This window comes from Pinus tabuliformis, chromosome 1_1 (assembly GCF_031772625.1).
Source record: "Pinus tabuliformis cultivar Carrire ecotype Pingquan chromosome 1_1, CPIR1, whole genome shotgun sequence".
NCBI classification, from domain to species: Eukaryota; Viridiplantae; Streptophyta; class Pinopsida; order Pinales; family Pinaceae; genus Pinus; species Pinus tabuliformis.
In genome coordinates, this window is record NC_142297.1 from 175556034 (window position 1) to 175628122 (window position 72089).

Consider the following 72089-nt stretch of genomic DNA (forward strand, 5'->3'; position numbering starts at 1 on the left):
ATGGGGGGAAGCTGGAACCAAGCTTCCACATCCAGATACCAGTGTGATGTCTTTTGTTTCCCTAGATCTGCCTTCGCGCAGATCTATAAGCCCCTAGGGGGGGCTCTGCCCCCCCTCTAACCCACCGGTTAACTACGTGGGATAGTCATGGAAAGAATATAACACGACCCAACATTCTCCCAGTTTTTATTTTCTTTCCATAGGGGGCCACAAGAGAGCTTAGTCATTTATCTAGCCCTACAACGCCCATTGTTTCTCTACACCAAGGGAACTTCTCAGAGCTCATAGATTTTGTCAATACATTTGCAGTATTCTTCGAAGTGTCCACCTTTACCAGAAACATCTTTTTGGCTTCTATCATATCCCTCACAAAGTGATACTGAACATCAATGTGCTTTGTCTTTGAATGGTATGCAGGGTTCTTTTCCAAGCAAATTTCACTTTGACTGTCATAGTCTATCCTTATAGCTCCCTGTACTAATACCATACTTGAACACAATCTCTGTAACCAAATTGCTTCCTTGTTTGCATGAGTGTATGCCATGTATTCTGCCTATGTAGTGTCGAAAATGCAACAAGATGATGGAGCTTAGTGAAAAGAAGTCGCCTTCACTAAGTGGGCCCGCAGGCTATTTTTGGCGCAAAGTCTATTTTTAGACTATGTCTATTTTTAGACATATGGATCATGGTCTATGAGTTGTAGGATGCTATTTGTGGATGATTGGTCATGTTGGTAAAAAAATATGGACTTCTATTTTTAGACATATGGGCAGAGTCTATTTTTAGACTTCCAGGCTAAAAATAGAACAGTCGAATATTATTAGCTCTTAATAATATTTGGACTATAAACATTATCTTATCCTCTTGTAGCACTTTAGTTCGAACTACGGATGTGGCACATGCAACTGCCAGAAGGAAATACATTTTTCTTATGGGTTAGTTGAGCTATTGCATGATGGACTTTAGTTAGAACTCAAGTGATTGAGTTTGGTGGAGTTGATTGAGGAGTTGATGGAGTTGTGTTCAGTTTGACTTAGTTGAACTAGTTGTATTTAGTCTAACTGCAGAATACACTAGTGATGAGTGATGTGAATTAATTATTAATTAATTCACTAATTATTAACTCATAAATCAACTAAAGAATACATCAGTTAACTTAGTGCATGGATAGTTCAGTGGAGACAAGTGTTAGAGGTGAGTGAAAGGGCAAGACAGCTGTCAGTTGTGACTATAGTTGTGCATGAGATTTGCACAATTAATGGATTGAGTATTTCCAATGAGGATTGCGTGGTTCAGCCAAGGGAAATACAAGTTTGGATCAGCCATTCTCATCCATTCTCATGCAGGATTGTGCAGTGGAGGCAGGTAAGCAGCAGAGGAGATTTGAACCTGTGACTTGATTAAGATCTGAGCTAGTTTGTGTGTAACAGGTGGAGATAGTACTGAGTACTTGTGAGGAGTGTTACACAGTAATTTGTCACCGTTTGTCACCGTCCCTGTTACCCCTCTCCCGCAAACTGGAGGACTCATTCTGGGACCTGTGAGAAGTTACATGACCTGAAACCACTTGCATCATATTCCTCTAAGTATGAGCTTCATATGCCCTGAAGACATCTCCTGCAAAATACCCATAAAAAGACCTCTTTTTGCATTGGTGCGGTTCCACAGTGTACTGCTCGCGCCAATGGGGGAAATACTCTAAATAGGCCGCGCCATTGGCGCTCTGTCTCAGAGTCGCACTCGCGCCAACTGAATTGAGTAAAGTTTTTAACAAACAAGCTTCCGAAGGTTCTCCTTAACCCATTCACCAACTGAATCCTTGTTGAGTTAGGATGGTTTGGCTTCGAATCTCCATAGAAGGGAAGTGGTTTGCCACCTTTCATGGAAGCTTCTAAGTGATAAAGCCAATCCCATGAATAATGTGGTTGATCCTATCTCTTTCCTCTCTATCTATAAAAGCTTGTCTCTATGCCTTGAGCAAGCTAGTTCCAGCATAGTGATAGAGAATTCCAGGAGTTCAAGAGTTTGAAGCTGCAAGAGCCTTCTTTGCACCCATAAGGCCAAATCTAAGTGAGGAGATTCTTGTCACCCAAGAGAGAGAGGCTTGTTTCCCATCCCAACAAGCTTTGCAAGACTTGTGTAGCTGACCACCCAGCCAAAGGAGGATTTGACGTCATAACTATGGTTGTATTCTTCTTTGTTATTTATCAATAATAGATGACTATCATTATGGTTCCACTCTCATTGTCCTATGTTTGATGTTGAGTTATATCCTTTCTGACTGATATATAATTGCATCTATTGGATTTTATGCTTGTATTTGTGTTGTACTTTGCATGTGCAGGTGTCCAATCACGGAGATCGTGGGGATCGTGACCAGCCGAGGCAAAGGAACGAGAGCGACGTCTCTTCTATGAATATTAGCGCTGGAATCCAAGTAGGTTCTCACCATCCACTTTTAATTTTCAATTAGGAACTTGCGTGATAGCATTGTTTGATTGTTGCTAGACCCGGTCTGGGCTAGTAGGGATCGTCTCTGTCCGCAGAGAGGATTTACCTCCACAACAAGGAGTATTGTACTATGTATTGTTACATGTTCTCAATCAATATAATATACAGATAGTTGTGGGTTTTCAGTTGTATGCTTTCCCCGGTTAGATACTGTGTTAATGTGCGCATGCGATTGATGTTTCATTGTTTTTAATTCCGCAAAATTGATGATCAATGTAGAGGAGATTATGTATTATGCATGTATTCCGCAATAGTGTATAATCAGGATAATCTCTATGAATAAGTGTTATATTATTCAAAATTTTTACATGGTATCAGAGCAGAGTTGATCATCAGATCTATTATTCAGAAAGTGGTTACCTTTTATTTCTTCACGCAGAGTCTGTAATCGGGCCAGGTAGCCTCTGGATTCATCCTTCCTTTGGAAGGTGAGATATCCGGTAAAATCCCATACAATCAATCTTTGTATGAGAAATACTTTGTTCTCATGAATTTTAGATCAGAAGCGGTTGAGTTTTGAGCTGGTGGAATTTGAATTTGCAGCAGTGTTTTCTTGGTGTCAAAGTTGAAATGTCTTTCAATGGATTGCAATTGGAGTATGATCTTGAGGGTAGCTCGAATTATATTGCATGGAAAGACAGGATGGAGGCAGTGTTAGATGAAAATGGGCTAAAGGAGTTCAGAGAGGCTGAAGTCCCAAAACCTACTGATGCTGCTGAAGCGGTGGCTTGGAAAAAGAAGACAACAAAGTGTCGAAGGATTCTGTTGGAGGGCGTGAAGGATCACATTGTATCCATCCTACATGGAAAGGCTTCTCCATACTTGATGTGGAAAGCGTTGATAGATTTATTCCAAAGAAAGAGCGACCAGAGGAAGTTGGCGCTCAAGGATAAACTCAAAAACATTAAGTGTGAGAATAGAGACAGTATGCCCAAGTATCTCACGAAGTTCACCCAATGCCGTGATGAGATGGGAAGTGTGGGGGTGACTGTCGATGATGAGGACTTGGTGAGCTTGGCTCTCCTTGGTCTTTTGAAGAGTTGGCATTCCTATCAGGACTCTGTCAATGGTCGGGAGAAATTTCTAGGATGGGAGAGACTTTGGTCGGATCTTGTGCAAGAGGAGATCAGGTGGAATACCAGGGACGGATCTTCATCAAAGGCATCTGATGAAGAAAATTGTGCTTTGGTTGCCAAAGCAAAGAAGGGGAAGGAGAAGGGTTCTCTTTCTGAATCCAGTTCTTCCAATGATGGGAATAAGGTTGACAATTCGAAAGTGAGATGCTTTCGTTGTCATGAGTTGGTTTATTATGCTACTAATTGCCCAAAGAAGAAATCCAAGAAGGGATCCGGGGAAGGATTTGAAGGTGAGGCACTTGCTTACAATTTGAGTTGGATTTCACACTCTTCGCATGCATGGTTTCATCCATGGTGGGAAGTGGTTGGTTTCTTGACAGTGGAGCTTCTTTCCACATGACCGGTGACAAGAGTTTGTTCAATACTTTGGAGGAGAAAGATCTCCAGATACTCATATCGATGGGTAATGATGAGAAGTATAGTGTCTCAGGTGTAGGCACAGTTATTTTTCAGAGGGAGCATGGAGCTCGCCTTACCTTGACTGATGTCGAGTATGTACCAGGGTTGAAGAGAAACTTGGTGTCGATCGTGATACTGGAAGACAGAGGCTATGATGTAGTCTTCAGTAAGGGAAAGGTTTTCCTTAGACACATCATCACTAGATAGGTGAAGCAGATTGGTTCACGGGTCAAGAACCTGTATGCTCTTGAGGTTCAAGATGCATGCAAAGCCTTGAGTGTTGTGGGGGAAAGTATCCAACTCGGAATGACCCTAACCCACTCTAAGGGTGACAGTTCCTTAGCAACAGCTGAAAGCAAAGCTATCTAAAGTTTCTTCTTTATGACATGCAAGAGATAAAAGGGATAGATCCACTTACCGATGTCTTGCGAAAATGGTCGATCCTATCTCTTTTGTTTGCCACTTGCTCCCAGCTCCAAGTCTTTTCACGGGCCCCAGCTACACGAGATCCTGCAAATAAGACAAGAAAAGGAAACTACAAGAGGCATGCATGCATAAATGATTCAAGGATTAGCATAAATCAAAGACGCAAGTAAAACAATTCATCATTGAAACACATGCGAATAGAAGAACCTCAAATGCTTTATTAATATATGGAAGTAAGGTTCAGGCGGTGATACAACCATGCGAGGTCCAATCCAGCATCACCTTCCCGACGGAGAGAAATCTCTTCTTCACCTCCCTCAAGCAATCACCCAATACTCTCAACTGCAAACCAACAACGATTCTTTGCACTGAATTCCGCCCTCCAGATTCCATGGGATGAGATCCTTATATAGAGTTTTGGAGTGAAGATAAGTCAGCTTGATGTGTGACTTGTTGTCCTCTTCAACCCCAGTTGTTCTTCAGTTCTTCACTCGGAGTTTCTGTCTTCCACTTGGAGTTTCAGAAGCTCTTAACTCATCATTAGGCGAATCTTATGATCAAGTGTCTTTTTGGAAGCTTCCTGGACACTGGCACTTTGAGAAAAAGATTCCTCCACATGTCCAAGTACGCCCAACGCAGGTAGCCTTTGTTCTACCTGCTATGCAACACAGGTAGCCTTTGTTGTACCTGCTATGCAGCGCAGATGCCTAGTGGAGCAGCTGCAATGATCCAAAACTGACCTGTTTTTGAGTGTTTTTCAGTGGAGAACTGAACTGTAGTGCTGTGGTTTGCTGACCTTGTTCCTATAAGGGTAAGAACAACTTGTTTAGGGACTTTGGATCCCTTAGATTATTGACATTTCATGCTCTATGCTGTAAGGCACAAAAATGTCTATAACAGTTGCCCCCTAAAGTATGAGGTCGTTTATTGGGTGAAATGATTTATTAGGGGGATCCGAAGTTCATTCAATCGCCGGGAGGTGACCTGTAACAAAAATACAATACAGTACATTATCTTTTCATACTTTCTTTTCATGATCTAGCTGAGGCGGGCATTTCCCATGCTCAGCTTTATAAATACATTTGCTGTACACAAACAGACGATCGTCTGATAAGAGACGGATAATTCTCTGCTTTTAATTATCATCCTTTTAGTAGGATGATCATCTGCTGCACATGTCTATGTTTTTATCTCCTGAATATATATCGCAGCCCGGATGGATGAAACTAGATCCGGGGTCTTCAAACTTGTCCGATCTTCACATTAGTACAAGTCGATCCATGTGAGAATTTCTTGAAGTCGAACATGGAAAGACATCGCTTGATTACCAGTCAATAATGTAAACTGTTAACAAGCGCGAGAGGAATCACCGATAATGATGATGACCCTCAAGGTACTGCAGCACAATTCACGTGGTGTGAATATAGGATCTGACATCGAACACCACGAAAAGTCTCCTGGTCGAAGGTCATTAATGTATACCTATCGCCGGGAGTGAGAAACTTGCCATTGAGGCATGCAAGCTTCAAAGTACTGAGGGGGTGTTCCTAGATCAACTTCTTGGATAGTGAGCTGATGTCGACAAGAAGTGATCCGTCAAAGGAGGGCCTTAATGAATCCCACATCAGTGACACGGAACGGAGCTAGTGATGATTGGTGAAAACGATCTGTGAAACATGATTTAGGGTGGCGGTCATGGAAGGATGAAAGATAATGTACGGTAGTGGATGGGACCCGGTTGACACTTTCTGAATGACATCTCTTGAACATATAACGACACTAATGAGATGGATCGGTAGCATTACCCCATGTATGGATGGTATGGCGAGACCATGGTGAAGGGACCGGTGAATGATAATAACCCAACCCGATATTTACGGAGGCAAAAGTGTCATGTTCAAGAGCGACTTGCTACCATTAAGCTTTGAGGTTCTTCCCAATTTTTCCCCAGTCATTTCTGACCAGTACCTCTTTATTTTTTGACAAGCTTGAGGAGGATAACATATGCTTGATCTATAACCTGCCCTTCGGGCAAGCCCATCGCTATGTTTTTAATGAGCCTAGCGATAGGGAAACTCGTTCTTGTCTAAAGACAAGTTTGTTGCTATCTAATATTTTTAACGAGTCCAGCGACAAAGACAACTCGGTCCTTTTCATTTTTAGAGAGTCTGAAAAGTGTACATAAAGTAGAATCCAGGGGTCCTTTTTCGTCATCTAATCCCTTAAGTCCGAAAAAGTATAAAACAATACAGAAGGGATGAATGTTCGATATCTTTATCGAGTCGAACCAGACAAGCGCTCGATCTTTTTGTGCAATAATCCCTCAGGTCCAAAAAGTTTAAAATCTAGAGGAGGGATAGCTCTTCCGGTCCTTTTAACGAGCTGGAAGGCCAAAACTCGGCAAACTTTTCATATTTTACGAGTCAATGAAAAGAGCTCAAAGAAGACTCTTCTTTTGAGGAACGAGTGATAAATAGGGATAGCAGCAGATTCCAGGTACAGGTTGGAATTTTCCAATCACGGCAGTATTACAAGGATGGCTAGGTGAAATCACTCTTCGCAGCTGTTCCTCAAAATGGGTAAACAATCAAGTGGATGTGAATGATCGGCCAAATGACAAGTGGAGGTGATGGTGCACAAACACGACCAAGGCTTTTATGGCTGATGAATTTACGGTCTCAAATGGTTATTTACCGGTTCATTTTTCTGAATGAGCTTGAACACTGGGGGAAGCCTTTTCACAAGCTTACGTTTATTTTTTAACGAGCATGAATTTCCGCATTAAAACTGCTCGGATCTTGCGTTTATTTTTTAACGAGCATGAACTTTGCCAAAACTGCTCGTTCCTACCAGTCATAATGTAGAAAGGTCTCATGGAAGATTCCTATTTTTTAAAGAGCTTTCATCTCCCTATGCATTGCTCCATATCCTCTTTTTGTGCAAGCCAGGCATCGACTTATCTACGGGTTAGTGGGTTAGTTCTACCTAAAACTAAAAAGCCGCCCGCGCCTGCACTCCAAGAGGTTTGCATGCCCCCAGGTGTAAGTCTAATTTCAAGGCTGCCCCTACTTTTCCGTCGAAAACCTTTGTTTTCAACAGGTGAGGCTTACCTCTTTCAGGTTACCCAAAGATCGTTCTGCTAATTCTTTCAAACAGAAACTTTCATCGGCGATGTCTATCATTAGGTTACACAAAGATGGTTACAATCTGTTGCAGCAAATAGCATCTCTTTCTTTGGGGGCTGCCCCTACTTATCCTTTAAAACATTTGTTTTAATGGGTGAGGCTGGCCTTTTACCCAAAGACGGTACCTACTTGCTGCCGCAAACGGGTCCCCTTCTTTGATGGAGCCTACCTATCTAGACAAAGGTGAGTAACGGGCCTCCGTCCTCCCACATAACTTTAACAAAAGAATCTTTTTCCAGAACAACCCTATTCCTAACAACCCCTTCTTCCGCATGAGAGCTCTTCCTGGCTCTTCTGTTTTACGAAGAAGAAGGAGGGGACGGGGTACGGACTAGTCATATTCTCCCGCGGAAATTCTACTTTACACCCAAGGTTTTTCTGCCTCCAGAGCAGACCAGGATGCATGCCCCCTGGGTTCCGGCCTTCCTTTCCCGAATCACTCGCCTTCATCAGGAAGAAGAACCGGAGGTAGAGACCCTTCTTGATGAAATTGATCAAATAGACCATTCAGGGTAGGTATGTGACTATTTGCGATGCGTGATCCCGGAAATGAAAGTTGGTCTACAAGCTTGACCATTCTTCCTTCGTATGGAAAACACATTATTCGAAAGAGTGAGGAGACTATTGCTTCCATGCAATATATGTAGTCTCGTCCAAGGAGTAGGTTATAATCCAAGGGTCCTTGGACGACCATCAAGCCCATCTTGACAACCTTCCCTTTCAAGGTAATAGGCACATTAGGTAGAATCCCTAATGGTCGACTGGTTCCTCTGTCAAAACCCGAGAGATTTCTTGTCTCAGGCAAAAGCACCGGGCAACCCAGTGCTTTCCAAGCAATAGAGGACAGAATACTCACAGATGCCCCTTCATCAATGATATTTCCAGCCATCACCATTTGGTATATTTGGACTATAGATCTAAATGGTATACTGGCTGGTAACCGGGGTCTGCCTAGTTGGTTCCAATCAAAGGACGCAACTAGGTTGCTTGGTGGTGGGACCGAATATACGGCCGGATATGATCCTGACGACGCTCCTTCCTGCGATAAAGGAGTGGGCACATTGCCCTGATGTTCATCAGAATCGGTGTTGATGAAGAGAACCTGGACGGTGTCATCCTTACTCTCTTCGGTGAGGGTGTCAACTGAAGATGATTCCTCAGTGACTGTGGTGTGTGAAGATGAAACTTCTGAAGGGAGAACCGGGTCAACTGCCGCTTCGACCTTTGGACTTTCGTCCGGTCCGGATTCAGTAGGTTCACTTTCAGCGACTGACACTTCAACTGGCCCTATGAGCGGGGCAGCTGTATTTTCGACCAACAAAGGACATGGCGCGAGTTTTTGATATCCAGGAGGAAGTAGCACCGGTGCCACCAGTCGATCTTCCAAAACTCTTTTTGCCTCGTCTAAAAAGGGACAACGGCGAAGGGTGTGATCGCCTTCACACAGTTCGCAGGGGAATCTCATCCCCTTTCGTCGTCTAGAACCTTCACTTTCGCTGGTCGACGGTAAGTATTCAACCTGGTTGTCAGAGGTTGACGCTTCCGGATCATGCAAACGAGGGGACCAGTCCCTTAGTATCCGGGGAATACTGGGACAATCACCGTGGAAGTGGTTCCCTCTACATATGACACATGGCGATTTGGGCCCGGTCCGTGCTGTGTGTGGGTTTTCGTTAGATACCTTCTGCTTGCCCCCAGGCGCCTTTGGCTCCTTCTGCTTCTTTTCCTTCTTCTTTTCTATGGGCGCCGCGCTTTCGGCGGCTTGACCTTTCGAAGAAGAAGGATCGGAGGAAGGCATATAAGAAGTGGAAGGCTGGAGGGTAGCTCTAGATGGGTCTAACTATTGACTCGACTGTTCAGGAACCGTGGTGGTATGAACTACAGCGGTTGAGAATAGCCAAACTGGCAGGCCAATCATCAGTCCTGGAAGTGACAATGTGGCCATGTGGGGCGCACCAACTTCTCCCCAAGAGGAGAAAGGGCTAGGGGTTCCATCATGTGGAATCCCTTTGTTGGTGTGTTCCATGTTCTCAACTTTAAGATCAACGTAGGAATCAAGGGTAATTATGTTCCGTTTAAGATGAATTTTATATGACGACGCTTTTTTAAGACACAACTTGCTTTTTCACTTTTTAAGAGTCGAGAAAAAGCTAAAGATGACTCTAGTCTCCTTCGATGTATTAACGAGCCCGAAGTGACAAATGCTCGGATGGAATTTTTCAGTTATAGAGTTTGAAAAAGGCCAAAAGAAACTACTCTGGAGTTCTAGGCAAGGGTGTGCCAAACCTTTCGCGAAACCACAGAATACGTTTTACGGTACGAGTGGTCGATCTTCGTGAATGCTGTGTTCACTGCATCGCGATCAGTAGGGCGGCCAGCACATCTTCCTATGGAAAAAGGCTTTGTTCCTATAGGGGTACCCCAATATACGCGACGGTACGCGGGGGCTCAAGTCCGTATTAGTGCTATCGTCCCTCAGGAGGAATCACCCACCTTCGTAGAGATCGACAGTCACTATGTTTAACGACGCCGGTTCACGTCTCTACCTAGACCTCTACTGTGTTTCGTTATGTTTCAAAGCGTTGTTAGATAAATTCAGTTCTTTTTAGGTTGATCTTGCTTAGCAGTTTGCCTTGATGGATCACCACGTGATGTATGAGACAACTCCTAAATGCAGTCTAAGAATGATAAGCAAGCTTTTTCAATTCTTTCAACTTATGAAAACCTTAACTACTGAAGGAAAAGAAAGACATCATCTTTTCAAACAGATCATAGAGCACACACTAATGCACTTTTCCTAAATCGACATGCAAACTGTCAAAATGCACATGCACAATGCAAGTATTTCTTTTCTTCTTCCTTAATGTTGATGATTACAAAAAGAAAGTTGTTGTATAATTTCGAATTCGATTTCAAGCGTAAGCAAACAAGTTTTGTCCAATAATCAAAAGAACACCTTAAGATTCACTCGTTTCAACATAAGAAATAATGAAATTCGAACCATATAACGAAAGAAAATGCTCAAGCAGCTATGAACAGCAATAAACTAGCTCTTAGAATCACAACGACACTTTCTCACAGGTCTAGATCCAAGAGGTCATAGCAAGACTAGTTCGCTTTCGTTATGGGAAATAGTGAATGACAGCAAGAAATACAATAAGAACAATCACGGTTTCTTCATACAACTGAGGGGGAATGAAGGCAAAGAGAAGTGGTTTCAGCTGGGTATACAGGTTGACAACAAGCTGCAAAAACAATACTGAAAACTGGGCAACAGACAGTGGGTAGTCCCAGCTGCACAAGGCAAAACTGGATCAGCGCAGGTGCTGCACTGTCAATCTGAGATGCAGCGCAGGTAGCCCCTTCGGGACCTGCGTTGTCAGTGCAGGTAGCCTTTTTTGCAGCTGCACTGATGAGACAACTCTCGTCTCTCTCAGATTCCGGCTCACAGTTTGCTAAAAAATGAGCGGTTTTTGGCCAAATCAGTTGCTATCAGTCAAGTATACTCTAGAGGATGATTAAAGGAAGATGAACACTATCACAAAGAGCTAAAAAGAGTCCTTGTGGATGAGCTCTTCAAATCATAAACATGCCCAGCACTGGGCTAGAGTAGCTGCCCTCTACTTTGCATTCGAAGGACTCGCATGCAGTTCGATTCGGTACTCTTTTGTTTAAGAAATGAATAGCAAGAAACACAAGCTACCAACAAGACACGATCCCCAGCGGAGTCGCCAGTCTGTTGTGGGGGAAAGTATCCAACTCGGAATGACCCTAACCCACTCTAAGGGTGATAGTTCCTTAGCAACAGCTGAAAGCAAAGCTATCTAAAGTTTCTTCTTTATGACATGCAAGAGATAAAAGGGATAGATCCACTTACCGATGTCTTGCGCAAATGGTCGATCCTATCTCTTTTGTTTGCCGCTTGCTCCCAGCTCCAAGTCTTTTCACGGGCCCCAGCTACACGAGATCCTGCAAATAAGACAAGAAAAGGAAACTACAAGAGGCATGCATGCATAAATGATTCAAGGATTAGCATAAATCAAAGACGCAAGTAAAACAATTCATCATTGAAACACATGCGAATAGAAGAACCTCAAATGCTTTATTAATATATGGAAGTAAGGTTCAGGCGGTGATACAACCATGAGAGGTCCAATCCAGCATCACCTTCCCGACGGAGAGAAATCTCTTCTTCACCTCCCTCAAGCAATCACCCAATACTCTCAACTGCAAACCAACAACGATTCTTTGCACTGAATTCCGCCCTCCAGATCCCATGGGATGAGATCCTTATATAGAGTTTTGGAGTGAAGATAAGTCAGCTTGATGTGTGACTTGTTGTCCTCTTCAACCCCAGTTGTTCTTCAGTTCTTCACTCGGAGTTTCTGTCTTCCACTTGGAGTTTCAGAAGCTCTTAACTCATCATTAGGTGAATCTTATGATCAAGTGTCTTTTTGGAAGCTTCCTGGACACTGGCACTTTGAGAAAAAGATTCCTCCACATGTCCAAGTATGCCCAACGCAGGTAGCCTTTGTTCTACCTGCTATGCAACGTAGGTAGCCTTTGTTGTACCTGCTATGCAGCGCAGATGCCTAGTGGAGCAGCTGCAATGATCCAAAACTGACCTGTTTTTGAGTGTTTTTCAGTGGAGAACTGAACTGTAGTGCTGTGGTTTGCTGACCTTGTTCCTCTAAGGGTAAGAACAACTTGTTTAGGGACTTTGGATCCCTTAGATTATTGACATTTCATGCTCTATGTTGTAAGGCACAAAAATGTCTATAACATTGAGCAGTGAGGCAACTGATGGAGACTTGGTGGTTGAGAGGGAGCGTATATTACCGCTCAACATGCAGAGCCAGAAGAAGTCTCAGACGCTTATGGAGGAGCCACGATTGGTGCAGCAGCTTCAGGAGGTTGTGGAGTAGCCACAACAAGGGAAGCTGAGAGGAGATCGAGTAGAGACATATACTCATGTAGAGACCTCCAGTAGGGGGAAACTTCGAGCCAGGTGGGCTGACGGATTACATGCAGCCATTCCTCCAGGTAGGAGGTGGGGTGATGTCGATTGATCGTCCCAAAGAGGAGGGGCAGGATCCTTGAGGTACCCAACCTCTTGGATGAGACCTTGCTACGGGAGCCCTGATGTGGAGTAGCAGGAATTAACTATTTGGGTAGAGACAAATGCGGATGGAGCGACAGAGAGAGCGACAGTGTAGGGAATCCCAAGACAGCGCATAGCTAGCAGGTTGCAGCAATGCGAGAGGCACAAGTGTTTTGCACAATGCTAGGTGGTACAAAGAGGTGTGCAATGGTGCGAGAGGCACAAGTGTTTTGCACAATGCTAGGTGGTACAAAGAGGTGTGCAATGGTGCGAGATGCATGGAGATGTTGCAGTAGCGTAGATGTCAGAGAGGGAGCACTTGTTAGCAGCAGGTAGAGCTTCAACATCAGAGTATGTTCCTAGCCTTACAGAGTGGTCAGTTGGGAGTGTTTTTTTGTTCCAAGTGTTGTTGGAGCAAGTGGACCGGGAAAATGTGTTGCATGCAGAACATTCCAGAGTTTCAGGATAGGGGTTGTAGATAGTCCATATCTTGTTGAGAGGGAGTTTTGAAAATGCAACAAGATGATGGAGCTTAGTGAAAAGAAGTCGCCTTCACTAAGTGGGCCCGCAGGCTATTTTTGGCGCAAAGTCTATTTTTAAACATATGGATCATGGTATATGAGTTGCAGGATGATATCTGTGGATGATTGGTCATGTTGGTAAAAATAGATGGACTTATATTTTTAGACATATGGGCAGAGTCTATTTTTAGACTGCCAGGCTAAAAATAGAACAGTCCAATATTATTAGCTCTTAATAATATTTGGACTATACACATTATCTTATCCTCTTGGAGCACTTCAGTTCGAGCTACGGATGTGGCACACGCAACTGCCAGAAGGAAATACGCTTTTCTTATGGGTTAGTTGAGCTATTGCATGATGGACTTCAGTTAGAACTCAAGTGATTGAGTTTGTTGGAGTTGATTGAGGAGTTGATGGAGTTGTGTTCAGTTTAACTTAGTTGAACGAGTTGTATTTAGTCTAACTGCAGAATAAAATAGTGATGAGTGATGTGAATTAATTATTAATTAATTCACTAATTATTAACTCATAAATCAACTAAAGAATACATCAGTTAACTCAGTGCATGGACAGTTCAGTGGAGACAAGTGTTAGAGGTGAGTGAAAGTGCAAGACAGCTGTCAGTTGTGACTGTAGTTGTGCATGAGATTTGCACAATCAATGGATTGAGTATTGCCAATGAGGATTGCGTGGTTCAGCCAAGGTAAATACGAGTTTGGATCAGCCATTCTCATCCATTCTGATGCAGGATTACGCAGTGGAGGCAGGCAAGCAGCATAGGAGATTTGAACCTGTGACTTGATTCAGATCTGAGCTAGTTTGTGTGTAACAGGTGGAGATAGTACTGAGTACTTGTGAGGAGTATTGTACTATGTATTGTTACATGTTCTCAATCAATATAATATACAGATAGTTGGGGGTTTTCAGCTGTATGCTTTCCCCGGTTACATACTATGTTAATGTGCGCATGCGATTGATGTTTCATTGTTTTTAATTCCACAAAATTGATGATCAATGTAGAGGAGTTTATGTATTATGCATGTATTCCGCAATAGTGTATAATCAGGATAATCTCTGTGAATAGGTGTTATATTATTCAAAATTTGTACATGTAGTTGATAGTGCCACTACAAATTGTTTCTTACTCATCCAACTGACTGCATCTCCAAATAGGTTAAACACATACCCACTTGTATATCTTCTTTGATCCAGATCTCCAACCCACTGGTCTTCCTTGGTAGCACAAACCATAATCACTAGTGCCATGCAAATACTTAAAAACCCGCTTCACTGCTATCTAGTGCTCCTTCCCTGGTTTTGACATAAACCTGCTCAATACTCCCACTGCATGTGTAATGTTTGGTCTAATACAAAACATTGCATACATTAGGATACCGACTGCACTTGCACATGGAACAAAAAACATGTCCTCTTCCTCTTCTTGTGCCATGGGACACTGTTCAGCAGATAACCTCACACATAAAGGAATAGGAACCTTCACCGGTTTAATATCCCGCATATTAAACCTCTGGAGTATTGTCTCGACATACTTGCTCTGGTTTAACTATAGCTTCTTCTTTTCTCGATCTCTTTTAATTTCCATGCCCAAAATATAGTTTGCAGCACCAAGATCTTTCATGTTGAATTTGTAGGAAAATTGGGTCTTAAAATCCTGGATAATTTCTTTGTCATTTCCAACCAACATATCATCCACATACAAGACTAGATAAATAACACGGTCACCAATTAATTTAAAATACACACAATGATCTGCTTTGCTTCTGGTGAAGCCAAGTCCCTGTATAAATCTATCAAATTTATGATACCACATCCTTGGTGACTGTTAACCCATACAAAAACTTCTTTAACTTGCATACCATTTCTTTCTTACCCTTCACCACAAAACTTTCAGGTTGCTTCATGTAGATTTCCTCTTCCAGATCCCCATGAAGAAATGCTGTCTTCACATCCATTTGTTCTACCTCAAAATCAAAAGCAACAACAATAGATAAAAGTAATCTAATAGAAGCTACCTTGGCAACACGAGAAAAAATATCACCAAAATAAATTCCTGGCACCTGGGAATAACCTTTTGCTACCTGTTGAGAATGCAACAAGATGATGGAGCTTAGTGGCAAGAAGTCGCCTTCACTAAGTGGGCCCCCAGACTATTTTTGGCGCAAAGTCTATTTTTAGACATATGGATCATGGTCTATGAGTTGTAGTATGCTATTTGTGGATGATTGGTCATGCTGGTAAAAATAGATGGACTTCTATTTTTAGACATATGGGCAAGTTTCTATTTTTATACTGCCAGGGTAAATGGCAGTCTAAAAATAGAACAGTCAAATATTATTAGCTCATAATAATATTTGGACTATAAACATTATCTTATCCTCTTGGAGCACTTCAGTTTGAGCTATAGATGTGGCACATGTAGCTGTCAGAAGGAAATATGCTTTTCTTGTGGGTCAGTTGAGCTATTGCATGGTGGACTTCAGTTAGAACTCAAGCAGTTGAGTTTGGTGGAGTTGGATGTGGAGTTGATGGAGTTGTGTTCAGTTTGACTTGGTTAAACTAGTTGTATTTAGTCTAACTGCAGAATACACTAGTGATGAGTTGTGTGAATTAATTATTAATTAATTCACTAATTATTAACTAATAAAGCAACTAAAGAATACATCAGTTAACTTAGTGCATGGACAGTTCAATGGAGACAGGTGTTAGAGGTTGAGATTGCTATCAGTTGTGACTATAGTTGTGCATGAGATCTTGCACAATCAATGGGATTGAGTTATGCCAATGAGGACTGCACAGTGTGGGCCAATACCAAGGCAATTGTAGCTTGTGCTCACGTGATTTTCACTTTGGATTGTGCAGTGGAGGCAGGCAAAGAAACGGAGGAGATTTGAACCTGTGACTTTTTTGGATCTGAGCTAGTTTTGTGTGTAACAGGTGGAGATAGTACTGAGTACTTGCAAGGAGTATTGTACTATGTATTGTTACATGTTCTCAATCATTATAATATACAGATAGTGTGGGGTTTTCAGCTGTATGCTTTCCCCGAGTTACATACTGTGTTAATGTGTGCATGCGATTGATGTTTCATGGTTTTTAATGCTGCTAAATTGATGATCAATGTAGAGGAGGTTATGTATTATGCATGTATTCTACAATAGTGTATAATCAGGATAATCTCTGTGAATAAGTGTCATATTATTCAAAATTTCTACACTACCAAATGAGCTTTGTATTTCTCCACCTTTCCTTCTGCATTTGTCTTCTTCTTGAACACCCATTTGCTGCCAATGGGTTTCCTTCCAACCAGCAACTCCACCAGATCCCAAGCCTCATTTTTGTGCAAAGATGCCATTTCATCAACCATGGCCTCTTTCCAGAGTTTTCCATCCTCTGAATCTACTACTTCCTTCATAGTTCTGGGACCATCATCAGTAACAGAAAAAGAAAAAATTGAACAGAAAGTAGATGGACTATACCTTTCCGGATGCCTTCTTTCTCGAACTGATCTTCTCACACCCGGAGTTTGTGGCTCTTCATCTGCGGATTCCTCCTCTACTGTAGAGTCTAATTCTTCCTCCTTAAGCTCAAACTCTATCTTCTCAGGTTCCTTTGGTTTGACTTCATGTTTAATAACATCTTTCACCTCTCTTAACACCACATCTCGGCTATACACAACCTTCCTTGTTACTGGGTTCCAAAGCTTATAACCCTTTAAACCATCATTATACCCAATAAAGATGCACTTTTCAGATTTACTATCCAACTTGGTTATTTTCTCCTTTGGAACATGTACATATGCATCACATCCATATACCTTCAGATGTCAAAGAGAGGGTTTCTTACCAGTCCATACCTCTTGTGGAGTCTTATCCTCCAACATTGATGAAGGTGATCTGTTGACCAAGTAACATGCTGTCTCCACTGCCTCTACCCAGAATTCCTGTCCTAACCCGGCACCACTGAGCATGCTTCTTTCCCTTTCTATCAACGTCTTGTTCATTCTTTCTACAACTCCATTTTGCTCAGGTGTGTATGGAGTAGTCTCCTACTGTGCTATACCACACTTCTTACATAATTATTCAAATTCCTTGCTGCAAAACTCTCCACCGTTATCTGTCCTCAACACCTTTATCTTCTTCTCTGTCTGGCTTTCTAGCAGAGCCTTAAATTCTTTAAACATGTCAAAGACTTCAAATTTCTTCTTAAGGAAATATATCCATGTATTCCTTGAGAAGTCATCTATAAATGATACATAGTATATAAACTTACCCAGTGATGGAACCTTCACAGGTCCAAACAAATAACTGTGCACAAGCTCTAATATATGTTTCGCCCTTTTACCACTAGAGGGGAAACTCACCCGATTCTACTTCCCATATACACAATTTTCATAGAAATCAAAATCCAGAGAGCTATTACTCTTACCTTCTACCATACCTTTACTATGAAGTATTCGAAGGCCCTTCTCTCCAATATGTCCAAGCCTTTGATGCCACAACATGGTCTTCTCTCCAGAGACCACTAGATTTTCTGCTCCACTTTTAGGAACCACAGAACTATTACACCCATCAACAACAGTGCTACCTTGTAGCTTGTATAGAGTTCCAATTCGAACTCCCCGCATCGATACTAGTGACCCCCGCACCATCTTGTAGTTATCCTTCTCGAACACTGTTTTTACACCTGCGTCATCTAACTTGCTTACAGAAATCAGATTTCTGGCTAATGCAGGAATATGCAGAACACCCAGAAGTGTTCTAACCCTTCCACCTTGCAACTTCAACTTTAATTTTCCGCGACCAACGATTCTAGCCTTCCTGTCACCTCCCAAGAAGACATCACCACCATCATATTTCTCATACTTGTAGAACCACTCTCTATGGGGAGTGAAGTGAAAGGATGCACCTGAGTCAATCAACCATGCCTCATGATCTACATGTGTACTTGAAGAAGCCAAGTACACACCCCCACCTTCATCTGAGGTGGTTTTCGCTTCTGCAGAAGGAGAATCATCAGATCCATTTCCCTTATCATGAGCTTTAGATTTATAGTCCCTTTTGTAGTGCCCTTCCTTTCTGCAATTCCAGCACACCACCTTTACAGGTTTTCCTGGAGATTTAGATCTCCCTCTAGATTTAGACCTCCCACTCGATGACTTATTTTTGTTTCTGTTCTGGGGCGTCCTCGTACAGATAAGGCATCACCATTCCGGCTCTCCATATTTTTTCGTCTCATTTCCTCCATTAGCAAGGATGAGACTATTTTATCAAACTGTGAGGCATTTGCATTACTACCTATTGCAATAACCAGACTATCCCACGAATCTGGCAGAGAACACAACAAACTGATGCACTTATCTTCATATAAAATTTTAATATCAATAGATAATAACCGACTTACCACAGTAGTAAATGCGTTCAGATGCTCTATAACTGAGTCTCCATCTTTCATCCTTAGGTTATACAGCTTTTTCCGTAGGAACAGTTCATTCACCAGAGACTTAGATTGGTACAAAGTCCCTAACTTGTCCCGCAAAGCCTTTACCGTAGCTTTCCCTGATACATTCAACAATACTGAATCTGAGATATACAATCGTATTGTGCTCTTTGCCTTCCGATCCAACTTCTTCTATTCTTCATTGGACACTCTCGTTGGTTTAGTACCTAGATCTATTGTGATCCATTGATCTTTATCCACCAACAGATCCTCCATCTTGAGTTTCCATTACTAAAAACTTTGACCATTAAATTTCTTGATCTCTATATTTCCATTGCTCACCATCTTCTTTCATCACCAGAATCGATTCCACAGATCTCCCACTGAACATGGTCTACCACAAGCCCGAGCGAAAGCCCTCAGCAATAAAGGCGTCCCCTTGAAGCCAAAACAACTCTGATACCAAATGTAAGTTTTAACCCCGTACATAAATTACCTGCATATGAATTCTAAAACACAGAAAATAAGGAATGCGAGAGAATAACACATAAAACAGATATACATAGAGATTTTCCCCTGGACCGCAAAACCAAGACTACCAGCTTGATTTTTCATTATGTTCCCTTCAATGCTACAATACATATTTATACATACTGAAGCATCCAATACCATGGACCGAAAACCATCGCGTCCAAAACCATGGACTGAAAACCATCTCGTCCAAAACCATGTGCGAAAAGCATGCACAAAACCATAGGTAGGTCTACCCAACCTAATATAGGGTCCAAAAAACAAAATTTTCTGGGGTTCTACCCCAGACCCCAGAGGGGGGTTACCTGCACCCCTAAAACCCCCTGTGACCCCCCCGGTACATAATCGGCGCAACGAAGGGGGGTCCACTCCCCCTCTAACCCCCAGGTTAACTACATGGGCTAGTCGTGGAAAGAATATAATACAACCCAACAAACAAGCCCCCAACAAAAAGGTCATGACTCACCCTCGAGTCACTCGGCTGGTGCGATGATCTTACTACGAAGATCCCCCATCTCCACCTGCATAATTGCAACCTCGACAACTCTCTGCGTAGCTTCCTTCTTGACTTATTCTACAAGCTGCTTTGTAGCTGGTCCTTCCGTGGCCAACTTCATCGTTTGCTGTGTTTGCTGCAAGCCCGTTAGCTTCTCCTTGATGTTGGTTGTTACTTGGTAATATTCTTCTAACCAAGGTCCCAACTTGGCCTCGAGCACGACCTCCTTCTTTTGAGTTGCTTCTACCTATGCGAGGAGCTGTTTCCCCTCCTGCAACTTTGTGAGGTGCTGTGCTGTAGCAATTAAGCGCGCTGTCGCCGTGACCTCGTCGTATTGCTTCTAGATCTCGCGAATCTATGTATTTAATATCTTCATGTTTGGATCTTCTTGTAGAGTCGTCACCAATTCCATAGCTAGCTCAAATAGGGCCGAGAAGTCAGTGACTACAGCATCCAAAGTGGCCAACCCTTCTTTTATGGCAGCTCCGCGTTGCTCCCTAACCTCGAGCGGAGTCGTAGGCTATAATTTGAGCTATAGCTCCGTGATTTTCATATTGAGCTCGAATTGAACTCGTCTGACTTCTGCATTTTCCTTGCGCACACTTGCAACTAACTTCCAGATCTTAGCTTTTGACTGTGCATCCTTTGGAATGTGCAACAACATCACTATTCTGCATGCCTCTGCTACTGCGGCCTCTAGCCTGGAACTATGTGCCTGCATTGTATCTTTTTCCTTCAAGGCCTTCATTTTCTCAACGAACATTTGTTCATTTTTCACCCTGTATTCACTTATCAAATTGAGAGCGCGCTGCTCTCGAGCTCTCAATTCCTCCGTCACCCCTGCCTGCACCGCATGGAGAAGCTTATTGGGGAGCGTTTCAATGTTCAACTTGATGTTCTTAAGGGTACTTAAGATTATGTGGTCATCAACTGACTCTGTGTGTAGGGACCCTTCTGGTAAAGCAATTGTGCGAAGGTATAGGGTCCTTACCAATTCCGCAACTTGACTTGTCCCCGGTGCCAAGCTCACTTGTGCTGCACTTGCTTGACCTGTGCCCACCTGTATCCTCTTAGCCCGGATCTACAACTCGTGTAGATCCTTTCGGACACTCTCGAGAATCTGCATGTACTGATACTTGAACTAATGCAACACTTCAGTAGTAGTGTCCCATATTTGGTTGTCGATCTCATCGAGATCGCCCTCCGTTAATACCATGGGATCACTTTGCACCTTGTTTGATTTTTTCTTTTTTCGGGGACCTTCCTACTGCTCTTGTTCACGATTTTTAAATTGAAACGGGGTGCTCTACTCCTCATCTCCTCTGCCACCTTGTTCAGACTGTTCTTCCTCCTCGGTTGCGGGCAAAGGGGATTTACCGCTTCTCTGTGATTCATGTTGCTCTTGCTCGACTTTCTCCTTAGCAAAGCTCCTTCTCCATATAAGCCTTCTTTGTGGTTTCCTTCTTTTGCTGCGTGGTCAAATTCTGTGCAACTTGTTTTCCTACATCCTTCCTTTTCTATTCAGCTGATCTGCGCACACCCTTACTAGTTCTGGCATTCAAATCTGATGGGGCATGCCACTTTGCTGGACATCACTTGACTACCTCCTGTATGTCATGATTTGTGACCAAATATGGTAAATCATACCATTTCTACTGTGGGTCCTTCCGCGCCTGAATGTAGACATGGTGGAAGTCAACTTTGAACGTGACATACGCTAACAACTGCTCGTACAAGGTCGGTGTTATCTGGAAAACTAGTGTCTATACAGAGCTGCTAGTCCCACTAAGGATGGTAGCTACCTTAGAAACAAACACACTAAAAACTACTTTCATTTTCCTTTATGAGAAAAAGATAAGAGAAGAATAAGGAGACCAACCTCTGTCTTGTGCTTGGTTCCTTGCTCGATTCCTCTCTCTTTTGGTAGGTCTTTGCCACTCGCTTCCTTATCTACCCAACTTCAAGGAGTACCTGTAGAATCAAGGCAGCATAACACTATCCAAGAACATAGATCTATTATAATAAAGAATATAGGATCAGATGTACATTGACCACACAAATGCATAAATCATCAATCATACAAGAATGTGGAGGAAAACTTGAATAGATTTATTGATAATCAAAAAAGAGCAAGGAGGATTACAACCAATTGTTCTGACCCAGCATCATCCTCTCAGCAAGAAAGCCCTTCTTCACCTCATGAAAAGCTTACATCACCCAACACTATGATATTGCACCAAGAAACCAACAACACTTCCTTACAAGATATAAAATCCCAGCCTCTAACCCCCAGATCTCTGGGATGAGAGATCTATATATAGATATTTGCAGAGGTGTGAGTCAGCTCTGGGTTTTTGATTAGTGTCTTCTCTCTGATAGTTCTTGTTTCCACTTGGAGATCTCATTGATCTCTTACTCATCCTTGGGCGATTTTGAGAGGCAAGTGTCACAGGAGAAGTTTCTGGAAGATTCCATGATCATCCACCTCTCAAACTGTCTCCGCCACTTGTCTTTTCTCGTCCATCACACCCTATAGAAGGGTTTTTTGACATGCATCGCACCTACTGTGTGTATTTAGGTGGGATGCAACGAACTTTGCCTATGGAGCAGGTGAAATGGTCCAGTTTTGACCAGTTCTGAGTAGTTTTTCATGGAGAACTTCTGGGAGATGCTGTAATCAGTTGACCTTGTTATTTTAGGGGTTGGAACAACACCTTTAGGGACTTAGGAGCCCTTGATTTATGGAAATTTATGCTTGGGTTTGCAGTGCCCAAAAATGTCTATAAAAGTTGCCCCCTAAAGCATGAGGTCGTTAATCTTTTGATGTCGGGTGAAATGCTTTATCATGAGGATCCAAAGTTTTTTCGAGCTGGAAGGCGACCTGTAATAAGATACAATACAATACATTATCTTCATATTATTTTCATGATCTAGCTGAGGCGGGCATTCCCATGCTCAACTTTATAAATTCATTTTCATGTACATAGGACAGACAATCGTCTAAGTGTAGACTGATGATTCTGGTAGAGCCATCATCCCTTAGATTGGATGATTATCTGTGCAGCAATGATGTACATTTGATGTCTTTATTTTCTTGAATATATATTGCAGCCCGGATGGATGAAACTAGATCGAGGGTCTTCAATCTCGTTCGATCTTCACTCAAAGTACAAGTCAATCCATGTGATAGATGTTCTAGAGTCGAACATGGAAAGACAGCGCCTGATTACCGGCCAATGATGTAAGCTGTTAACAGGCGCGAGAGGAATCACCGATAATGATAATGACCCTCAAGGGACTGCAGTACAATTCACATGGTTGTGACCACTGAATGGAACAACCCAACCCGACTCAGATGCAGAGTGAAAGTGTCATGTTCAAGAGCGACTTGCTACCAACAAAGTTTCTTCAAGTTTTCTTCCCAATTTTTCCCCAGTCATTGCTGCCTAGTACCTATTTATTTTTGTCAAGCTTGAGAAGGATAACATATGCTTGTTCTATAATTTTCCCTTCGGGCAAACCCATCGCTATGTTTTAACGAGCCTAGCGATAGTGAAACTCGTTCTTGTTTGTTATGGACAAGTTTGTCGCTATTAGGTTTTAACGAGTTTAACGACAAAGATAACTCGGTCCTTTTCAATTTTAGAGAGTCTGGAAAGGGACGTAAAGGAAACTCCAAAAATCCTTTTTCGTCATCTAATCCCTTAAGTCCGAAAAAGTATAAAATAATACAAAAGGGATGAATTTTTCGGTAATTTTAACGAGCCGAACAAAACAAGCGCTCGATCGTTTTGTGTAATAATCCCTCAGGTCCAAAAGGATTAAAATCAAAAGGAGGGATAGCACTTCCGATCACTTTAACGAGCTGGAGAGGCCAATGGCTCAGAAATCTTTTCATATTTTACGAGTTAGTTGAAAAGAGCTTTAAAGGAGACTCATTTTTTGAGGAACGAGTAATAGACTCGGGTAGCAGCTGATTCCAGGTAAGGTTTGGAATTTTCCAATCACGGCAGTGTCACAAGGACGGATAACAAGATCACTCATCGCAGCTATTCCTGAAAAGGGGTAAACAATCAAGTGGAGGTGAATGATCGGCCAATACAGAGTGGTGGTGATGATGAGAACACGACCAAGGCTTCAAAGGCTGAAGTAATACATTCACGATGGTTATTTACCGTAAATTGGTTCATTTTTTATTTTAATATGAGCTTAAACTCTAGAGGAACATTTGCTCATTGCTTATGTTTATTTTTTAACGAGCTTGAAGTCCGCGTTAAAACTGCTCGATCAATCCAGTCGCATAATAAGGATGTCTCATATATAAAAACGACATTATTTCAAAGCTTTGCCCCGCATCCTTTCTTTATGCAAGTTAGGAAACGACCAATCCTACGAGTTTAAAGGGTTAGAGGACCTATGGTCGCTCTTTGCTTGCACGCCAAAAGGTTTGCATGCCCCTAGGTATAGCGAAGGAGAGTTTCCAGGTTACCCCTCAATTTGTAGACAAAACATTTGTTTTATCAAGAAAGGCCTACCTTTTCAGGTTACCCCTCAATTTGCAGACAAAACATTTGTTTTATCGGGAAAGACCTACCTCAACAGAGGTATCTTACTTCGGTCTAGTCCCATTTTCCAAAATGGATGGGTGTGTCAGGCCAGTCATATACTCTCCGCAGAAACCCACCCTATACCCAAGGTTTTCCTGTCGAAACAGGCCAGGGTGCATGTCCCCTGGGTTTCATTCATGCCCTACGAATCACTCGCGTTCATCAGGAGGACGGACTGGGGATTGATGAGACATTGCTTGCGTGAAAAGACCATTCAGGGTTGGTATATGACTATTTGCTATGTGTGAACTGGGGAATGAAATTTGGTCTACGAGCTTGACCACTCTTCCTTCGTGCGGAAAACACATTACTCTAAAGAGTGAGGAGACAATGGCTCACATGCAATAAATATAGTCTCGTCCAAGGAGTAGATTATAATCCAGGGGTCCTTGGACTACCATTACGTTCATGTGAACAGTTTTCCTTCTCAATGTTATCGGTACATCGGGAAGTATCCCTAATGGTCGACTGGTTCCTTTGTCAAAGCTTATTAGATTTCTCATCTCAGGCAAAAGCGAGGCGAACCAAGCACTTTCCAAGCAGTTGAGGAAAGGATACTCACAAAAGCCCCTTCATCTATGATGATACCGACCATGACCATTCTATATATTTGAGCAATGATTCAGAATGGTACACTAGCCAGTAACCGGGGTCTGCCTAGTAGATTCCAGTCAAAGGAAACAACCAGATTGCTTGGAGGTGGGACCGAATAGATGATCGGATACGACTTTGACAAACTTCCTTCCTGCGGTAAAGGAACAGGTAGACTGCCCCCATGTTCATTGGAGTCTGTGCTTACGAAGAGAATTTGAACGGTGTCGTTCTTGTTCTCTTCGGTGACTGTATCATCTGAAGATGGACCTTCTGAAGGAAAGACCGGGTCAACTGTCACCTCGACCTTTTGACTTTCATCTGGTATGGATTCAGATGGTTTATCTTCAATGATAGACACTTCGGTCGACCACAAGGGCATGTCAGCCGGATTTTCAACTAATGACGGACTTGGCAAGATTTTCTTGTATCCAGGAGGAAGCCGTAACGGTGAAACCGGACGGTCGTCCAAAACTCTTTTATCTTCGTCTAAGAAGGGACAACGGTGGACGACATGATCGCCTTCACACAATGTACAAGGAAATTTATATTTTCCTTTTTGTCCAGGGGCTTCACTTTCACTAGTTGACGGTGTATGCTCAACATGATTGTCAGAGGTTGATAACACTGGATTGTGCAAAAAAGGAGACCAGTCCCTTAAGATCCGAGGGATGCAAGGACAATCTCAATGATAGTGGTCTCCTTTGCAAATGACACATGGCGATTTAGGCTTGGTTGGTGCAGTGTGTGGATTTTCGATAGACGATGTTTGGTTGCCCATTTTCGCCTTTGGCTCCTCCTTCTTCTTCTCTTTCTTCTTCGTCTCCTTCTTCTTCTTAGTTACTTGATTTTTGGCTTTACCAGCTTTGTCAAGCGAAGAAGAAGGAGGAGAGGAAGAATTGGGCGAAGTAGAGGGTTGGGGGGTAACTCTAGAATCGTTTAGTTGCTGATTTGATTGTTCAGGAATCGCGGTGTTCTGAATGACGGAGGTTGAGAAGAGCCATACGGGCAAGCCGATTGTCAATCCTGGAAGCGACAATGTGGTCATATGGGGTGCACCAACATCTCCCTAAGAGGAGAAGGGACTAGGATTTCCTCCAAGGGGAATTCCTTGGTTGGTGGACTCCATTTTCCTCAACCTAAGACCAACGTAGGAAAGGTGATAATTATTTCGTTTAAAATAAATTTTATATGCTTTGACACAACTTGTTTTTTCAATTTTTAAGAGTCGAGAAAAAACAAAAGATGACTCTAGTCGCCTTCGATTTTTAATGAGCCTGAAGTGACAAGTGCTCAGATGGACCTTTTCTGTTAAGGAGTTTGAAAAGGAACAAAAGGGACTGCTCTGGAAATCTAGACAGAGGGATTACCAAACCAATCGCAAAACTGCAGAATATTTTTTGCGGTACGACAGTCAATCTTCTCGAACGCTGTGTTCAGTGCATTGCGAACAATAGGGCAGAAGACACGGCTTCCTATGGATAAAGGATTAAGCCTATTGTGGTGTCCCAAAATATACTCGACGGTACGTGGGAGCACAAGTCCATATTGGCACTTATCGTCTCAAAGTGGAGGAATCACCCAACCAACAGTGAAAACAACAGTTACCAGGCTTTACGACGCCGGAATACGTCTCTAGCCTAGACTTCTAGATGTTGTACGTTAGGTTCCAAAGAGTTTTTAGATTCATTAAATTTATTTTATGGTTGATCTTGCTTAAGAAATTTGCCTTTCAGGTTCACCGCGTGATGTAGATGTACAATTCCTAAAATGCAATCTAAGATGATAAACAATCGTTTAGTCTTCTTTTTGCAATGAAAATCCTAGCTACTAAGGAAAGAGAGATGGTGTTCTTTCAACAAAGAGCAGAGAGCACACACTATATGCACTATCCTAAATCAAACCAACAAACAGTCTAAATGCAAATGCACATGCATGTATTTGTTTTCAGCCTTCTTAATGTGTGAATGATAAAAAGAAAGCTAAGCGCAAATCTGAATTATTTTCCAAAGCGACAATTACTAACAAGTTCCTTTTCAAAACAAAACGAGGAAAATGACGACACTTTGTTATTTGGAATTGAAAACTTGTTATTTGGAATTGACGACACTTGAAAAACTACTAACTCAAATCAAATACAAGAGTAATAGTGTAATCGACTATCAAGAACAATCAAATTCTCTTCTATGACTGAAAACGACACTTGCGACAGTTTCAAATCAAGAAACGACAGTACAATTATGCTACTTCTTTGTAAAGGAGAACTGAAAATGACTCAAAAATACATAAAAACATTTACAGTTCTTTGCACAATGGAGGCAGAATAACAACAAGGAAAGGGGTTTCAAACAGAGGTGTACTGACTACAGGCAGCAAAACTTCTGAATAGAGCTGAAAAGAGTGAACATAGAAACCGAAATTTAGGAACAAGGCCTTGTCTGATCAGCGCACCTGTAACACAGAGAAACTAAAATGCAACGCACCTACTACACTCGAGAAGTGTGATGCATTTGAAGTTCACAGAACAGACAGTGCGCTGGACTAGGGACGAGACTTTGATTGGGTTCCGGGTCACAGTTTGCAGTTCAGTTCAGGTATTTAGGCCGAGCAAGTGGTAATCAGTAAATCAATCACAGGGGTAGATCTAAGGAGGTTACTAGAGCCACCACGAGGGAAATTAGAGAGCTTGTAAATCAATCATTTAATTCATAAACAAAACCCGGAGATAGACTGAAGTAGTGTTTATCTACTTTGCACTTGCATAGCAAATGCAGTTCGAAGGCTAGCTGGCTTGACTTCGGGCTCCGTCTGTAAGTTTATAAAGTAAACAAATGTAGATGAACAAACAATCTACTTGCTCCCCAGTGGATTTGCCATTTTTTTATCTGGAAAACTAGTGCCTATACAGAGCTGCTAGTCCCACTAAGGCTGGTAGCTACCTTAGAAACAAACACACTAAAAACTACTTTCATTTTCCTTTATGAGAAAAAGATAAGAGAAGAATAAGGAGACCAACCTTCGTCTTGCGCTTGGTTCCTTGCTCGATTCCTCTCTCTTCTGGTAGGTCTTTGCCACTCGCTTCCTTGTCTACCCAGCTTCAAGGAGTACCTATAGAATCAAAGCAACATAACACTATCCAAGAACATAGATCTATTATCATAAACAATATAGGATCAGATGTACATTGACCACACAAATGCATAAATCATCAACCATACAAGAATGTGGAGGAAAACTTGAATAGCTTTATTGATAATCAAAAAAGAGCAAAGAGGATTACAACCAATTGTTCTGACCCAGCATCATCCTATCAGCAAGAAAGCCCTTCTTCACCTCATGAAAATCTTAGATCCCCCAACACTATGATATTGCACCAAGAAACCAACAACACTTCCTTACAAGATACAAAATCCCAGCCTCTAACCCCCGGATCTCTGGGATGAGAGATCTATATATAGATATTTGCAGAGGTGTGAGTCAGTTCTGGGTTTTTTATTAGTGTCTTCTCTCTGATAGTTCTTGTTTCCACTTGGAGATCTCATTGATCTCTTACTCATCCTTAGGCGATTCTGAGAGGCAAGTGTCACAGGAGAAGTTTCTGGAAGATTCCATGATCATCCACCTCTCAAACTGTCTCCGCCACTTGTCTTTTCTCATCCATCGCACCATATAGAAGGGTTTTTTGACATGCACCACACCTATTGTGTGTATTCAGGTGGGATGCAACAAACTTTGCCTATGGAGCAGGTGAAATGGTCCAGTTTTGACCAGTTCTGAGTAGTTTTTCATGGAGAACTTCTGGGAGATGCGGTAATCAGTTGACCTTGTTCTTTTAGGGGTTGGAACAACACCTTTAGGGACTTAGGAGCCCTTGGTTTATGGAAATTTATGCTTGGGGTTGCAGTGCCCAAAAATGTCTATAACAGTCGGGGACAACCTTGGGCGTTGGTTGATGGCCATGTGGAGGCTTAATTCCATCAAAACCTAGAATATTTTGGTTTATGTGACCCACGTGGGGTCCTTTGTGGCCCATAGAGAGGCGAACTGCACGGCCTCCGGCAATCCTGTACTTACGTAAGAATGTGCGGAAGGTGTGGATCACCCTATCGCGTTCACAAGTTGGCCGTTGTCCAAAGCCGAAAAGAACTACTCTACTACTGAGTGTGAGAGGTTGGCAATGGTATACGCCAGAAGTACCGACACTATTTACTTGGTGGGGACTTCAAGATGTATACTGATCATTCCATGTTGAAATACCTGGTGGACAAGCTTATGTTTGGGGGGCACATATGTAGATGGCTGCTACTGTTTAAAGAATATGACTTTGAGGTCATCGTAAAGCCGGGACGCCTAAATGCAGGACCAGATCATTTATCACGAATTGAGACAGGGAGGAGCCAACAAATTTGGAAGATGGACTACCTGATGCACAAATCTTTGCGGTGTACATCACAGATGGCCACTTCGAAGATATAATTCATCTTTTAACCATAGGGACTGCACCAACGGGATATTTAGCTCAGTAGAAGAAGGAATTGGTGGTGTGCGCGACAGACTTTTCTATCATCGCTGGGCACCTCTACAAAATGGGAAACGATGAGATATTGCAAAGATATGTACCTGAATTTGAATGAGGATAGATCCTCACAGAAGCACATGGAGGGGCTATAGGAGGACACTATGCAAGACATGCGACGACACGGAAAATTCTTCGCTCTAGGCTATGGTGGCCGCCCCTACATCAAGATTCGAAAGCATACTGTCGGGCCTGTGACGCATGTCAAAGGACTGGGAAACCATCACGAAGGGATGAGATGCCACTCAATTCACAGATGATGCTGTAGCCATTCGAGAAATGGGAGATCGACTTTCTGGGGCCAATCAAACCTTAGGGGAAGATGGGCACGCGCTAAATCATCACCGTGACAGAGTACCTGACTCGATGGGCGGAAACAAAATCGGTTAAGGACTGCACAACCACTATAGTTGCGAAATATTTGTTCGATAATGTATTGACACTGTTTGGATGCCCGAAAATTTTAATGAGTGACCATGGTACGCACTTCCTAAATGAAACTATTAGTGCACTCACCTAGGAGTTCTAAGTGTATCATCAAAAAAGTATGCTTTACCATCCACAAGCTAATGGGACAGTAGAGGCATTCAACAAGATTCTGGAGACTGTGCTGACCAATGTATGTAACATGCAGTGAAATGACTGGGACCTGTGCATACCTTCCATATTATGGGCATATCGAACCACATGCAAGAAATTGACAGATTAGACACCTTTCAAGTTAGTCTGTGGCACAGAAGCAGTCATGCCAATGGAATACATCGTACCCAATTTGCGGATAGTAGTGATGATAGGAATGTTAGACCATAAAGCATTGGAAGAGAGGCTCACGCAATTGGAAGAACTTGAGGAAGAACAGTTTCTGGTGGGATTCCATCGACAAGTACGGAAACAATGTGAGAGGCCTGACACGATCGCCATATCAAGATGCACACATTCAAGGTAAATGATTTAGTGTTGTTGTATGATAGCAAGTTCAAAAAATTTCCAGGGAAACTCATAATGCATTGGTTAGGACCATATGTGGTAAAAGAAGTTAGAGACGGGGGTGCGGTCCAACTAGTCAAACTGAATGGAGAACCCTTCCCAGGAAGAGTAAATGCCAGTCGCCTGAAGCTCTACATGGGTGGGTCGGTTGTCTAACTAACCGACTAGAGCACAGTCTTCGTGACCTGACAAACCAGATAGAGTTGTGGGACAATAAACATAGGTACTAGAAGCTAGCATCAAAGTAGAGAATCAAGTCAGATGCAGATGATTTAGAGGAAGAGATGGAGCAGATCCAAACGATGACATCATAGGGAATTGCAGGCCTTCATGCAGCCCATGCATAGTTGGATGGACTTCGTGCAAATATCACCACACCATACGAGTGACTCGGGATAAGTCACGATGATTGTGTTGGGGGCCTGTTGGGCAGCGGATCCCCCCATAGTGGATTTTTGGGGCTTGTAGCCTGAATGCTGGTCAGATGTAATGTAAGACCTTGTAAAATGCAGGCGCGGAGTGCGAGAGTCTAGGTTTGTTAGCCCTAAAATATTGTAATTTAATATAGAGTGTGTCGGCCTACCCACGGTCCGCGGACCATGGGAATGTATTAATAGAGTGAGGCTCTAAGTGTAGAAGTCAGTTTTTAGCATTGGCCTTAAGTGATATTGGTTTCTAAATTTGATATTCACTCTGAGTCTGTAAGTTTGAGTCTTGGGTTGTAGGAGTAAGAAGAGGCTCTGCAGCTGTGTGCGCGGAGGCCTAGTAGAGTCCGTAGCTGTGTGCGCGGACTCCTGCAGCTAAGTGCATAGGGCGGTGTTGAGATTGTAAAGGAATAGAAGTTAATAAAAGATAAGTTGATTTTGGAATATTGTGTATCTATGTGTTTATGCTACTGTTATATTCTTATGCATCTATTTATAGTTTATGATTGCGCACACTTTTTATGAATGTTGAGAGAGTAATAAGAATACTGGGCCCACAAAATTAAGTAAAATATATAATAATAACACAGCAAGGATAAAGGATATAGACAACACCTCTTTGCGCTCTTTACAGAGCTACACAAAGGTCAGACAGCTATGCGGAGTAGCATAAGCATGCAGGATCGGCTCGTGAACTTGCCAGAATTCATCAAGATATCCCTAGGCTACGAAAACCTAGTTCCAGCACCCTCCTATACTACCTCGGGTGAGACCTTAGTCCGCACTCCACGGACTCTTGCCAAAAGGGCCGGTAGTTTCGAGATTTGATTGGATAAAACACTTCTGAACTTAGGTTAGGACCCAACAAGCCAACACCATGCTTACCCTTATCCCCGTTCCTGGCATCCCAACGGAGTACCACATCTAAAATTTTAAAATCATCCTCCTTTTTTTTCCAGTCATAGATTTTCTTTATCCTGTCATGGAGCTTAGAGGTGTTCTGAAATACCTCATCTCATGTCTATTGTAGATGAATCATTTGATTAATCCAACGTTGTATATCATTCTCTTCACTTCCTGCTTCTTGTAATAATTTCATGACCAGGACTGCTAATGATGAAGGAAAAATTGTATCTACTCCATACACTATTTGAAAAGGAGAAATTCCAAGAGATTTCTTACTACTCACCTGATTTTCCCACAATGCATTGATCATATTTTTGTGCCAATTAGTTTTTTGGCCTCCAACATTTTCTTTATGATGTTGATTAAGGATTTTTTGGAGGACTCCGCCAAACCATTTCCTTTTGGATAGTATGTTGTAGAATGTCCCAACTTGATGTTATATTTATCACAAAACTCGCTCATCTTTTTAGAATTGAATGTTTCCACGTTTTCTGTGATGATCTTATTAGGACAACCAAAACGGTACAAGATATTAGTTTCTAAAAACTGAATGATAACTAAATATGTTGCTTTCCTGGTTGGAATCACTTCGATCCACTTAGTAAAATAGTCTGTAGCTGTCAATATCCACTTGTGTTAAGCGGATGTTGATGGGTTAATCTTACCTATGAAATCTAGGCCCCACTGCTGAAAAGGTGCATGAACTGATATAGGTTGTAGAGGAAAAGGAAGAAGTTTTCTTTTATTTTGGAAAACTTCGCACTCATGACAACTCATCACTGCCTTGTAGATATCTGTAAAAAGTGTAGGCCAGTAGAAACCCACTCTCAGTACTTTGTTGGATGTGGTCTTCCAGTACAAGTGCCCCCCACAATCTCCTTTGTGGAAGTCATTTATCACATCTTTAGACTCATCTTCGGTCAGACAGTTTAGCAACACACCTTCATGATCCTTTCAATAAAGTGCGTTGTCCACAATGCAATATTTAGAAGCCTTCAGCTTCAATGACTAGCTCTTATCCTTAAAAGTGCCTGGAGGGGGATTTAGATGTTGAAAAAAATAAATAATATCAGAATATTGTGGAGATGATAAAAAGATATCAGATACCTGAATGAGATCTACTTCTTCTTGATTGTCGGACAATGTTGCTGCAAGGTTGATGTTTAGAGCATGGAGATTTGACTCAACCATGAGCTTGGCTAAGCCGTGATCCTTATTCAACTTGGTAGACTTGATCTCAAGATCATATTCTAATAATGTTGCTATACATCTACCTCTTCTACCTTCTGGGTCATTCTGCCCAAGAACTTCTTTTACTCTACATTAGGCACATAAGCAAGAGTATGCGAATGTAAAATGTAAACTTTGAAATCTTTCACTGCTTTTACCAAAGCCAAAGCCTATTTCTCTATGATGTTGTACTTAAGGGATGCATCTCTAATAGTGCGTATGAAAAATGCTATTGGAAGCTCAATTTTATCCCTTTTCTGCATCAATACTGCTTCCATGGTATGCTCAGAAGCAAAAGAGAATATTATGAAATCAATGGAGTAATCGGGACTGATTAAAATAGGGGCGGTGGTTAAGGCCATTTTTACCGCATGAAAGGACTTGCAGACTTCTTCAGACCACTTTACATCATTATATTTTTTCAACATATTTGTCATCTCTCTAAGATGTTTAGCCAAATTAGGGATAAATCTACTTAAGAAATTAATCTTACAATTGAATGCTTGGATTTATTTCTTGTTGCGAGGGAAATCAATTTGTTGAATGGCTTCTACCCATGAAGGGTCAATCCAGATGTCATCCTTTGAGATGATGTGGCCTTGAAGTTTTCCTTCCTCCATAGCAAATAAAATTTTCTTTGGGTTGAGAGAGATCCCAAACTTTTTGCATTTCTGGAAAATAAATATTAAATGATGCAAATGCTCATCATCTAAATGTGAAAATATTGTCACATCATCTAAATACACAACCAAGAAAACATCATTTTCATTGGAAAAGGCTATGTCCATGGCGTGCTGAAAAGTAGCCCCTGCATTTTTGAGACCGAATGGAATTTTTGCATATTTGAACGTGCCCTGTGGTGTGGTAAATGTTTTATTGTCTTGATCATCCTCGTGCACTAAAATATGTTTATAACCAGAGTAGCCATCTAGTAGTGATATTCAGGAAGTGTCAGCAACTCTCTGAAGGATATGTTCCATTTTGGGAAGTGGATAATTATCTTTTAAAGATACTTTGTTTAAGTTTATGAAGTCTATGCAAAGCCTTATTTCTCTGGTCTTCTTTCTCACCGGAAATAGATTTGATATCCAATCAGAAAATCTGATAGGAACAATGATGCCCACCTTGAAAAGTATGTTAATTTCTTTCTCTATGGATGGAAGCAACCTTAGGTTAATCCTTCTTAGATTTTGTCTAAAGGGATTTTGATTAGGTTTAATTGCGATAGTATGCTGAATTATTTTCTTGTGGTACTCCTTTAAGTTTGCATAATACCATGTGAAAACATCAGAAAATTCAGACAATAAATGAATATATTTCTCTTTTATCTCTGGAGATAATTATTTGGATAGCTTGATCATTTTTGGTTTTTCTATTTTTCCGATGTTCACTTCTTCAACACCTTTATTTGTAGGAACCAATGTGGGCTTCCTTGCTACATCATCTTGATCAAACCAATTTTACAAAGGTATAATACCTTTCGGAATATTGTTGTCCTTCAGCTTTAGTATATCAACTTGAGCTACCTCGATGACTTGATCGTCCTTGTCATAAACTTCATCCATTGAACAATTCTAAAATTCTGCTTCACTCTGAAGAAAGTTATTTACTTGCTTGTCATCCCAGAAGACTTTCCAATATCGCAAGTTGTCAAGAACAAAGGGTCGATGCCTTACACGAATCTCAAATTTCGTGTTTGAAAAGATGGGGATTTTGTAATTTATTGCAGTTGTAGCCAATGAATCTTCCATAAGATTCTGACTCCTTGGTACAACTGAAAGTGTATATTCAGGAAACATTCTCAAAATATCTAAAAAAACATTTCTATATTGTCTCATTTGCAGATGGTGAGCTTGATATTCACTTTTAACTTTCTTGATCACAAGTTCTGAATCACCATGCACATAAATTCTTCGTGCACCTAATTTTTTCAAGATTTTTAAACCTGTGATCAACGCTTCATACTCTGCCTCATTGTTAGTGCAATCAAAAGCTAAATTGTACAAGCATAATCTAACATTCTGAGGGGCCTCACCTTGTTGATGATGTGGACTTCAGATCCAAATTCCAATGCTTGCCCCATCTTTTCTAAGAGCACCATCAAATTCCATGGTCCAAAGACCATGCTCCTCTTCCGAGGGCTGTAAATCTGGTTTCTGCTTTGGCTCGACTTTCTGAATTTTCCATTACCCTTTTTTATGGTTGTTCTAAGCCTTTATCTGCCTTGTCTGATGGTTGTTCTAATGAACTTGGCAGATTTTCTTTTCCCTAATCTAAAATTATTCTTATACAATTAGAAATCTTCAGTACATCTTTTATTTCTACAAGCTAACTATTTACGTCATTCAATCCACTATCATTATATAAAATAAATGATTCTAAATCTATATGTACACCATTTCTAGGATGATTATTCAGCCTCTCCTTGCTAGTTATCATGAATTTAATTTTGGTTTCTCGTTACAATTTCCTCAATTTCCCAAAAATGGGGATGGTGGCATAGGAGAAGTCTAACTGCAATGTGCTTATTAGTTCCTCTCCCTAGGACCTTGACAATAACATACCAAATCGTGGTGGTATATTAGCTACCACCACATCCATTAAGACATTCTTTGTCGATATTTGGTCTAGGGATACTACCAAATATTTGATTAGACCAAGACAACAGGCCTTACCAGAATCAAAAGAGTACAAGTCATGGTATTCATGAGTTATATCTAGACCCAAATTTTATGGCCTTGGGCATTAAATTATGGGAGGCTCTAGAGTTAAGCATGGAGTTATGAAGAATGTACTGGCGGATTCTTAAATTCAGGTAAAATGGAGGAACCTCACTATCTTCTGACTGATAATCTATGGTTGGACCAAAAATCAATTCAAGTTGGTCATCTTCAAGATTAACCATGTCGGAAAAAGGATCAAATTTCATCATTTTAAATATATCATACTTGTAATGGCTATTTTTTACTAGTTTAGTAAGAGGGATTGAGACTTTCAAATTTGAAATTTAAGTTTTGAGATTGAATGAGCTAGATTTATCTACCTCTCTTTGGATGATGTCTCTTTTCTCGATCAGACCTTTTGATGTCTGATCCTTCTTCTGACTGTCATGGTCCTTGTTTGGATTGCTTGTAGATGGATGATTTACTTTGTTTTGGTTAGCTGTTGCCAGCTCTTTACCTTTTCTTTGATTATCTTGAGGATTTATCTTCTATTGGGTATCCTTCTACTGTGATGTCCTTTTCTGAATAGGAGTGATCAGGACATATTGCTTCTGCTGAGAGCTGAGTGTATTCAAGTATCCTCTTTGATAATCATCTGATTGGGTTTCCAATGAATAATCATTTGCCAGTATGTAGTCTTCATTTTTGGGTTCTTCTGTCTTCTCGACATACTCTTCATTTTCTGTCAAGAAAATGGGATGGTAATCTTCCATGAAGAATTGGTTTTCCTCAACAATCGGGTCTGTTTCATCCTCTGATTCTCCTTGAACATAATTCTTCTACAAGGGTGTCTGAATTTGTTGTTGAGATGTTGATGCCTCAGGAGCTCTCTGCTCTCTTTGTTTTATCCTGTACTAAAGCTGTTGTTGGTTTCTGAAATTCGGATTTCTGACTTGTGGCTCCAGTTGTTTACCTGAATTTATCATTTGATCGGACATCCTCTCCATGGTTTTGATAAGTGTGTCTAGTTTAAGATTGGTGGAAGAAGAAGTTTCTTCTTTAATTGTTACTTTCTTCTCTGGTTTCTCATGTTCTAACTCAAACTTTTAAATCATCAAATTTCCTTCCATGCTCACTGCATTATTATGCATTTCTTCCAGAGCTACAGGATCTCTTACCCTTAGTTGATAAGCCATCTCTGGATCAAAGGCATCTAGATAATGTTGAAGTGCCAAATCAAGTAGATGTTTCATGTTATCTAGAATGGAATTGTAGATTTGATTGAACCTTATAGTAAAATCTTGAACCGTCCCGTTTGAATTCCTTTTCAATGTATTATATTCCGCCAAGATCTACAATGGATTTTTCTTTTCCCTCCACCTGGCTAAGAACAACTCATTTAGCCTCTAAGTATTAATGGAGTGAGCTTCCAAGCGAACCATTTTTTCACATCTCCATAAAAAATTGGAGCCATTAGTCTCATTTTTGCATCATCTTCATCAACCTCGTCGAAATCAATCAAATAAGCCATTTTGTCAATATGTTGTTGTGCTGTGATTCTTGGGTTGCCATAAAAAAGAGGAAGCCTTTGGCCATAGGTCTGAGGTAAAGTTGCCAACTGAACAGGTAAATAATAAGGGAGAAAATCTCACCATGACTACTGGGGGAGGGTGTACGGGAACTACAATGGGTTGTGTTGGCTGGCATGAAGATGGAGGTATGGATACAGATGTTTTCAGAGGTGAAGTAGAGGGTATGGCAGAAGATAGATTTCAAGCTCATACTGGATATAGGCTTTTTCTGCAGTCAATTGTAATTGATCAGCTAGGCTTTTAAGTTGATCAAAATTAGACCAAATCTCGTGCTCAAGTTTTGAAAACTGAGATGTCGTAGAAGGTTGATTAAGCAAAGATTTTGAGGCGGTTAAGTATGAATCAAAATTTATGGGATCAAACACTATCTTTGTAAGATAAGACTCAGACTTCGAACAAAATAGGGATAGATCGAATTTAAGATCAAAAGGAATATCCTCAACACTCAGTATTTGATCTGGCAGGGAAGTGGTCATTTCCATTTTTTTCTTTCAGTCTCAGGGAAAGGGATTTTAGGTTTTATTAACAATCATTTAGGATCATCAATAGGAAAAGGAGGGTTTGGGTCAAGGTTTTACCTTGTATATATTTTTGAAGCCAGAATATTAACAGGGTTAAATAATATGTGAGGTAAAAAACTTCAAACTTGAGCGGAACAAAGAGAGCTTCAAACTTCATAACAAAGGAATGTATTCAAGAGAGAATTTTAAATAGGTAACGATCAAGAGCTTACCAATGGAATGAGGTTTGATTGAACTTGTGATTTGTAAGCTTCTTCTCTTTTTGAACAAGCTATGAAAATCCTTAACGGAATCATCTGGATCAGGATCTAGATTTTGATCTTGTTTGTCTCCTCGAAGCCAACTCTACAAACTTGACACTGCAATTATGGAATCAACCTTTGTGAAAATTAGCCCTATCATCTAGAGGACCAAATTCCAATGAAAACTTATCGTACACCCAGGGAAATTGAATATTTCGTTTCCCCGACAATGGTGACAATATGTTATCACTCCTCTGGATCTCGAAGGCTGAGGAAGAGTCCATCTGAGGTAACCACAGACCAATCTTTTGACTTGGTAGCTAGCCCTACTAGGCCATAGAGGGCTCTATCTAAAGAATCACAGCTAAGAGGGCTGGACAGATTAGGGTTTTAGGCTAGGTATAAAGTGTAGAGATTGTTTTGATTTTATTTGATTGGGTTATTGTTAGACGAGGGTATTAACTAAAAGAGGCTAGGTCATGACAAACCAGATATGATTGCAGACATTCAAAGGGGAAAGGTAGGAAGGAGGCTTAGCACTTAAAAGGTGATTTGGTGAGATGGTTTAAGACTGATGAGGTGTTAGGAAGAGCATAGGAGATGTATTCTTCCTAAACTAAAGAAAAATGGACAAATTATGATAACTTTCCCAAAACAAGGCATGAGAAAACATGTATTCTGCCTATCAACTTGAAAATTACAATATAACCAACATAAAATGGTTTATGAACTTACCAAAAATTCATACAAATGATAAAAAATAAGAAACAATGCTAAACATCCATACCACATGTATCCCAAAGAAATAGTTCCAACTCATCTATGAAAACTAGCCAAATTCTGATACAATAGTGTCTATGATGAGTTGTGCAACATCCAACTAAGCCCAACCTCTGAAAAGAGTGAAGAAAGGGAAGACATAGACATCAAAACAACCTTTTCTCATCCTCAAGGGTCAAATCCTTGATTTGAGGAAGAGTTCCACAAAAGTCTGAACCGATACCTAGAGTGTAGGGAGCTCTAAGTGACTCCTCCCTAATTACATTGAAACTGACTCATTTGACTTGATGAAGTCTATTTACTTATCGTATTTATCCCTAGGTAATAGTAAAAGACCCTAATTACATTTACAATATAAATTACATAAGTAAAAAGTTAATTTCCAAAAATTAAAATCAAATCTGGAGAAACACAATGAAAAATCAGGCAAATGGTCAAGTGCACCATCTTTTTGTCAAGTGTGCCCTTACAGTGTCGTATGCGCACTCCATCTTACAGGCTATGTTTGGTTGCCTTCCCGGTGTCCACATTGAGCCTAGTATAGCTCTTTGGAAAGCTTGTCCTATCTAGTTTCTAAATCTACCTTTACCAAAATGGGCTTGATTTGACCCTCCAAAATTTTATTCTCCCAAGATTGGTCTGTGCGCAATGCCTAAGCAAAAAATGAGGTAGAAACATGATTTTTGCTTCTTTTTTTCCCTTTTCACCTATTATTTTTGCAAACAAAGGCTGGAAACATGGTTTCCTTAGATGTATTTGTCATTATGAATCCAGTGGTGGTCTCCATTTTCTCAAAAAGTGCCCCAAAAAAGTGTGTAGCGCCTAGGGCACTATGCGTTTGACCATGCTGCTGATATAAAATTGCCTAAAAAATCACCGAAAAGACAATATTTGGAAAAATGAGCCAAGAGGCTTAAAAATTAGTCAAGTAGTTGATGTTGATGTGGCTAGGCTTGGAGTGAAGACTCTGCAAGTATATCAAGCTTCTTCTTCTCTTCTTGGTGAGTTAGGGCTTCAATTTTTGCCTTTGCACCCTTGAGCTTTGCCCTTGCATTTATTTCTCTGTTGGCATATTGTTTTTTGATATTCCTTTGAATGTCATTTTGTTGATTAGCCTTGTCTAGGAGCTTCTCTAAATGCTGATTGACCTTATCAAGACAATCCTCCCAGTTCTCATTATTCATATGGCAAACTGCTCATTCCATGTGAGCTCATTTGCAAGCTTAGCCTCCTTTTGTTTCTCTGGTTCTAGAGCTCTTTTCAGTCCTCTAGTCCTAGTTCTACTTTTTGGTTCTTGCTCTTCTTCAGGTTCACCATACCTATCATAAGGCTCATCATGTAATGCCTTGGCCTTCATTGCTTCCCTTTTTGCCTTGATGAGCCCAATCTCCATGACATCATGTTTAGCTTGAAGCTGTTGATTTTCACCTCTCTAATTTGATATGGAGATCCTTGATGAGTGCATTTTTTTCCTTGATGACAATGCTAATGTCCTTATTGTCATCATGCTTACCTAGCTCAACCAAGTCAAAATCATGCTCTGTCTCATGGAGGTACTCCTCCTCATACAAAATCTTTGTCTCTGTCATCTTCTCTTTTCCTTTATGTACCTGCTTAGTTGGTGAAGAAGGCAAGGCCCCTCCCACAATCTATGGGGCAAACACCTGCCTATGGCCTCTTTAATAAGTGTGTGCCAATGTGCCCAAATCTTCCCTTTTAGTCTTGATGACCTCAACCTGCTCAATCTGCTCTGGCTCACTGATCTCATCTCTACTAGGTGACTGAATATGCTCATGAAATGGTGATGGTGAAGGTGGCTAATCTGATGATGATGAATGAACTATAGGCTGAATTGGAGGAATGGAGGTGGAATTATGATATGATGAAGGGACATTTTGAACATTTTGAATAGATGGATCAGTGAATATGGGATTGGCTATGAAGGTACTCCATGCAATCTTTAGCTCTTTGAGATGATAGAGGACTAATATTTTGATGGGGGAATGATGAAAAATAATCTTCATTTGATGTTCATGCTCCCTTTTCTGGACAGTATATGTCATCTTATCAATGCTTTGGAAAAGGTAGTAGGGTTTGTTGAGCATTTTTACCCCTAGTGAAATGAATTAATAGTCGAATGTGATAGGAATGAAGCCTAAAATATCTACCTTCACATGAAAAGTATTTCATGATAATCTTCATCATTGGGGCATATCTAGCCAGGAGGTGAGAAAAAGGAAAATAACTCTTCCTCCCATTTTGATACCTTGGTTTTATGAAAGGCTCATAGTAATGTGTCTCCAACTCACCTTGTTTAAACAATTTCTCCCCAACATCTGGGATCCCGGTGGCAACTGATATAATGGAAGTAGATAAATTAAAAGTGACACCAACTCCATGATGAGTGCGTTTTTTTCCTTGATGACAATGCTAGTGTCCTTACTGTCATCATGCTTACCTAGGCAAGCCAAGTCGAAATGTTGCTCTGTCTCATGGAGATCCTCCTCCTCATACTGAATCTTTATCTCTATCATCTTCTCTTTGCCTTCGTGTACCTGCTTTGTTGGTGAAGAAGGTAAGGACCCTCCTGTCACATGGAATGAGTCGATCTTGCGGACAAGATAGGCCTTCCTAGAATCTAAAGAAGACCTAATGACAAGCAAACCAACCAGACACTATCTTTCTCTAAATATGCTTTAATAAACTATAGCAAACAAGTGTTTTTAGGGCCTACCTTTGGTCCAACGCAAGCTTGTGGATGCCCTCGCTCCTTTGATACAAATGAGGTCCTTTTCGCGAATCTGCAAACACAAGCAAGGCAAACAAATTAAATAGCACCTGAAAAACCAATTGCATAAAACATATTTAACATGAAAGTCAAGGAGTCCATGAAACAAATAACATAAGGTACTTGTTGAGAAAAATTAGTTTGATTGTATTCATTCAAAAGAAGAAGAACCTTACAACCTTTGCCTTGACGCTGTATAAGCTCCTCCCAGGGTCCAACAAGAAGTCTCCTCTACTTTGACAAGTTTCACTCACTCCCCAATGAAGCCAAAAAGGTATGTGATCTCTCCTCTTAAGCTCAACCAGGGAGTCTTAATTTCACCAGCATTTACCCTCAAAATGTTCAGCTTCTAACCTCTCTAGTCCTCACCCCAATGCTTGTATTTATAGTGCAATGGAGAGAAGTTACTAGGTCCTCCTTCAAAGGGATAAAGCCCTCCTTCAAAGGGATAGCTCCTTTAGTCGAGGGATTAGCTCCTTCTCTTTTGGGATGCATGAACCACCTCAGAGCGAACAATCCACGTCAAAATTCCTTCTAGAAAACTATAGAATTAACCCAAAGTGAGTTTTTTAAGATAAAACTTGTGCCTTTTGACTTTCACAGGGGTCCACACCTACACCGTTAGGGACAGAGCGGGTAGGTACGCAACTTTTGTACACATAAGGTGCGGTACCGCAGGTGACCATGAGAGAAAGTGCGGAACCAGAGTTACATTGATTTTTAATGTCTTTCTCCCATTTCCAAAGCTTGATTTGAAGAGCTGAGGTCCTAGACTTGCTCAGGAGGACAATACAAGTGATGATAGACCCATACTGACTGCAAATAATCATGGTGATGATATTTTTGTGTAACAGATTGCCCCCTAAAGTGCGAAGTCTGTAGTAGATGAGGATTTCATTTATCATATAGGAAGAGTGAAGTACTTTATCATTTCGAGGATCATCTTGTGGAGAGCCTGGTCGGAACCTGTAAAAACATTCAATGCAAGATATATATATATATATATATATATATATATATATATATATATATATATATATATATATATATATATATATATATATATATATATATATATGAGATCATATCATCGCTGAGGTAGGCATTCCCATACTCAGATCAAAACTAACTAGAAAACTATCTACTGCTCTGATATAGGAATGATCTTGTAAAACATCACAAGTATAGACTCTGTTATGCTCTTAACCTGCAAAGCGATACCCAAACATAGAATTTGCGAAGAAAAGGTACCGAGAACACAAAATATGCGAAGAAAATATACCCAGAGCACAGAATAGCAATGATTTTATTATCCAGAGAGAAATGTTCACAGGCCTCTTCGAGGGGGCAACCTCCAATAGAGCAGAGCTCGATTACAAAACAAGACACAATACTCCTCGCAGGGAGTCTCTATCCTTTATATATGACTCATACATGCAATACCATGAGCCAATATTGTGGATTTTATTAATACCATCTATCTAATACTACCACCCACTTACCATCTAACTAATACTTCCGCCCATTTGCAACTAACTGTGGTCCCGTCATTAATTGCAGGTTAACCACTTACAATTATTAATATGGGCTTTATTGACTCTTGACTATGACGTGATCCCATGACATAAATAAGGGGGTTAGGGTGGGACCCTAACATGCCCTCCCCCTTAAGACTAGCCTTGTCCTCAAGGCTGAAGCTGCGGAAACTGCTGAAGAATAGCGGCTGGTTCCCAAGTTGCATCTTCCGGCGAGGTGTCTTTCCATTTGATTAGGACCTCCGTAATCACGCGGCCACGCAGGTGCTTGTCTCGTGTGTCTAGAACCTGTTCAGGTTGAAGCCAGATTGATCCTTCTTCATCCAATTCAGGTAGACTGGTTTGAACTCGGCAATTGTTCCCAATCACTTTCTTGAGGCACGATACATGGAAAACTGGGTGGATTTTTGCTGTAGGTGGCAAAGCCATCTTGTAAGCCACTTCTCCAATGCGCTGAAGTACTTGATATGGTCCGTAGAATTTTGGAGAGAGCTTTTGACAGCCCTTGTCTTTGAGTGATGTTTGCTTATATGGTTGCAGCTTCAAAAAGACCTGATCCCCTTCTTGAAATTGGCGCTCTGAGCGATGTTGGTCAGCCTGTTGCTTCATACGGTTCTGAGCTTGATGAAGATTCTCGCGCAAGTGGGCCAGCATGGTTGCACGGTGTTGTAAGAGTTGATCCACTGCTTGTACTTTGGAGCACCCCGTGAGATAAGAAGTAGGGGATGGCGGAAGTTGTCCATAGACTTCTTCATAGGGAGTCATTTTGGTGGTGGCATGATAGTTGGTGTTATACCACCATTCCGCCAGAGGTAACCACTGTGCCCAAAGGTGTTGTTTTTCTGAAGTGAAACACCTAAGGTAGGTTTCTAGGCATTTGTTGACGGCTTCGGTTTGACCATCTGTTTGCGGATGATATGAAGTACTGAGTTTGAGTTGAGTGCCTTGTATTCTGAAGAGCTCCTGCCAAAAATTACTGGTGAAGATTGGGTCGCGGTCGGACACAATCGAAGTGGGCATGCCATGCAATTTGAAGATTTGATCCATGAAAGTTTGAGCAACCAAAGTAGGTGTGAATGGTTGGGGTAGAGCGCAGAAATGAGCATACTTCGATAGTCGGTCCACAACCACCATGATGACTGATTTGTTCCCAGACTTTGGAAGACCTGTAATGAAATCCATGGAGACCTCCATCCAAATTGACGCCGGAATGGGCAATGGTTGTAATGTGCCTGGTGTGTTGACGGTTTCCCCCTTGTGGCGTTGACAGACGTCACATTCTGCTACAAAAGTAAGGATGTCCTGTTTCATGCCGGTCCAAAAAAATGATCTTCTGGTGCGAGCGTATGTCTTCTGAAAGCCCGAATGTCCTGCAATGGGAGAGGAGTGCAATTCTGCCAAAATGCGACTTTTGAGGGTGGATGTTGGTGATATGACGACTCTGTCCTTGTAGCGAAGAATATCATTCTGCCACGAGTAGCCCTTGCTGGAATTAGGATCTGCTTGTAATTGAGAAATGAGTTGGGAGAGCTTAGGATGTGAAAACCATTCCCCTCGAGCCTCTTCAATCCAGTCTGGAATGGGGAGGGATATTGCGAGCAGAGTACTTTCCTCCTCAAATTGGCGTGACAATGCATCTGCTACCCTGTTGTCTTTCCCTTTCTTGTAAATGATCTCATAATCATAACCCAGCATTTTGGCTAACCATTTATTTTGTTGGGGGGAAGATAGGCGTTGCTCCAAAAAATATTTAAGACTGTGATGATCTGTGTGGATTTGGAAACGTCGCCCCAACAAGTAGGGTCGCCAGATCTCAACTGCATGTAAGATGGCCATCATTTCCTTCTCATAGGTAGATTGGCCCAAGTTCTTCCCACTTAGTTGTTGGCTGGTGAAGGCCAATGGTCGCCCTTCCTGCATTAAGACTGCTCCAATACCTATTCCCGAAGCATCAGATTCAATGACAAATGTTTTGGTGAAGTCCGGTAGGGCTAAGACCGGAGTGGAACACATGGCTGTTTTGAGAGCGGTAAATGCCTGTTGTGCTTCTTCGTTCCAGAAGAAGGAATTTTTCTTGAGAAGTTGCGTCAGGGGCTTCGCTATGCGGCCATAGTTGTGGACAAATTTACGATAATAGCCTTTGAGACCAAAAAATCCTCTCAAGCTTTTCAAGGTCTTAGGTTGAGGCCATTCTTGCATTGCCTGGATCTTTTTGGGATCAACCTTGACACCTTCACGGCCCACAATGTGGCCTAAATACTCAACTTCTTCCATGCCAAACGCACACTTAGACATTTTGACAAATAGTTTATGCTTGTTGAGCAGTTGCAAGAGGATATCTACATGCTTAAGATGTGCTGCCCAAGTGCCACTATAGATGAGGATGTCATCGAAGAAGACCAGGACAAATTTTCTGAGATATGGTCTGAGGAGGTGATTCATAAGGCTCTGAAAAGTAGAGGGAGCATTACAGAGGCCAAATGGCATGACCAAGAACTCATAATGGCCTTCATGAGTTCTGAAAACTGTCTTGGGAATGTCAACTTCCTTCATGCGAATTTGGTGGTAGCCTGAGCGAAGATCCAATTTAGTGAAGAATTGAGCCCCATTGAGTTCGTCCAGCAAATTGTCAACCACTGGGATGGGAAATTTATCTTTGACTGTTAACTTATTGAGGGCCCTGAAGTCTGGACACATCCGCCACTCCCCATCTTTCTTGAGGACCATGACGACTGGAGATGAGTAAGGACTAATACTAGGACGAATGACACCTGCTTCCAACAATTCCTTGATGATTTTTTCTATTTCATTCTTTTGGGTGAACGGATGTCTGTATGGCCGCACATTTAGGGGTTGGGCCCCTGGGACCAATGTGATGCTATGATCATGTTCTCCTCGCGAGGGTGGAAGTTCATGAGGTTTGTCAAAGACCGTCCGATGTTTATTCAAAATCTGTTGCATCTCAGGATGAATTGGCGAAGACATGGTATCTACTACCTGGATGGCATTAAATTGAGCTACTACTCCATGATGGCCCTTTTTTAACAATTTTTCCATACGATGCGAGCTTATGATAGAAGGGGCTCCTGCTTGTAGCCCACAGAGGGTATGTGTGTAGTCGTTCTGCTTAAAACTCATATATAACTCCTGGAAATCCATTGTGATTGGCCCAAGAGTGCGGAGCCATTCCGCACCTAGGACAATGTCGCAACCCCCCATGTGTATTGCAAACATGTGGGTTTTCAATTGATAATCCCCCATTTGAAGTTTGACATTTTCACAGCGACCTTCACATTTCATTGTGCCTCCATCTGCAATCTGGACTTGGAAGTTAGAAACTGCTCGGACATAACAATGTGCTGCTTCAGCGATCTTTTGGTGGATGAAATTATGGGTACTTCCACTATCAATCAAAACTATTACTGGCCGATGTTTAAGAAAACCCCTGATTTTGAGAGTTTGAGGTGAAGAAATTCCTGCCAATGCATGTAGCGAAATCATGGGTTCATCAGATACCATCTCCTGTTGGTTATCTTCTTCGGTCGCCTCTGATTCCTCAAGTGGTGGATCTTCCTCGGTGGAGCTGTAGTCAGTGGCATCTATTTGAAAAAACTTGTGCTCTTTGCATTTATGAACCGGGGAATATTTTTCATCACAGTAGTAACATAGTCCTTGCTTCCTTCTTTCGGCCATTTCTGCAGGTGACACCTTTTGAACCTTAAGTGTTTGGGTCATATTGGGAGCCTGTGAGGGACGACCTTTAGCGGTAAAGTTGGGGTGGCTGGATTGAGCTGCTAATGCCCTTTCCACCTTACGGGCTACCTGGCAAGCCTCGTTCCATGTGGGGGGGTGGTGGAGTAGAACCTGAGCTTTGATGGCTTCTTTAAGACCGCTGATAAAGCATTCCATGTAGAATTCATCTGTGAGACCCTTAGTGTAGAAGGCTAAGGCTTCAAAAGCGGTAATATATTCATCCACTGTACCCGTCTGTCGGAGCTTAGTGAGACGCCCCAAAAAAGAGTCTTCCTGTTCAAAGCGATTTCGAAGAGCTTTGGTAAATTGGCCCCAACTCTTAAATTGTCCATTGCAACGCTGATACCATTCCTTCCATTGCCATCGTTCACTGTCCAAGTACATGGTGCCCACCATAAGCTTAGTCCCCTCATCTATGATATGATTCAATTGAAAATACTGCTCCATTTGTGCTAGCCATGCGGACGTGTGAGAACCGTCAAATTTATGCATATCCAACTTGGGAGGTCTCTGAGTGGGTGGTGGATGGGTGTGCCAGACGTGAGGGGAGTGGCTAGACTCTCCCTCATGGTATTCATGATCCTTATACTCCTCCTCGTGGGCTGGCTCCTTGCCCTTGTCATGTAGTAGGCACTCTAATCCTTTAAGATGCTTTTCGACCCTTTCCACCACAGAGTGGAGGGAGTGCACCTCTTCTTCTATTTTTTCTATCCTTTCATTGGCCATTGCTTGAGCGCGAGTTTCTACCATACACCCGTCTGACTAAAATTTGGGACCGCCGAATTTTTTTTTTTGCCAAGAATTGAATGGTACCACCTTGCTCAGCTCGTCGTCCTGATTCTGATGGGCTAGGTCACCAATAAGCGCCCGGGAAGATCTTTTTTTTTTTTTTTTGAAAACTCCTAACGGAGTTTTACTCCTTTCTGATCAATACTGCAGTCGCCAAATCCTCAAAATGTCAATGCCACCAAAAGTCCCGCGAAAATTATATCCAGGTACAGGAACCCTTTTCAACTACTCCGATCTGGCTAATCTAGGAGATCTGGCTGGTGGAACAACTGCTGCTGCTGATCTGGAATATCAGATCTGGTGGATCTGAGAGATCTGAATGGTGGAACAACTGCTGCTGCTGATCTGGAATATCAGATCTGGTGGATCTGGGAGATCTGAATGGTGGAACAACTGCTGCTGCTGATCTGGAATATCAAATCTGGTGGATCTGAGAGATCTGAATGGTGGAACAACTGCTGCTGCTGATCTGGAATAGAAGATGTGTGATCCCTCGAGCGAAAGGGAACTAAGGTCTTGGGGAGTGTCAGGTGCTACAGATCGCAATATACATAAGGGTCGGACAGAAGTACTCGGCCCAATGTTTCAGGGCTCTAACTAAAGAGGATCGACCGTACCCTTAGCCGTACAACCCGACTACCCTATCGTACGGGCGAGTAATCTCTCCGAGTGCTGTTCTCGGTGTACTGTAGCAACAAGATGGCCGAAGGTTTATCTATGGCGAGGTTTCAAGGGAGCTAGGGGGCTTCCGATATACCCTGAGGGTACGTGGAAGACAGTCCGTGCGCGGTTCTGTCTAATGCGCTACTACTCGAAGGGGTACCCACAGGGGTTACAAGGGAGTCCAACAGACGTGACCACCTCTTGTATTTCCTGCGTGCATGCCTCCCCAAATCCGCAGGTTTATGAGCTTAACGACAGATCTCGTGGTTTAAAGACGCCAGAACACGTCTCTAGCCTAAATTTTTTTTTGCTAAAATTTGGAGATCCCACCGAGCCCTGGAAAGCGCTCTGATACCACTTGTTATGCTCTTAACCTGCAAAGCGATACCCAAACATAGAATTTGCGAAGAAAAGATACCGAGAACACAAAATATGCGAAGAAAATATACCCAGAGCACAAAATAGCAATGATTTTATTATCCAGAGAGAAATGTTCACAGGCCTCTTCGAGGGGGCAACCTCCAATAGAGCAGAGCTTGATTACAAAACAAGACACAATACTCCTCGCAGGGAGTCTCTATCCTTTATATATGACTCATACATGCAATACCACGAGCCAATATCGTGGATTTTATTAATACCATCTATCTAATACTACCGCCCATTTACCATCTAACTAATACTTCCGCCCATTTGCAACTAACTGTGGTCCCGTCATTAATTGCGGGTTAACCACTTACAATTATTAATATGGGCTTTATTGACTCTTGACTATGACGTGATCCCATGACATAAATAAGGGGGTTAGGGTGGGACCCTAACAGACTCATGTGAACACAGTATGGGCGCAGCCATCTGTTTATGAATAGTCCACAACATAATGAATACAAAATTCCTCGCAACCTGGATGGCGGAAACTAGATCCAGGGTCTTCATTTCTACTTCCCGAAATAGTACGATTCTATCCATGCGAATAAATGTGTTGATGTCGAACATAGTAGAAACCACTTGATTACCAGTCAATGATGTAAACTGTTAACAAGTGTGAGAGAAACCACCAGTGATATCAATGTCTCTCAAAGTACCCAGTACAATCCATGAGATGTGAATAAATGTGTTGATGTCGAACATATCACGGAATCCTTCAATCGAAAGTCAATGATGTAAACTGTCGTCAAAGGTGAGAAACCTGCCATTGAGGCATGCAGATCTCAAGGTACTGACGATTCCTAGATCATCTTTCTAGATAATGAGCTGATGTCGATAGAAAGCGATCCGTCGTAGGCAAGCCCACAACACAAAATCATAGATTAAGTTGAAGAAATTTAGTTGCAAGGACTGACTCAGGGATGGTCAAGATGGATGACAGATATTTTGCAGATGAATGGCTTATTGGCAGTGACCTCTTGAACACATAACGACACGACAGATGGCTTGGTGATAATTGACCCAAAGTTAATACCCAGAAACCGGCTGAAGACTTTCAATGTGGTTTGATCAACTGTTAGGCAAAGGATTTCCCAACCCAGGTGAATAAAAGTGTCGTGTTCAAGAGTGGTTATAAAGTATGACAAACAAACTCATTTTCCTCTCTTTTCCCCCACGATTTCTGGCAAGTACCTCTTTATTTTTGACAAGCTTGAGGAGGATAACATTTGCTTGATTATAAGCTCATCCTTCGGATGAGTCCAACTTAGTTTAAATTCGAACCCTAAGAAGGAGTGGTTCGTTCCTGTTTGTAATTGAACAAGTCCTTTACTGTGAAATTTTAACGAGTCCAGTATAGGAGAAACTCAACGTTTTTCAATTTTAGAGAGTCTGAAAAAACTTAAGAAGACTCTAGGGTTGACCTTTTTCATAAATTTGTGTCTCCCAAGCCCGAAAAAGTATAAGATAATACTTGAGAGAACCGCTTGATCTTTTACGACCAAGGAGTACTTTTCGTTATTAGTGCCCTTGACCCGAGAAAGTAAAAAAGTGATCAATGACACGTCATTTTATAACCAATATCGAATTCGAAACGACAAAAATCCGGCAATCTTTTCACGTTTTTAAAGTCAGAAAATAGCTGTAAGTGGACCGTCTTTTAATTCCGTTTTAACGAGTTTAAAAGAAACACTCGACAATCTTTTCATGTTTTAGGAGTTAGAAAAGAGCTTAAAGATGACTCTACATGTTTTTCTGTCGAAAATGATAGATTTCACTTGAATAATCCTTTATTCTGCACAAAAACACAAACATTACTCATACCTGTTTGAAATAGATAAAAGCATCGCAAAATACCTTTTCAAAGTGAAAAATAAACAAATTTGCGATTTATTTACTCAAAAAACTTATAAAAAGGGCCTTTGTCGATTCATTTTTACCGTTTGAGTTTGGGTGAGAAAATAATGCTTTTTCTTAGAAAACTTCCCGTGAAGATTGTGGAAAATTCAACCGTCGGAATCGAGCGCCGTCTTCTCCAGGTAATCCACATCATCCTACTCTTCATTTTCAACCGTTTAGTTTTTTGTTTTAGTCCTTCATTTCATTTTTTGGGAGGGTTTTAGGCGCAAAACCCACGCGCGGGGGTCCGCAGGGTTACCTTTGCGGACTCGCGGACCCCGACTTTTTCTCGATTGGGAAAAAACTCGGGGTCCGCACCTTCCGTGTAGACAAAGTGCGGACCCACGCACTGTGTCTAACTCGGAGGGTGCGTACCCCACCGCAAGGACCAATGGACCAATTCTAAAAAATGGACCAATCAAAATGTTTTATAGCAATTTAATTAATCTTTATACTTGATGCATAGAGTACATCATGCTAGATTGGCGTGAACGAGAGCGTGAGGACGTGGATGCTACCGCATGGAATCATCAGCCTTCACTTGATTCTTTGAGGGCGTGCAGACTGTACAAATTCTGGGCCATTCCTGGCATGAGGGCTTAGGTGGATTTCTTACAGTGGCTGGTTGACAGATGGAGCATACAGGACCAGTGCTTTTTCATTGGCGGCCACCAGCTCGAAATCGAGCCGGCGGAAATTTATTTCTTGACTGGTTTTCCTAAGAGAGGCGAAGACTTGACTCTGCACCGGACTAGGCCAGGTGGCCAGTCTGTCGATAGCCTCCGGCTAGAGTACTGCAACAGCCAGGCTAGAGACAAAGAGATAGACATAAAGACCATATCCCGTCCTGAACTCATGGTGATTGCGTTTACTGTCACCAGACTTTGCGGAGCTGCCGCATTACATATTTCCACTGGATCCCAGATGCGTATGGCAGTTGATTGCTTTCGAGGCACCATCTTCAACTGGTGCAATGCTGTGCTGGCCAATGTGAAAGGCCAACTGACCAGGGCCAAAAGCGGACGACTAAAGACCTTTGGTTATGGGGCTTTGGTCGTGAGTTTTGGCCTGGAGAGGGTTCCTATGCTGATCCCACAGCAACTTACAGTTGGAGCTGGGTTTCCTCGAGAGCCCAAACTGATGCGATGGGTCGCAGTCATGGCTCGTCACCCGGACGAGAGGACAAAGGTTGCTCGGTTCAAACCTGAGTATTTCCAATGGTTGGAAAACCAGGTCTTTTCCATTCAGGATTTCCCTTATGCTGGGATAGATTTTCGTGGTGACCCAGACATGGCTCTTCCACCAAGAGAGTAGTGGGACGAGTCAGGTAAAATCCTTTTTAACTTTTTCTTATTTTAATTTTTTTTTTTTTTAATTTTTCCATCGTCTTAAATTGATAGTAAAAATTTCAAATGCAGATGTGGGTCCACAGCGACCAGCCGCTCTCCGGCCTTTCGAGAGAAGGCAACCAGTTGCACCCGCACCAGCCCCACAGGACGAATCAGCAGAGGTTTTGGCCGAGTTGGAGGGTCATCTTGAGCGCTTGACAGGGGATATTCCTGAGACCACTATAGACGACATTCCTCGTCGACTTCAGCGCTATGTGATTGGAGTCCCGGGACCTTTTAGGAGGTTCCTTTGCAAGGTGGCTCGGGCAGTGGTTTATTATAGAGATCATCACCAGTAATAGGATGATCGCCCATTGTGGGCACATGTGACATTTTTGTTTTTTGTACCTATCATTTTTGCCGATCATATGGTGTTTTTCAACCTATGATTGAGGACAATGTATTTTTTGACACACTCCTATATATATATATCACTATTACCAGCTTATCCTGTAAATCATGTTATGAAATGGTTTTAAATTTACATGTATGATTAGCAAATGTCTATTTAACATTCGAGAAGCAATTGCATCTGCTAATGTATTTAAAGACCTTGGAATATGCTGATATTCAATGTAATCAAATTCACGTTCCAAGAGATGCACTCTCAAGAATAATCTCAATAACACTGGATTTCTAATGGCATACACTCTATTAAGTTGAAATACAATGAGTTCAGATTCTAACCTCACTATCAAACTCCAAATCCCAAATGAAATAGATTCAGATAATAACTCAATCACTGCACTATACTCTGCAATGTTGTTTGTTGTTTGAACGAGGCTTACCCCATGCATAGAAACTAACTCGTCAGAGGGCGAATAGATAACCCAAGCTGCGGAAGAGATCTTCCGTGTATTATGACAAGCACCATCAGAAAATCCAATGTATGTTTGGAGAGGCATCGACATCTGCAATATCAAGAGTAAAACCAAGATAAGCAGGAAGAATGATGGAAAAACACTCTCTAAGCTAAGCACACTTTTTAAACTAAAACACACTAGCTAGAAAGAAAAACTAACCTAAGTAAAAAATCTCCATACCCATTCTTTTAAGCATAATACCTCTTCAGGTAAAGACCATTTCTGGGTTTACCTAAAGAGTCCCCGTCAAAGTCTACCAATTCATAGGCCCCTTTTGCTGGCTTTGGCTTGACAATATAGGGACCATGCCACATAGGAACGAATTTTCCAGTGCCTAATTTATCATTGGCTTGATCATATAATAACACTAGGTCTCCTGTAGAAAAATTTTGAGGGATCACATCTCGATCATACTGAGCTTTCATACGTTTTGCGTGAGTCTCGATCGCCAATGCAACATCACGTCGATTCTCATCTAATTGAGCTAAGTATAACAAACGATTTTCCTCTTCGGAAGTGGCTGGAAGTAACTCGATGGCCATTTGCAGTGACGGGATTTCGCATTTAATGGGTAACACAGCTTCCAAACCATAGACTAGTTGGAAAGGGGTGAACCCTGTTGATGTTTTTACTGAAGTTCCGTACGCCCAAAGTGCTAAAAATAGCATGTTGTGCCAATTTGACCAATGAATCCCAATGATTTGTCGGATCATGATAACTAAAACTTTGTTGATGGATTCAACCAGGCCATTCGCTTGTGGATAATAAGGGGTTGAACTATCGTGACGTAAACCAAGCTGGCCTATAAGTTTGGTCATCATAACGTTTTGAAAATGACACCCATGATCAGTGATTATCACTTGTGGGACACCAAACCTAGCAATTATATGATTGAACACAAAAATTGCAGCTGTTTTGCCATCTGCCTCAAATGTAGGCATCGCCTCGGCCCAATTAGTAAAATAATCTACCGCAAGGATGATATACACATGCCCCCTGGCTGAGTGAGGGTTACATGTAATAAAATCGATACCCCATTTGGCAAAAGGACCAACGACAATTATAGGGTGGAGAGGAGCAGGTGGAGAGCGCATCTTACGATAAAAAATCTGGCAGTTGTGCCATTTTCGGACGGCCGTAATACAATCTTTAAACAAGGATGGCCAGAAATAGCCAGGGCGCAATATCTTTTGGGCTGTGGCATACCCAGACATATGACCGCCGTACGCTCCAGAGTGACAGTCATTTAGAACCCTTTCAGCCTCTTCGTGAGTTAAGCAACGTCGAAAAATAGAGTCCGCCCCACGGCGATAAAGAGTATCTCCAATAATTTTGAATTGTTGGGACTGGAATCGAATTTTCCGATGTTCCGACCTTGAAATTTCTGGCCGAAAGGATTGGGTCTGGAGATAGACGATGATATCCCCATACCACGGATCTAAAGTGCTGATTAGAAACAAAGATTCGTCTGCAATGGGCTCCTCTGCCACAGTTTCCGTGTCAGCACGTGGGAAGTCACACATTAACTCTGCAAAAACTAAAGATTTCTTAGACTTAGATGTCTCAAACTCCAAGTCGAACTCCTGCAGGATAACGATCCATTTAGAGTACTTTCCCCCTAGCAATTTCTTGGTCAAAATGTAGATCATAGGGTTGCAATCCGAAATTACCGTGGTTTTACGTAGTAAAATGTAGTGACGAAAATGTTGGACAGCTTGAATGGATGCTAATGCCAATTTATCCACATGTGAGTATTTTAGCTCAGTTGGATTTAACGTTCGACTAAGGTAATATATCACATGTTCCGTTCCGAATTCACCTTCCTAAACTAAGACCATTCCAATGGTGGAATGGGAGGTGGCGAGATACAAGAAGTAATCTTGGTTGTAGTTGGGAGGATGCAACAACGGTGCATGGGTCAACGCATATTTGAGTGCATCAAAAGATTTCTGAGCTATCTCATCCCAAGAGAATTGAGTGTTTTGCTTCAACAACTGGGTAAAACCCTTTGTAACCTCGGCGTAGCTAGGAATGAATTGTCGTAAAATTTTTTCTTTCCCCTGCAAACTTTGGAGTTGGCGAAGACTCGAAGGAGGAGGCAATTTGATGATAGCTTTGACCTTTGAGGGATCAACGTGAATGCCGGCTTTCGAAACTACAAATCCCAGCAATCGACCCGTTTCTATACAAAAGACACATTTGTGTGGGTTCAACCGAATACGATAATGCCTACACCTCATAAAGATTGCTCGTAAATGGACAAGGTGATCAGCTCGATGTAAAGAGTGAGCAGGCAAATCATCAAGATACGGTTGCACAATGTGTTTGATGTCATGAAACGCATAAGACATCGCCCTTTGAAAAGTTGCTCCGGCATTCTTAAGCCAAAAAGGCAATTTGCAATAAGCAAATGTCCCCCATGGACAAATGAAAGCAGTTTTTGGTTGATCGACAGGTAGAATGTTGATTTGATTGTATCCGGAAAAACTGTCCATAAAGGAAAATATTTCGCTGCCAGCACAATCATCAATGATTTGATCGATATAGGGAGTTGGGTAATTGTCCTTTGGATAGGCTCGATTAATGTCCCTATAATCGATGCATATTCTTATTGTTCCCTGCTTTTTGTTAACCAGAACAATATTCGATACCCAATCCGTTAACGGGATCGGATAAATGAAACCTGCTTTCAACAGTTTTTCAACTTCTGCTTTAATTGCAACAGCTTTTCATGGGTGAATCTGATGCAAATGTTGTCGGACGAGTATAGTGTCCGGGTAAGTCTTGATCTCATGAACAACAATCGCGGGATCAATTCCTGGCATTTCCTCATAGGACCAGGCAAACACGTCACGGAATTATTGAAATAGGGCCTTATATAATTGAATTTTGTCATCTGTACACGAGGAACCTATATGAATGTCTTCAACAATTCCGGGCTTAACTGAAATGTCAATAGGAATAGTTCGAGAGATGTTTCCTAAATTTAACTCTGAATCGGGATGTTTCATTTGATTCTGAGGTTCCTTGACATATTCAGTTGTAAAAATTGATGAGAAATCATTTTCAAAATGATCATCCTTAGGTAAAAACGAAGATCTGTGATGGAGATCTTCCCATGGTAAATCATCTACACATAGGATTTCACGAATTTGCTCATCAGAGTGAACAATTTTAGAAAACGTAGTTAAATCCGAGGTTGATGAGAAAAGTGATTCCTCACGGACCACATTCATTAAGTCAATTTCGGTTGAACCCAGGTCGGTAAAAGACTGCACGGCTTCATAGGCAATTTCATATGGACTCAAAGGCATGGAATTACCAAATGAGTCTATCTCAGATTCAGAAGGGATGATCCAAGGATCATCATAAATAATGGTGTCTGATGTGATATTATGAATAGTTGCAAATGAAGATGATGCATTGAATGGAGGAAAAGGAAAAGTTCCCAGTAAACCGACATCTTTAACTAATCCTACTCCAACATCCTTATATGGGATAGTCGTTTTACCAACATGCTGAATACTCTCCGAAGAGGCTGGGTCGGATGAAAAGTAAGCCAGCTGGTCTATTGTTACGATCTTTCCATTATGTGGAAACTTTATTACTCGAAAGACCGATGAAACGACCACTGTCATAGCGTAAGACCAACTTCGACCCAAGAGAAGGTTGTAGTTTAGAGGGGCATCAACCACCTCCACATCTAGACTAACGGTTTTTCCTTCAACCCCTATAGGCAAATCCTGTAGAATGCCAAAAGGATGAAACCCACGGCCATCAAAGGCCTTAAGAATCGTCGGGGATTGATTTGGTGAAGGAGAACCAAGTGATCTCCAACATTGTATCGACATAGTGCACGTTGAGGCTCCCTCATCAGTTACAGTCCGATGAATAGGCCTGTTTTTGACTATCACTGGGATCTGGAAAGCCATTTGATGAGGGAGACGCGGTGTACTATTTTTTAGATTGAAAATTATTAGGTTCGGGTCCTGAACGTCAACAGATCCTATAGTCGACAAAAGTAATTTACGCTGTGCTGGACATGATTGCAGCACTTCCAAAGCCGACATTGCTGAGGGTGAAACAACCAAATCCTCAACAATGTTATAGTTCTGAGCCGCTCTCGCATGTGGATTGAAAGCTGACTTTCGAAGTATACCCTTAGCGGGCGGTTTTATTACTAAGTCTGGATTAGGTTTCTCGATCTGTAGTGGATCGGAACCGGGAGCTGAGGTTGATGGATTAGAATGAGAAGATTCTACTTATTTACCATCAACAGGACTTTTACTACCATAATCTTGCGATTGAGTCGCAATCCTAACATGGGACATCATCAATATGGGTTCTTCATTGGCACATGAGGAAGAACCTATCATCTTGCTGTCTTGACTTGGAAATGGATCCTTCAAAACAACAGGAGTTTGGGAACCTTTGACGATCTCCGCAACCTCTGCACGATGAGGGTAGTCTCTTGTAAAATGTTCTTCATCACAAATGAGACAAGGATAACGAGGTTTGCGCTTTTCATCATTGGATTCCGCCTTTTCAGGTTTCTCCTTTGAATTTTTGTCCGTTTTAATCTTCTTCTTTCCTTTCTTCTTCCCACCGGATTTTGATTTAGCTGTAGATGACTCTACAACGTGAATATCGGTGGAAACTTCTGCAGAAGAATATCTTGTTGGGGAATCAGGCAAGGTTATGATAGGAGAAGAATTCTTGGAAGACTTCTTCTTACTTTTAGTGTTAACCGTACCAATCATACCATCAGTGGCATGAGATCCCGAAGGAGCTGCAGCGATTTGATTTGACTTGGGAAGATCGGGGATCTTTTCGTGTAATGTACCTGACTGAGTATAAACCAAGTCAAGGTACTGTGCTTGAGCAATGACTTGCTCCTCAGTAACCACTCCAGCTTTAGCAACATCTTCAGTGATCTTCGGCAACAAAGATTTTACAAACCACTCGGCCAAGATTTGATCCGGAATAAATACCTTCACTAAACGACGTCGACGTCTCCACTCATGAATATGATCTAAAATGTACGTGGATGTTAACTATTTTAGCGAAGTTAACAATTTCGTGCCATTGTCATATCGGACGGGCAACTATAAATGAGTTAAAAACGAGGTAGCTAACTCACTAAAATTATAAAAGTGCCTCGCAGTAACTCAATGTACCACTTGGCCGCGAGACCAATTAGAGTGTGCTGGAAAAGTCTAAGACGGATCGAATCATCTGTGATGGAGTTAGACGCACACCAGAGGTGGTAAGTCATCACATGGTTCGACGGGTCCTCTCCTGATTTACCTTCGAACTTGGGAATGTCACTGGGCAACTTATTCGGCATTGGCGGCCAAAATGAAAGATAATTAATGGGATCGTTCGTTAGGCGCGACAAGTTTGGTAAGTCCAAAGTTGCGATAAACGGTAACTGCCGATTAGGATCCCTAAAACTCTGGGTCATGAGACTAGCCCCAGGAGGAGGATATCCGGGATAACTAGGGATAGGAATCGCGTTCGGGATATTGTATCCTGCCGGAAAACCAGGATTAACCGGACCGTACTGGGGTTGTTGAGGTTGTTGATAAGTGTACCCAAGATATGGTTGATACTGATAAACTGGCTGTTGGACAGCAGGACCGAATTGGTACTGTCCCTGGTACAGTTGATAGGTGAATTGTGGTTGACTTGTGACAACCGTACTTAAACCAGGTTGTCCTACAGGCATCTGAACCATAGTTTGAATCGTGGATCCAGACGGTGGTAAAGATGTCTGAGGAGTAGATACAGGAACAGTGGAAACCGGAGCTGTCGATACTCTAGAAGTAGGTGGGGTAGATTGAACAGATGTTGTGGCAGTTGCAACAGTCGTTTGAGATGGAGTACGAGGCGCAGTAGGCCCTGACTGAGAAACTACCGAAGGTACAGAAGTTTGAATGTTAGACTGGACTGGTTGCTAGGGTGTACCAGAAACTAAGGGTTGTCCAGCTTGAGATGACAACTGTACACTTGGCTTCAACACCTGTTGGGTTTGCGATGGATCCCACACTATGTTCATTCCGGGGTACTGATCCATAACAGGTTGGGAATATTGAGGACCATAACCGGGTTGAGGGTAGGATTGATAATTGAAAGGTACATTTCCTGTTCCTTGAACATAATATTGACCTTGGGGTGTTTGGAAACCTTGGTTCGAGTAATGACCTTGGGGTAGATACCCTTGAGGCACGTACTGATACTGGGGTTGACCTTGAGGTATAAATTGATACTGGGGTTGACCTTGGGGTACATATTGAGTCTGGGGTTGACCTTGAGGAACGTACTATACCGTAGGTACATACTGTCCTTGAGGTTGCCCCCCAAATGCAAATTGTGTACCTTGAGGTTGCCCCCCAGGCGTTAATTGAGGCTGCCCCCCAGGTGGTAACTGGCCACCCTGAGGTTGAGAATTTGGAATAGAACCTGACATCATAAGAATGTCTTCTACGCTCAACGGCTTTATACCATTGCTTCCAGTTAATAACCCTTGCTCAATGGGTTGAGGAGATGCTCCCGAAAAAGTACCAGAAAGTGACTGATACCTAGAGGGAACAGAAGGACCGCCGTACAAAAAAGATTCAGGCGATTGAGTAAACATGGACGACTGACCTGACATATTTACGGGAGTATAAAAACCTCTAGGATGATAAGGAGCACGAGGTGGTGAAAAACTTAACCCTAGGTTTTCCAAATAATTAGTCAAAGAAAGATACCAAGTAGTACTCCTAGGCGGACTGTAAAAAATTGATTCACGCTCCCTTAGATCAAGAACAGGTTTATTTTCAGGGATAGGGATGCCTACTTCTTCTTCCGGAGCAAGTTCTTCAATAGCAATAAGTCCAGAAGGAAGATCTTGGGTAATTACTCTTTCTACCCTAGATGAATCAGGACCACTAGAAGTTGGAGAGACAAACCTCGATGTTGGAGTAACAGGTTCAGATATCTCAGGTTCTTCACCTATGTAACTAGTAGATGAAAAACTACCAGCAAGTTCGGAAACTGAAATCGATTGCGGATCGTAACCTGTTACTAGGGTTTGGTAATTAGGATGTACAACCAATGGAGACTCTCCTTCTTCAGGTGACCCAACTTTACTACCACTAGGAGTTACGAGGACTTTCAAGCCTTCAAGCTGGCTTGGGACTTCTTCAGGAGGTTGGCCCCGAAGTCTACGGGACTACCTCAGTAAATCAGCCATGGTTACAAACTTAGGAGACTGGCCTCGAAGTCTACGGGACTGTCTTGGTAATTCAGCCACAGTTAAAAACTTTTAACTACTTCACATGTAAACAAAGTAAAATCTCAATGAAAAACCACCTAAAGCCTCTAAAGAACCAAACAAATTTGAATCACACGCCTAAAGAATCTAGAGATCAAACACACACAAACAGTAACTTTCCGAACCGAAAACACTAGTTGGTGATGAAATCCAACGTCGCAGAATTCAGTACAGAAATGGCGGTTGGAACAGTTACCCCGGAAACCTACTTAATGAATAGACTAGACCAAGTTCCTCCACTTAACCGTCTCGAGTGAAGTGAACCCCCTAGAAAATCCAAGTGAGTCTAGCCGACGTCTGCTCCAGGTACAGAGGGATCTTCCCACCACTGTCACCTCAGGAAGAATCCTAAAGAATATGGCCACTAAGGTTACCAACTGAGACAAATAGACCTGGGGGAACAGTCTACGATCCGATACACACGCAAGGGATGAGTAGCAAGCTCAATCCCCTTGAAGGCTCCTTGACATAATCCAAGGTTTACCAACAAGTGACCCCAGGCTCCTCAACAATGGTTAATCCGAGGTTTACCATTTTTAATACGTGAATATCTAGCGTCGTTCCCAATGAGGAAGGATTGATTCCCACACTGGTTCGGACACGATCTCGTGCTTCTCCTTTAAGAGGAGCTTTCCCAGAGCATAAATGCAACAATTGGATTTGTTCCTACCACAAGATACAACTACTTGTTTGTTTTTACTGTCTTGGAGAGTTAATTACTCTCCTACTCCAAGACACTAGCCTAAGCTAAGTTGGTGTATCAGAGCCCTAGAAATAAAATGTTACTAGGTAAATTTTACTTTAAGCGTTAATTTTAGTGGTTGTTGTTTAAGTCAAGAGGTGGCGGAGATGAAACTCGTGGTGTAAAGACTCGAATCGAAATCACTAAAAAGATGCACCTAAGATGATTTAAACAATCTTTTCTCTTCGATGAAATTATAAACTAAGAAAGAGTTTGAGAATGCAAATACTTTGTAAACACAAATCTTTCTCAATTAAACAAATTAAAAGAAGAGCTTTTTCCTTTCCAAAGCACTCAAAACGAGACAACTAGTTATTTCACAAAAATTTCCCTTTTCTTTTCAAAGCACTCAACCACTACAAAAACAAACTTTTTCCAAAAGAAATTTTTTATATTTTGTAAATAAAACACTCAAAACTAATGAAAATGACTAACTTCAAGAGCTACAAACTATAAAAAGCTAATTGAAGTCAAAGCCTACTAAAAGTCTTTTTGAGGATGTTTTACTTAGCTAAATGTGAGCTATGGACTAATTTATGCAGAATCACAATTAGTCAAAAACAACTGATCTTTCGTTTTCTTTTTAAAAAAAATGAAAATCCAAACTTTTAAATACAAGTTTTTCGAAATTTTGAAATGAGAAAACACAAAGTAGATTCCTCAACAAGGGGAGATTTCATAAATGGTCAGACTCATAAGAAGACTGGTAGACACCAATGTGATCTAAGGTCCATACAGCTTCTAAGCTCAGATCCACTACACAACCAAATTGAAAAACAAGTCCAACAAGCAAAACTCCTAGGAATTCCACCTAAAACCCTAACACTAATGAAATTAAACCAAGGAAAGTTTTTGACAGGGAACAAGCAGGTCTAGGCAATGGCTAAAACCTATAAACAAATTCTAAACTAATAAAAAAGAGAAAAATTTAAAATTTCTCAAATTTTTGACAGGGTACGCAGGCAGCCTGTTTACACAGGTGCGTTCACGCTTTGTGTACAAAGAAAAAGTGCGTACAGGTACGCACTGTGCTTAACTCAGAGGGTGCGTACTTCTACCAAAACTATGAAAAATAAAAACTGACTCAAAATTAACTAAATTCACCCAATCCCACAATCATCAAGTCAAAAACAGAAACATAAAAACAGTTTCTCAGGTCAAAGTATAAACAAGGAAAACAATCAAGTCCCCAGTATGGTTGCCATTTTGTCACACGGAATGAGTCGATCTTGTGGACAAGGTAGACCTTCCTAGAATCTAAAGAAGACCTAATGACAAGCAAACCAACCAGACACTATCTTTCTATAAATATGCTTTAATAAACAATAGCAAACAAGTGTTTTTAGGGCCTACCTTTGGTCCAACGCAAGCTTGTGGATGCCCTCGCTCCTTTGATCCAAATGAGCTCCTTTTCGCGAATCTGCAAACACAAACAAGGCAAACAAATTAAATAGCACCTGAAAAACCAATTGCATAAAACATATTTAACATGAAAGTCAAGGAGTCCATGAAACAAATAACATAAGGTACTTGTTGAGAAAAATGAGTTTGATTGTATTCATTCAAAAGAAGAAGAAACTTACAACCTTTGCCTTGACGCTGTACAAGCTCCTCCCAGGGTCCAACAAGAAGTCTCCTCTACTTTGACAAGTTTCACTCACTCCCCAATGAAGCCAAAAAGGTATGTGATCTCTCCTCTTAAGCTCAACTAGGGAGTCTTAATTTCACCAGCATTTACCCTCAAAATGTTCAGCTTCTAACCTCTCTAGTCCTCACCCCAATGCCTGTATTTATAGTGCAATGGAGAGAAGTTACTAGGTCCTCCTTCAAAGGGATAAAACCCTCCTTCAAAGGGATAGCTCCTTTAGTCAAGGGATTAGCTCCTTCTCTTTTGGGATGCATGAACCACCTCAGAGCGAACAATCCACGTCAAAATTCCTTCTAGAAAACTCTAGAATTAACCCAAAGCGAGTTTTTTAAGATAAAACTTGCGCCTTTTGACTTTCACAGGGGTCCGCACCTACACCGTTAGGGACAGAGCGGGTAGGTACGCAAATTTTGTACACATAAGGTGCGGTACTGCAGGTGACCATGAGAGAAAGTGCGAAACCAGAGTTACATTGATTTTTAATGTCTTTCTCCCATTTCCAAAGCTTGATTTGAAGAGATGAGGTCCTAGACTTGCTCAGGAGGATAGTACAAGTGATGATAGACCCATACTGACTGCGAATAATCATGGTGATGATATTTTTGTGTAACACCTCCCACAATCTGTGGGGAAAACACCTACCTATGGCCTCTCTGATAAGTGTGTGCCAATGTGCCCAAATGTGCCCTTTTAGGCTTGATGACTTCAACCTTCTCAATCTGCTTCGATGCACTGATCTCGTCTATGCTAGGTGATTGAATATGCTCATGAAATGGTGATGGTGGAGGTGATGGTGAAGGTGACTGGTCTGATGATGATGAATTATCTATAAGCTGAACTGGAGGAATGGAGGTGTAAGGATGAGATGATGAAGGGACATTTTGAACATTTTGAATACATGGATCAGTGAATATAGGATTGGCTATGAAGGTACTCCATGCAATGTTCAGCTCTTTCAGATGATAGAGGACTATGATTTTGATGAGGGAATGACGAAAAAGACTCTTCATTTGATGTTCATACTCCCTTTTCTGGACAATATAGGCCATCTTATCAATGCTCCGGAAAAGGTAGTATGGTATGTTAAGCATTTTTACCCTAGTGAAATGCATTAAGAGCCAGACGTTATAGGAATAAAGCATAGAAATATTCTTTCTCATGAAAAGTATTTCATGATAATATTCATCATTAGGGCATATCTGTCCAGGAGGTGAGAAAAAGGAAAATAGCTCTTTCTCTCATTTTGGTACCTTGGTTTTATGAAAGGCTCATAGTGATGTTTCTCCAACTCACCTTGTTTAAACCATTTCTCCACAACATCTGGGATCTCGGTGGTAGATGATATATGGCAGTAGATAAATTAAAAGTGACACCAGCTAGAGTAACTTGGTTGTCATGGAGTTTAGATATGAAGAGTCTAGTCAACATTGTTAGAAAATTATATATTACAAAGAAATGGAACACATAAAATATATTGTAGAAATATAAACACAGAAAACACATAAAACAAGAGAGACACATATATACCTGGTTCACCCAATTTGGGCTACGTCCACGGGAAACAGCCAGTCCTTCCTTTTATATTATCTAGCAAATTTAAGAGATACAACCTATAGAAAATCCGTTGTAATACCCTCTTTGCTCTCACACAATCTCCTCTCTCTTTCTCACTCAGAATACAACTCTAAATAGACGTAATAAAATTCCCTCATACATAGTGAGGGGATTCCTTCTAGGCAAAATAACCCTAAATTAAACATAAATTCTACCGTCAGATCTCCACCTAATGAATGACCCAGATTGACTACGAAATTACAACATTTTACAAGGCAATGTTACATATATTTTTAGCTTCAGGGGTGGTACCCCCGATCCCCCACCAGGGGGGCTCCTAAATATCGTTTTCGCCCCCCCTGGACCCCCCTTTCAGCAAAAATATTATAGGCAGTGTTGCCGCCCCATTACGAACTGGGGTCCAATGCGGTGATACCTCTGAATACAGAAGATAATCAGGCTCCACACCCAACAATATCCCACTTGGAGACTAATTATAGCAACTCCACCAGTACTTCATTTGCTGGAAAATGACTCCAATTTGGACCTGGGTCTTTCTCATTTTCTTCATCATACTTGAAGACCAATTGAAACTGAGAAGAATCTCGGTTTCTTCCTGGTTACAAATTTTGTTAACATATCTGCAGGGTTCTGGCTAGTGTGTATCTTTTCCAGCTTCAACTCTCCATCTTCCAACAATGACCATATGAAATGGTACTTGAGTAGTATATGTTTACTCTTGGAGTGAAATGTAAATTTATTTGCAAGATGTATGGCACTCTGGCTGTCACTATATAACCTACCCAACTCCTGCTTCTTACCTAATTCATCCAGAAAAATTTCTAACCAAATCATTTCTTTACTAGCCTTTGTAGCAACAACATACTCTTCTTCCATTTTTGAGAGTGCAACAACATTTTTCAGTTTTGAAACCGAACTGACAGCTGTTCCACCTACAGTAAACATATACACTATGGTGCTCCTCCTATTATCTCTATCACACACCATATCTGCATCAACATATCCTTGTAGAGAAATGTTTCAACCACCAAAGCATAATGCTTTATTTGTGGTACCTCTCAAATTCCTGAGAATCCACTTCACCGCCATCCAATGTTCTTTTCTTGGATTATTCATGTACCTACTTACAACTCCCACTGCATGTGCAATATCAGGCCTTGTGCAAACCATTGCATACATTAAGCTTCCAACTACTGATGCATATGGAACTTTAGACATATAAGCCATTTCTTCCTGAGTCTTGGGACACACCTCCTTACTTAGTTTGAAATGGCTAGCCAAAGGTATACTAACTGGTTTTGCATTTTTCATATTAAATCTTTTCAACACCTTTTCTATGTACTCACTCTGAGACAATGTTAATTTTTTATTCTTCATGTCTCTAGTTATTCTCATACCAAGGATTTATTTTGCAGCACCCAAATCCTTCATTGCAAATGAGTTCACCAATTTTCTTTTGAGAACATTTATTTGCTACATATTAGAACCTGCAACAAGCATGTCATCTACATACAATAACAATATAATATAGCTGCCATAATTTTTCCTTTTGAAATAAACACAATGATCAGAGTGACATCTAGTATAACCTTGTTCATACATAAACCTGTCAAATTGTAGATACCACTGCCTTGGAGCTTGTTTTAAGCCATAAAAGCTCTTCTTCAACCTGCACACTAGTTTTTCCTTCCCTTTTACCTCCTATCCTTGTGGTTGCTGCATATATATATATCTTCCTCCAAAACCCCATGGAGAAAGGTTGTCTTTACATCTAATTGCTGAAGATGCAAATCTTCAGCTACTACTAGACTTAAAATAGTTCTGATTGAAGTCATTTTAAAAATAGGAGAAAATATCTCATCAAAGTCTATACCATTTTTCTATGCAAACCCCTTCACCACAAGTCTAGCTTTATACCTTTTCTTACCTCCATCTTCTTCCTTCAACCCGTAAACCCATTTATTCTGTAATGATGTTTTACCTGCAGGCAACTTGACTAAGTCCCAAGTCTGGTTATGTGCTAAGGAGTCCATCTCTTCTTTCATGGATTGCTTTCACTTCTTCCTGGTTTCTACCTACACTACTTCTTCATAACATTTTGGTTCACCAAAATCAGTCAACAATACATAATATAGTGAAGGAGATTATCGTTCAAGGGGTCTACTTATCCTGGTAGATCTTCTAACACCACTTTCAGGCATTTGAGGTGCTTGGTGTTGTTGTGGTTTTTGTTGTTTTTCTAGATGTTGATGATTATGATTTTCAAGCACCTTCACTTTTTGGGTGATCTCATCAAGCACTGTCTATTCTCTGTTTTATTTTTCTTGTTTCTTTTCCTGCAGCTAATCCTTATACAAAACCATTTCATTGAATATGACATCTCTGTTCCTAATGATTTTGTATTTTCAGTAACCATAAAAGTGATAACCAAAATTATTAACACCATATCCAATAACGGTACATTTCTTTGATTTTGCCTCAAGCTTTGTTCTATTTTCTTTATTAATGTGGACAAAGGCTTCACAACCAAAAGTCTTTAAAAATGAGTAGTTTACCTTTTTACATATCCATGCCTCCTCTGGAATACCACCATCCAAGGAACTTGAAGGCCCTTTGTTTATTAGATAAACAATAGTATCTACAACATCTGCCCAAAATTGTAAAGGAAATCCTCCGTGCAATCTCCTGCACCTTGCATGCTCTATGATTGTCCTGTTCATCCTTTCTGAAACACCATTTTCTTGTGGTGTTCCTGGAACTATATTCTATCTTCGAATTCCATTCTCTAAACAGTACCTATCAAAATCTTTGCTGCAATATTCACCTCCATTGTCTGATATGAGACACTTCAACCTTTTTCCTGTCTCATTTTCAACCAAAGCTTTCTGGTTGCATCATCAATAAAAGTAACATAATTACAAGAGCCACCGAGAGATGATACCTGAACAGGTCCCCATACATCTATATGCACAAGCTCTAATTTTTGCTCTTCTTTTATTTCCTAACTTTGAGGAATCTGAATCTCTTTTGTTTTCCATAAACACAATTCTCACAAAATTTTAATTCAACATGTTTCAAACTTGGAAACAAATTTCTTGAGTGAAGAATATGCATCCCCTTCTCACTCATGTTCCCAAGCCTATGATGCCATAATGTCCTATATTCTCTTGTAGAGGTTAAAGAATTAACAAAATTAGAAATACCATTGCATAAATACAATGTACCAACCTTTTCTCCTTTTGCTATTACCAGGGATACTTTAGTGACCTTCCAGGTTTTATCTGTAAAACTAGTCACATAGCCTTTGCCTCCAAACTTCCCTGTTGAAATTATATTTTTCTTTAGATCAGGAATATGCCTTACCTCCTTCAATAGCCATTGATTTCCATTATGTTGTTTTATGAAAACTGTACCCATTCCAATGATTTTACAGGGTTTATTGTCACCCAATCGAACCTGTCCAAAATCTCCTTGAACATAATCATGAAGATGTTTCCTACCAGGAGTGGCATGGAATGAGGCCCCTGAATCTACCACCCAGGCATTAATAACAATTTCTAATGAAATATTCAAAGCATCTTGCAACACATCACCTGTCACATTTGCTTCATGATTGTTTTCTTGCTATGTGTCTCCCATTTTTCCCTTCTGAGACTTGTAGTCTTTCTTCAAGTGTCCTTTATTCCCACATTTCCATCACACTATCCCAGATCTGGACTTGGATCTGCCTTTCCTTGACTTACTGCAATATCCTCGGCTCTTTCCTTTTTCCATTTTCTTCCCCTACCCTTTGCAGTCAAAGCATTACCTGATGTCTCACCAAAGCTTTTCTGTCACATTTCCTTGCTAAGGGTTGCACCAACAACATCATCAAACTTTAAAGTACTAGATCCAAAGACAGAGTTACTAATGGCCATAACTAAACCATTCCAACTTTCTGGCAATGAGCACAGAAATAACAGAGCCCTAACTTCATCATCAAAATTTACCCTTACAAAACTTAACTAATTGGTAACTATATTAAATTCATTTAAATGATTAGAAACAGATCAACCTTTTGACATCTTCATATTAAATAAACGCTTCATAAGAAATACCTTATTTGAGGCCGATGGTTTTTCATATAGTTTGGCCAATGCCAACATTAAACCCTATGTTGTCATTTCCTTTGAAATATTAAAGGCTACGAACGCCGCTAGACACAACCATATTGTTCCAAGTGCCTTTCTGTCGAGAATATCCAATTCTGTGTCTTTCATACTATTCGGCTTCTTTGTATTTCTGCTCAATGGTTGGTATAGATCTTTCTGGTACAAATAATCTTCCATCCAAATATTCCATAGCTTGTAGTTTTGGCCGTTAAATCTTTCAACCCTAAACCTGCCATATTCCACCATTGCTCCCACTCAAACTAGGAACCCTTCTCTCTTATGAGTTTATCAACCAAATAAACCTTCAGCTTCGATACCGGTTGCTAGAAAATTAGATATTACAGAGAAATGGAACAAATAAAATATATTGCAGAAATATAAACACAGAAAACACATAAAACAATAGAGACACAGATATACGTGGTTCACCCAATTTGGGCTATGTCCACAGGAAACAACCAGTCCTTCCTTTTATATTATCCAACAAACTGAAGAGATACAACCAACAACAGATCCGTTGTAATTCCCTCTTTGATCTCACACAATTTGCTCTTTCTTTCTCACTCAAAATACAGCTCTACATAGATGCAATACAATTCCCTCATGTATAGCGAGGGGGTTCCTTCTAGGGAAAAAAACCCTAAATTAAACATAACTTCTACCATTAGATATCTGCCTAATGAATGACCCAGATTGACTACGAAATTACAACATTTTACAAGGAAATTTTACATCTATTTTCCGCCCCCTCGGACCCCGCTTGTAGCTCAAATATTACGGGCGGCGTTTCTGCCACATTACAAACTGGGGTCCAATGCAGTGATACCTCTGAATAGAGAAGATAATCATGCTCCACACCCAACATGCATAGCATGGTGTTGGACTTTTTGAATTTGCTCACAGAAATGATAACAGCCAAGATATTTGAAATATGTCACAGCCATAGGAGATGCCAAGAGTTCCCTGATATATGTTGGCTCAAATCTGAGTACTCTACCCCCTTTGTGTGGTCTCTTCACCTTTGTTTCTTCTCCCTCACTATATGGTTTGTTTTTCTCTTCTTCCATGGTGTTTTAATATCAAACCCTAGGGAGATATGATGTTGTTGGAATGTGGTTTTTTAGAAGTAAGGAATGGGAAGGGAAATTGAAGGAGATGGGTTTAGGGGTTTATGTAATGGAGGAGGGGATGAGGAGTATTAATATGATGGATTTTTAGGATGGGGAAATTATTTACAATGTTGGGGGTTTGGGAGCCTAGGTAGTTGTAGCACCTAGGGCTTAGGGTTTTGGGATAAAGGTTATAGAGTATTGGGATAAAGGGTTTAGGGAAAGGGAATGAAAGTGTAGGGGAGTGTATGAAAGTGTAGGGGAGTTGAAATTTTGGAATTGAGAGTGAAATGATGGTTTTGACGAAGATACTAGGGTTTTTATGTGAGAAAAACACCAAATTTTAATAAACTTTCAAAACACCATAAGAGTCACTTGAGTAGGAAGAAGCATGCTATCTTTAGACGTTACTTAATTGTTGGAGGTTGAATACAAGTTTTGTGGAGCTTTGGACGCGATTATGGCTTTCCTGGAAAAATGTGCAGTGCCACAAGGAAGTGCGTAGTGGTGGAAGGAAGTGCACAGCACCTGGCAAGTGCGCAACGTCTGAAGGGAGTGCGTAGCGCCTAAAGGAAGTGTGCAACACCTACTCTATTTTTTCAAATTCGCCTAGAATATTGAGAAATTCTCTCTTGGGGTTTGCTCAATCAATGGTAGGAGACAAATGAAGTTGATTTTGATGCTATGAAGGCTCTTATACTTGAGTGAATTTGATTTTTCAACTTTAAAACCCACTTTCTAATGTTTCAATTCACATGTTTGCAAACTTTGCTAATTACCCTTTACACTATGATTTTCTTCTTTGCAGATTGATGATGCTAGAGTTTGGCACTCTTTACATCTGAATTTTCTTGGATGAATTTGGCACATATAGTTTGAGTTAAAAACTTAGGAATAATACTTATTACATATAATGAACATAAAATTACATAAATTAAAAAATAATATTACATCTTTGTTCTTTGGAATAAAATTACAATCTGAAATAAAACTCATACTTTAGAATGAAAATTAGAGCTTGGGCAACAATAGTTACATGTTTGCAAATCCTCTTTAAATGAAAAAGGGATATTATTTTGCTTACTCTCATACCTTTTTGTTGGCCTTATGCAGTGAAATGGTGTATTATTGAACCTTGGAAAATGAAACCTAGTGACCTAATGGGACCTTGAATGACTAGACTCCATGTTGACTTGACTGACATAAAGACATGATAAAATGATCTTTTATGATTGATGTATGCTCATGAAGACATGAAGGTGGGCCAAAAAGTATTGATTTTTTAAGGGAGAGTGAGGCTTTTGACTTGGGAAACATCAGTGAATTTTTTTTTGAATGAGGACCTTGGTGGAATGACAAAAATTTCAGAATGGGACCCTAATATGATATAAAAAGAGGATTTTTAATCAGTGATTGCAGTATGCAAATACTAACTCTAACACTCCGCAGCGGTTATTTTTTAGTTTCTAAATCAGTTGGGCATGATGAGTGCAACTACCAAAGATACGAACTTAAGATAGATTGGACTCCTACCCATAGAATGTAGGCAAAAAATCAGCCTTAGGATCAGGGTTTGGTTGTAGTGCATGGAGGATTATAGGGCCGAGGAAGAGGAGGAGGAGGAGGGACTGGAAGGGGTCATGGACAAGTCATTTATTATAATTTTGGAGAAGCGGGTCATTTTTTGTGCGATTGTTAGAACCCAATGCATCCCTCTTGCCAGTATTGCCGATAGTTTGATCATGTTATAGAAGATTGCCCAGTACTAATAGCCAAAATGCAGGAGAAAAAGGCTCAAACGCATATGCAGAATATTTAGATAATGAGCGTAGAGTCGTGGGAAGAAGAGCCTAGCATTAATATAGTGATGTGAAGTGGTATTGCCACTGGAGAAGATAAAGGAAAGAAACTGAAAAATGAAGGTTGGGTATGCAAGGTTGCTGAAAAGGAATTTGGATTCGATCTAAACCAGGCTAAGGAAACCTTTATGGAAGCCAAAAGGAGCTTCGATGAGGCCTCTACCTTAGGAAGTAAGGAGAAACCTGGCGAAAACAATGAAGCACAAGACGTAGACCCTTCACTATTATCTACCTTTCTAAAGACTTGTATGAAGCTGTTATAGGATAGGAAGGCAGTAGAAGGGCTCCAAGAATATATTGATAATTGTATGGGTAAGGTTAAGACTCCCCCAAAAAAGTGCGCAGTATGAAAAGTGAGCAGAAGAAAGAAGTGAACAGGTCGCGAAATGAGCCTAACTGCATAGATTGAATAATATGAAATGAATCAAGTAATTATCGATCTAGGGTTTGATGCAAATGTGCTACCAAAACAATATTGGGAAAGAATGAGGAGACCTATGTTGCAGTGGTCTCCTATCAAGCTTTGCATGGCCAATAAACAAAAGATCATTCCTTTGGGGTGCCTATATGGGGTTACGTTGGATATTGAAGGAGTGAGTTCCCTGGCCAACTTTGAAGTGATCGAGATAGTGGACAATAGTAATCCTTACCCTGTGCTATTAGGCATTGATTGGGCCTTCGACATGGATGTATTCAT